The 71,059-nt window shown below is 44.8% G+C and overlaps 1 protein-coding gene and 1 non-coding gene across 5 annotated transcripts; one reads left to right on the forward strand and one right to left on the reverse strand.

The window, feature by feature from the left end:
• Positions 1-1,109: 1,109 nt before the first annotated feature.
• Positions 1,110-51,349, forward strand: Ipo5 (importin 5). Of its 4 annotated transcripts, none has more exons than XM_076545571.1 (28): positions 1,110-1,288; positions 1,604-1,683; positions 8,541-8,646; positions 11,966-12,059; positions 17,735-17,815; positions 20,318-20,510; positions 22,304-22,406; positions 23,295-23,391; positions 23,774-23,878; positions 29,025-29,147; positions 29,231-29,351; positions 31,490-31,577; positions 33,493-33,599; positions 36,658-36,782; positions 36,869-36,958; positions 37,031-37,204; positions 38,872-39,090; positions 40,766-40,849; positions 42,977-43,109; positions 43,194-43,315; positions 43,681-43,777; positions 45,050-45,222; positions 45,849-46,016; positions 46,898-47,020; positions 47,973-48,192; positions 48,681-48,909; positions 50,505-50,646; positions 51,203-51,349. In XM_076545571.1, exons 4-28 carry the CDS (start codon positions 11,970-11,972, stop codon positions 51,287-51,289), a joined length of 3,294 nt encoding a protein of 1,097 aa, XP_076401686.1. In that variant the 5' UTR covers positions 1,110-1,288; positions 1,604-1,683; positions 8,541-8,646; positions 11,966-11,969; the 3' UTR covers positions 51,290-51,349. The 4 variants fall into 4 exon arrangements, with proteins under 4 accessions (XP_076401686.1, XP_076401687.1, XP_076401689.1 ...); XM_076545572.1 differs by having other exon boundaries at positions 1,111-1,288; positions 8,541-8,650; XM_076545574.1 differs by having other exon boundaries at positions 1,162-1,288; positions 8,544-8,650.
• Positions 51,350-56,855: 5,506 nt separating this feature from the next.
• On the reverse strand, positions 56,856-57,209 carry LOC121832495 (U12 minor spliceosomal RNA). Its single transcript, XR_006076141.1, has one exon. It is a non-coding gene; the product is annotated as a U12 minor spliceosomal RNA (small nuclear RNA).
• Between the last annotated feature and the right edge of the window lie 13,850 nt (positions 57,210-71,059).

A 71,059-nucleotide genomic window follows, 5' to 3' on the forward strand; every position in this document is an offset into this window, starting at 1 on the left:
GCATGATATACTCATGGCTCTTGATTAAAGCAGGATGAGTGACAGGTACAGGGACCATAATACAAAACGCCCACCCCAGTCCTCTCTGCCCCTGACACTCTAGGCTACCTTTATCAATGGCTAGCCTAGTCACAGGTCTCGCACTCTTGTGCCTGCTGAGCCAGTGCTGATAAATGCTCCTCTCACGTTTAGTCTGTGGTGTGGGCTGGGGATAACCAGGGCTCAGCCAAGCTCCACAGCCAAAACCAAGCAACCAGTCACCAAGGCAGGGGGAATGTCTGAGAATCTTGCTCCTCAACATGTTCTTCATACATTTCAGAAAATCTGGTTTTGAGCTGGGTGAGGTGGCGCATGCCTGCAATTCAGGGACTTTCGAGGTGGAGGCTGGAAAGTTGGAAGTCCAAGCTCGACTCTATCACATGGAGTTCAAGGCCAGCCTGAGCCACATGAGACTGCCTATTGAAAAACAGAAAACCTGCTTTTAAGTTCCTTGTAGAATCCTTGAGGAAAATGCCCTGCCTGAGAACCGACCATGGCCAGCGCCACACAATGAAAATGGAAGGTGGGGAGCAAAGGACGGGTGTGAGAACCTTTCTGGAGACCCTCGGAGGGCATGCGCTTTATTCTCTCCTCACCAAGAAGAAACAGGACTCACAGAATGGGTTCGGCATAAGTCTCCTTAAACGGTTTTAAAACCGACAATGTATAGTTACTTCTGAGATAATGAGAATAAAAAGGCAGTAACTGTAGCCACATGGGCATTCAGAAAAATGTAAGACCCAACTGGAGTGCATATGTCATGTAAGAATTTTACTGCACACCCGAATGTCAGAGCCTGATTTAATATGGAGTTTCCTATTGCTTCCACATAAATTTATAGATGCTTATTTGTGGGACTGATTCTGTTTAGTTCGGAAGAACAAAGAGCATTGAAATCCACAGGTGAAGGGACTACTCATACGGCTCAAAGATGAAGTTGGAGGTGTATTTGTGTCCCATCCCGACCCCTCGACTCCATGAGTTTGTTCTCCAGGGCAGTAGCTTCTTTTCCCTTCTATGGGTTCAGGTATACTCGCCCTGTGATATCCAAATTTACAGTCCAGGCCCCTGCAGCCGAGGGGGTGGGCAAACTCAAATGGCCACCAGTGGCACACTGCTGACACGCAGGAGGTCACAATTGCAATCTGCTGTCTCCATGGTGACCTCTCTGAGCCGTGAGGTCAGAACTGAGGGTTAGTGCCATCCTGTGACCGTAGCAAGCATAGTGCCGAGAACAGCCTTGACTACTGTAAGTGACCCCGGGCTCCCCCCCACCTCCCCGACAGGGACGACCTGGGGCTTCGGAGTGGGGAGGGGTTTCAGGCTGGGTTCCGGGGGGGCTCATTTGGCTCTCCTGTTCCCCGGGGTTGGAAGTGCAGCATCTTGGGGGAGGGGATGTCAGAGGAAGCAAATCTAAAAGATGAAAAAATAAAGAAAGGCACCCTCTGCCGCTGCACTGTCTATCCACTGTGTCTATCAACTTGATTGATTGATCAGAGCTGCTTCAAGCAGTGTTGGCCTCACGCCCCACAGTGTGTCAGAGGTGGGCTTTTATCTCACGCAGGTGCTTCTGGGGAGAAACCTTACCAGGGCCCATGTTTGAGCACAGCTACTTTTCCTGACCAGGATCTTTGCAACACCCAAGTAAGTCATTGTTGGGTCCATCTGGCTTCCCTCTTCATTTCCTAAGTGACAGAAAGACCTATTTCCCTTTATAATTCTGATATTCATTTCTTGGTTTCTTCACCTAGTCCCCAAGTAATTTAAATGAAATCCACCAGCCTGTTCTCCCCCCATCCCAGCAGAAAAGAGGTACTTGAAGGCAGACTGGCCCTCAGTGAATGACTTCTCAAGCACCCCACCATGTTCTGTTTAAGGTCTCTGGAGTCCCCTCTTTGGGCCTTCCTGGTCGCTATGGCCGCGTCCTTTCAGCAGTGAGCGTATTTCATCTCAGCTTTCGGAGACTGCTAGTCAAGTAAATGAGGGGGAAATATTTCATCTTCAGTGTGGGGAAGCCCAATCAATCATTCAGTAACCAGAACAGGGCTCCCTTAATGAACCACCTCCTCAGCCACTTCTTAGAGGAGTGAGAGTCCTCACCAGGGTAAAGCCAGTGTTACCTGGCAAAGGGAATGATCAGATAATGGGCCAAGGCACCTACTCCATGGAGCTTCGTAAACAGTTCTGCCCCCTCGAGTGTGAATGGTGGGCGGCACCAGCAGGAGAGACAGCTTTGGATTGGGACATTGTATCAGCTCTAGAGAGAGGAGAACACTGGCACACAGTTATAAAAAAAAGTCAGCGGGACTGGCAGTGTGGCTCAGTTGGTAGAGTCCTAGTCTAGCATGCATGAAACTCTGAGCTCAATCCAGCATCAAATGAAGCCCATAAAGCCAGATGTGAGAGCTCACGCCTGTGACCCCAGCATTCGGGAAGCAAAAGTAGGCTCCGCTCAGGATTTGAGGCCAACCTGGTCTATGTAGTGAATCCCAAGCCAATCAGGGATCTAGAGCAAGACCTGGTCTCAAAAAAGCCCCTCCTCCCTCCAACAAACATTGTTATCCTCAGCTACATGGCAAGCCAAGGCCAGCCCAGGCTACATGTCTCAAATAAACAAAGTATATAAGTGGCCAAATAGTTGTTACTATGTGTGCTACTCTTGAGGAGATGTGCTCTGCTCCTCCAAGCAGTAAGTGTAGCTTCTGCTACCCTGGCTTCCTGGCTTTTAGGGCTCACAGAAAACCAGAGAGCAAGTAGCCGACAGACTAAGACAGCTGCCATTTTTTGTTAGCAGTTACCACAAATGACGGCAGATGACAGAGGAAAACAGCTCCTAAAAACCAGGAAGATGTGGGGACACAGATCTGTAAGCCCCAGGGCAAATAACCCCAGGAGCTGCTGCTCTGGGGGATGCTCTATTACAGCACAATGGATAGCAGGAAGACACCCCAGGGAACTGGTCCAGCCCTCTCAGTGCGCAGATAAGGCAGCCAGGAGAGCCAGGATCACAGGTGTTAGCGGAGACAGGGGCCAGGGGCCAGGGACTCCTGACCCTAAGGTCCAGTTCTTGTACTTTCCCCACCACGGAGAAAAGGCAATTCATTGCTGTCAGGGAGTTCAAGGGCTGGAGGGCGGTTCCGTGACGAAAGCACGTGCCCTGCTCTGCTCTGTCTGGATCCCACATGGAGGTGGAAGGACAGAACCCACTCACAGAGCTGTCCTCTGACCTGTGTGTGTGTGTTGTGTGTGTGTGTGTGTCTGTGTGTGTGTGTGCGTGCGTGCGTGCGCGCGTGTGTGTGTGTGTGTGTGTCTGTGTGTGTGTGTGCGTGTGTGTATGTGTGTGTGTGTCTGTGTGTCTGTGTGCATGCGTGTGTGTGTGTGTGTGTCTGTGTGTGTGTGTGTAATGTGTAATTTTTTTTCAAAAGTTCTCCTGAGCACCCACGCAACTTTAAAAGCCGTTTTAACTTTCTGCCGATTTTCCCAGTGTGTTCTCCAACACGTCACTGTTGTCACCCCACAGTTCGACTTCGATGTGATTTTACAAGGCACACGGCCCTGAAAACACATTCTTACTCTCCTTACACCCTGGACACATTCTCCAAAAGGGTGGGGACCATTACCTCTCTGAACGCTCGAACAAAAGTGTGAGCATGAACAAAGCAAAGTCTGTAAAAGCTTAGGTTAAAACAGGAGGTGTCTGCGTGAACAAAATGTGTGTAAATGCTTAGATTAAACTGGAGGTGTCCTGTGCTGGTCTCACTCCTCAGGTGAGGCTTTGACTCCACATTGCTAAGGAAGAGGTGAAGTGGATTAGATGTCAGGAGAGCTCACAGTTAAAGAAAACTGGGGCCAGTGAGATGGATCGCAGGCAGAGGGACTTGTTGCCCAAGTTTGATGACCTTGGATCCCATAGTAAAGGCGGAAGGAGAGAACCCACTCCATAGAGTTGTGCTCTGACCTCATGATTGCCACGACACATGTACCCACATACATACACCATGCACATGTTCACACAATAATACATTTTAAAAACATCTTAAAAGAAAATTGAGTTATTTCCTTTCTATTGAGTAATCTTACCTCTCCTGATGTGTAAGAAAAAGATTAAAAAAATTTTTTGTCAAAGATAATATGAAATGACACCCTTCCCTTTGCATCTGTTTGTCCTTACAAAGGTTTCTCACTCATTAGTGAAGTCCTAGGTACTAAAGAAATGCTTGCAATCACAAAGGGAGAGAAATCCAGGCATGGTGGAACACACCTATAATCCCAGCACTTGGGAGGTGGAGGCAGAAGGATCAGAGTTCAAGATCATCCTCAGTACATAGAGAATTTGAGGTCAGGGTGCTCACAAAATAAAAGCTGCTGTTCTTAAAGTGTAAGGACCCAAGTTCGAATCATTAGCACCCATATAAAAAGCCGGACATGACTGTGAGACTCTGTAATTTAAATGTTGGGAGGCAGAGATGGGCAGCTCCTGAGAGCTTCCTGGCCAGGTGAGCCAGCAAGTTTCTGTTCTGGTTCAAGAGGAGATCTTATCTCAGGGCAAAGATAGACCATGGCCGGAATGTAACATCCCATCCCACTCCAATCATTCTTGATTCCACTATTCTTTCTCTCACTTATCATTGTGGCAAATTATCTTCTCAGTTCACTAGTTCATTATCTCAAAAGACTCTCAGCATGGGGGTGTGGTAGAATATGCCTGTGATCCTATCACTGACGAGGTGGAGGAGGTGGAGGCGGTAAGACGGTGATTTTATGGCCAACCTGATCTACATAGTAAGACCTCCTCAGAAAGAAAAAGAAACAGAGGGAGGCAACTCTGTCTTCAAGCTTACCAGTCAACCTCCACAGCCTTGCGGCTCCCACCGTAGTGAAGGGACCCACCAAATATCCATTAAACATACAAATGGCCAAGATGTTCGCTAAATACTAATGTAGTTAGGCATGGTACAGAGTGCAGAGAGTGGACAGAAGTGAGGAAGATGGGCAGAAAGTCCTTCAGGTTGCTAACGGTCCATCTCTCCAGGGGCTGAGTTTGCCATATGATGTCACACAGGCACTGCTCACTGGGAGTGCCACGCGGTGCTCTAGGCAAAGCATAGCCGTCCAGCGGTGAGGCATTCTCTGTGAATGGCAAAGAAGGGAAGGCTGAGTCCCGCTGGAGCTGCCCTGTTCTGTTCCTCCCCAAACACCGGCGTAGGAATGTTCAGAGGTCTGAGAGCTATGGATGCTGTCATCCATATGTTCTGAACACAAGAAAAAAGAAACTGTTAAAATGATGGGAAAAGATTCAGTAACTGAGGTCAAGATGAACTGCCTTCAGATTTGTACAGTATTTTAAAATAATAACTATACTGTATGATACAGTAATCCCTGTATCATAAAGATGAACCTTTTTCATTTAGTTTTTGGTTTGGGTTTTTTTTGAGGGGGGGGGGTTGTTTTGTCTTTTGCTTTTTTGAGACAGGGTCTCACTGTGTGCCTCGGTTAGCCTGGAGCTTGCTATGTAGACCCAACTGGTCACAAACTCATAGAGATCAGCCTGCCTCTACCTCCTGAGGGCTGGGACTGATGGTGTGCACCACCAGCTTGGTTCAGTATTTTTTTTAAATTAATTTAGTTATTTATTGCATGTGTATGGATTTGCACATGTGTATGTCCAGTGTTTATGTAACTCAGTGCCTGTGGATGTCAGGACAATTTGCAGGAATCAGTTCTCTCCTTCTACCACAGAGGTCACAGAATCGAACTCAGGTTGTTAGGCTTAGACTGGCAAGTGCCTTTACAGCCTAAAGCATCTCCCCAGCTTCAGTCCAACCTTCTAAAGTACACAGTTGTTAGTTTAGAATATCCAGAAGTGTACATCCATTACCACTGCTGTATTCATGAACCTCTTCATCACCCTGGGCCTAGAGTGCTTTCTGCTACTCAGAAATTTACTCAGAATAAACACCATGACCAAAAGCAACTTGGAAAGAGCTTATACTGTACCTCATAAATTATAGTCTATCATAGAGGGGGATCAAGGTAGGAGCAAGGCAAACCAACAGAGAATGGCTGCTTAAAGGCTTGTGCTGCTGGCTTTCAACCTTCCCACCATGGGCTGGGCCGTCCCACGCCAATCGACAACCAAGAAAATGCCCCACAGCCTTGCTTACAGGCTAATCTGATTTAGGCAGCTCCTCAGTTGAAGCTCGCGCTTCCCTGATGACTGTGGGTTGTGCCAAGTAGACAGTTGAAGTAACTATGGCCCCCCAAAAGAAGCTACAGAACTATCAGTAGTATTCTACTCACTCACCCCTCTCCTCTGTCCCATCCCCCAGGCACATGGCAACTATTCATTCTGGACATTTCATAGAATATTTGGGTATTTGTGTCTGATGTCACTTTGTATGATGATCCTAATAGTTCATTTAATCCTGAGATGTGAGTTCATTTGGGTGGTTCTTATTAGGGCCTCAGTTGATTGCAGAAAATGAACACACCTCATAGAGGGTAATCTGTTTTACTGAGTTGATTAATTACAAACGTTGAATCACATCCCTCACATCCCTTCACAGCAGTAGCCTTGCATTTTTACCAGACAACTGGGTACCACAAAGTAGCCAACTGGAAAAACAATATATTAACCATCACGGGACCTTTGTCAAAACTGGGAGCTAGGCATGATGGCACAGTCCTGTTATCCCAGCACTGGGGAGATGGCAGCAGGATAATCAGGAGCCCAGCCTCCTAAGTGCTGGGATTACTGGAAGAAACCATTGCTCCTAGCATCTGTGTCTTTTCTTACGTAGGTGTTACAGCTCTGCTTTCCCTGTGAGCCTGCTGTCATGGCGTTCTGTAAGAGCTGCTGGCAGACAGTTGTATCATTCTCCTCTGGTATTTTCTAATTTCTCTTGTGAGTTCTCTAGTACAGCTGCCATTGAAGGTTGTACTGGTTAATCTCCACATATATGTCAAGTTCTTTGACTTCTGGTAGTCTTGATATCTAATCTCAATCTATTGTGGTCAGAGAGCAAGTGTTTTATGCTTCCAACCTTTTAAAAATCGGATCCACTCTGGACTATGCTGTGTACGGGCTGGGGAAGTGTGCACCCAGAGAGATGTTCATTGGGCGGTGTGTCCTGTGCAGATGTAGTAGAGGCACTGGGTTCGCAGCATGTCTTGTCTACTCCGTCTTCTCTCTATATGCCGTTAACCGTCAGTTACTGCTGAGAGTAGGGGCCGAAGTCCCAGACTGTTCTCACTGAATCATCTTATTTCTTAAGTGGGACAGATTCTACTTTGTGTATTTGGGCCTTACTGTTAGTTATGTGTGTTTAAAACTTCTATGTCTGAGCTGGCAAGATAGATCAGCCAATAAAGGCACTCGCCGCCAAATCAGATACTCTGAGTTCAATCCCTGAGACCCAGATTAGAGAAGGAGAGAGCCAGCTCCCTGTCCTCTGACAGAGACGTGTGGGGGTTATGTTAATTTTAACCTGTATCGTTCTGATTGGTTAACCTTTTTGTAATAGAAATATCCCATCACAAATGACATTTTGGTTTTAAAAATGTGTGTGTGATGTATGTATGTGGGTGTAAGTGTGCCACACACAGAGTTCAGAAGACAACTTTGTGGGAAGTTGGTTCTCTCCTGCCTTTACGTGGGTTCCAAGGATTGAACTCATTTGGCTTTTTGAGGCCTGAAACTCGAGGTCCTTGAAGGTCCTCAGGCTTCAGCTGCCCACTCTACCTAGCTCTCAAGACACCTTTGGTCCCGGATCTCCTTTGTGTGATAGAAGTGCTGTCCTCTCAGCCTTCTTTTGGAAACTGTTTATATGATGTGTCTTTTTCCATTCTTTTACATTCAACATATTTGTGTTCTAAGTAAAAACATTAATCTTAAAAATGAAATCCTTCTGCTAAGTCTATTTTTATTTCATGTTTAAAATGCAGCAAAGGGGACATTATTTAAATCCATTTGCCACATTTAAATGAAGTCATCATCCAGAAAATTCTATTTTTCTTTAGCTCTTGACCAGTACTTGATTTAACTTTTTTGTTTTTGTTTTTTGTTTTGTTTTGTTTTTGTTTTTTTTCGAGACAGGGTTTCTCTGTGTAACTTTGCGCCTTTCCTGGAACTCACTTGGTAGTCCAGGCTGGCCTTGAACTCATAGAGATCTTCCTGGCTCTGCCTCCCGAGTGCTGGGATTAAAGGCGTGTGCCACCACCGTCCAGCTGATTTAACTTTTTTATACCATTTATTTGTGTGTGCTTGTGTGTCTATTTGTCTCTGTGTGTGTCTCTCTGTGTGTGTGTGTGTGTGTGTGTATCTGTGTGTAGACATCAACAGACAACTTGGGGGAGTCAGGTCTCTTTTTCTCCTGTGGGTCCTGGGGATCAAACTCAGGTATCCTTTAGGGCTGGGACTAAGTCATGAGTTCTTATTCTACAGGATCTGACTTGAGCCGATTGTCTTCTAAAGGTCCCCAACTCTATTTCTGTCAAACCAGCAGGGAAAGGAAATTCCTAAGCAAGGAACACCGCTCAGAAAGTGCTGTGCCATGTCTCCAAATCCCTGAGGATCAAGTAAAAAAACTGGGAGCAACAGAAAACACTGTAGGTAACTGATTTATTCAAGTCCTTTAGTTAATCTAAACGACAAACTATATAAACAACTGTTTAGTTACTTATTTAATTCTCTAGCAAAGCACTACCCAATAGAAATTTAAGCCAAAAACTCAAACCCCATGTTACTTCTGAGTTTCTAACTAGCCATACTTTAATAAGCAAAGAGAGATAGCTGAAATGATTGATATATGTAATAATATAGTTTATAAATTTCATTGACTTTAACCCAATAAACTATTTGTACGTGATGTTATCAATATAAAATGTTATTAATGCCTTATTGTCTTTAAAATTTCATGTGTATTTTGCAACTGAAGGCACATCTTTTGAACTAAACACCTTTTGAGCCATCAACAGGTACACACCTTTAATCCCAGCACTTGGGAGATACAGTATGATCTCTGTGAATTGTAGCCCAGCCAGAGCTACACAATTCGACCCTGCCTCAACAAACAAAACTAAACTAAAACTGATAATACAACTGCCACTCCTAGCATAGATCTCTTGACATACAAACTTACATTGGGGTGTCTATTGTTTAATAATCACTGAATATTTATTTAGTTTTCAGGTTTTTTTTTTTTTGCTTTTGTTTTGTTTTTGTTTTTGTTTTTTGTCAAAGCCTTATGTAGCCCAGGCTGTCTTCATCTCTCTATGTAGCCACATCCTGAGTACTGGGATTATAGGCATAAATCTTCAGTCCTTTAATGCAGTGCTGTCAGATCCAGGACCTCACACATGCTTGGCAAGCACTCTACTAACTGACCTATATCTCCAATCCCTGCATATAGATTTTATATATATATAAAATATGCACTGTATAGACTGCCATTTAAAATACATACACACATACATATACAAATATATATAAAATATAGCAGGTTGCCGGGCAGTGGTGGCGCACGCCTTTAATCCCAGCACTCGGGAGGCAGAGCCAGGCGGATCTCTGTGAGTTCGAGGCCAGCCTGGGCTACCAAGTGAGTTCCAGGAAAGGCGCAAAGCTACACAGAGAAACCCTGTCTCGAAAAACCAAAAAAAAAAAAAAAAATATAGCAGGTACTGAGCTAAAACTAGCAATCGGGTACACCCTGAGCAAGCCTCTAGATAATTTGTCTTATTTCATTGTTACCCTAGTTAATTAAAAATCAGTTAGTATGTAATTCCCTCAAATTTAAGAACTTTGGATGAGGAAGAAGCACACTCAGAATCATGTTCACTATTCACACACATAAATGTATATGTCAAAATAAATCGACTCCAAATTAATGTGTGAAGTGTTCTGACCTTGAAAAAAGTAATGTGGCCAAAGAATGACTTCCAGGTGGGACACCAATTGTACAAATAGTTGTGGTGGCCTCCTGTAGAGAAAGAACTCTGTCAGTGTGGCAGCTAAAACCAGAAAGGGAAATTTCTCCACAAATCAACTAAATTCTGCTGTGAAAACCATGGCTGGCTCTCACACCTACAAGTGGATTCCAGGGTATCTGGCCAGAATCTGCATGACTTGGCTCCGGGTGACGTAAGACCAATCTTTTTTTTTTTTTTTTTTTTTTTTTTTCTCGAGACAGGGTTTCTCTGTGTAGCTTTGCGCCTTTCCTGGGACTCACTTGGTAGCCCAGGCTGGCCTTGAACTCACAGAGATCTGCCTGCCTCTGCCTCCCGAGTGCTGGGATTAAAGGCGTGTGCCACCACCGCCTGGCTAAGACCAATCTTTAAAATCACCTAAGAGAAAATATTTAAGACTTTCAGAAAGCAGAATCACCAACAAGAAATAAAAACTTCAAGTCAAATCCTATGAGTTGCTGAGCTGTAGATCTTACCTGCACGCCACATGCTGTTGAAACCTATTACTCAGGGGAGGTAGTGTCCTTTGGACACAAGATGAATTTTTTTAACCCGCTGTCATCCTGGGCCTAGGCAATACTTTGGACACAGTAAGTTCTCAACAGTCTGGGCAAAAGCACTGGGATAAACATGTGGCTGTGAGAGCCAGCCAAGGTTTTTACGACAGAATCTGATTTGTAGAGAAAGGTCCGCAACTCTGATTGGGTTCTTTCTCCACAGGAAGCCAGCACATCTATTTTGTAGATCTAGTTTTCAACTTGGGATAATCTCTCATTCTTGGGCCACCTTCTTTTAATGTCAGACTATGTCACACATTAATTTGGGAGTCGATTCTATTTTATTTTGATATGAGCATTTGTGATTGTGAATGGTGGTCATGATTCTGAGCAGGCTTCTTGCTCCAAGTTCTTTGATTTGAGTGAGCCCTGCTCTCTCCGGCTTGGGCAGTCCCAGCTAGAAAGGCAGGCCGGTGCTAATGTCTAAGCCCTGGAGTGGCGAGAGGGGAGAGAGACAGAAGAGATGGGGGCGGGGGGGGGGGGGGGTTAAGACAGACAGACAGACAGTGTCTGTCCCTGGGCCCCTCCGCGCTGGCCCGCATCGACTAAGGTCGGTGAGTTAGGGAGTATCTCACGACTTCTCCCAACCTTAGCGAGCAAAGACGCCCCAAACACCGGGGCCGGTCGCGGGTCCCGGGTGGGCGCGTGTGTGCTCCGGTCGCGGGCGGGAGAGTCCCAGGATGAGCAACCCCCTCTTGGGGCAGCCCAGGGACGTGAGTCACAGGGCAGCGGCGGGAAGGGGTGGCCTGAGTCACAGCCCAGGGGGGTGGACGGCAGGCCGATGGAGGGGTCTGCAGAGGCCGGGGGGCCGCGCGGCTGGGGCGATCGGGTGAGCGGCCCCGGAGCTCCGAACCCCGAGGGCGCGGCTACGCGCCGGGCCGCAAGGCAAGGGACCCGCGGCAGCCGGCGGCGCCGAAATCTCCCGCGCTCCGGCGCTTGGCCCCTCCTCCCATGCCGGGCCTCACGCCCCTCGAGGCGGCCGGGCCAGGCCGGCTCCTCCCCGCCCGCCCCGCGCGGCCCACCCAACCCCGGTCCTCGCCGCGCAGCCGCCCTCCCGCCCGCCGGCCCCGCCCCGCCCCCGGCGCGCGCTGGAGTGACGACACCGCAGGGTGCGTGGCCAATCGGCGCGGCCCTCGCGGGGGAGGGGGGCGGGGGGACGGCCTCGGACACGCCCCCGCCGGGGCCGCGAGCCAATGAGGCGCCGGCGCCGGCGGCCGCGGCGGGGTGAGAGGGCGCGCGGCCCCGCCCCGGCCGCCCCCCCCGGCCCCCTCGGCCCCGCCCTTCCCGCCCGGCCCCCCAGCCCCGCGCCGCCGCTGGTGCCGGTCGCCGCGCTGGGCCCGCCCCCAACCCTCCCGCCGGCCCGCCAGCGTGCCTCACGGCTCCCTCCTTCTCTCTCTCACGCCTAGCGCAATGGCGGCGGCCGCGGCGGAGCAGCAACAGTTCTACCTGCTCCTGGGAAACCTGCTCAGCCCCGACAATGTGGTCCGGAAACAGGCGGAGGTAAGCGGATCGGCGGCCCCGCGGCCCCGCGGCCGCCCGGCGCGGCCATCCTTCCCCTCGGCCCTCGGAGCTCGTCGGCCGAGCGGCGCAGGTCGGGCCCGGCCACCCGGCCACCCGCCCGGCCGACAGCGGGCCCCGCAGCCCACGTGCGCGGCTCCCGCCCGCCCGGCCCCGGCCCTTCCGGGCCCGTGCAGCGGTGGCGCCGGTTGCCTCCCCGCCGCCGACCCGCGCACACGTGCCGCCCCGCCTGACGCGCCGCCCCGCCCGCGAGCCCCGCACCCCGTGCCCGCCCGCCCGCCGGTCCGCCCGGCCGACCAGACCCCGGCAGCTCGGGGCCCGTCCCGCTCCCCCACCCCGATCGCTGCCTCTCCCCGATCGCAGCCCCGGGGAAACATGTGTCCTGCTGCCTGTCGCTGCCTTGCGGCGGCTCTCCCGGAGCCCCTCTCTGGTTTCTAGAACGAACTGCACAAGCCGGTCCCTTGCAGCCCTCGGGAAGTTGCCTTGAAGGGATTCTTGCTGACCCACCTCACTCTGCCCCTCTTCCAGTTTTGTCGGATCTCTAGAGACTAGGGCTTAGAAATGGGATGGACTGGGCGCTGGGGCTGTCCAACGGGGCCGGGGCCGGTGCTTTTCGTATGACCCCAGTCGTTCTTAGCTCCAGAGACTTTCATTTCACATGGCATTGTAAGCCGTTTTGCAAGCTAACAGTAAGACTGTTGGTTGAATGGAAGACGGATGATACATTGTTAATGTTGAAACCGGGATTTTTTGTGTGGTAACTTCTAGGAAAGTTGATACCTGTTCTTTGCGACCATGTGTCAGAAGTTTTGGGGAGACTCGCTGAAGAGTGTTTGGATACCTTTACAGACCAAAGATGTATTTTACATATAGCTAGTGAGGTTGGCATGTCTTTTGTATTTATCGGTCTAAAGTTGAGAGCTGTCTTTTAAAACAGAGTTAATCTGCTTTGAGTAGAAAGGATATTCCGGTCACACTTAGTTTAGTAAGTAAATGTGTTGGAAACTTCTGTATGAAACGGAGCTTTAAACTGTGTCTTTATTAAAAAAAAAATAATAATTCTGGGGGGAGGGGAGATGACCAGGTTTGTAGTTTACACAGGCCCTCAAACTTGTGGCATACCCCTGCTTATGCCTCCTGAGTGTTGGGATTTGGAACATGAGTTTCCTTATTCATGAAATATACAATGTATATATTTGCATATATACATTGTATATATACAATTAAATTGAATGTGAAATTAAAACAATACAGTTTTTAACCCGTTTTCCACGTTAGTATTAAATGAGTCTTCCTTGGAAATGTAACAAGCATCACTAATGTGTACATCAGTGTTATTTTGAATGGGTTTACAGTACACATTCTGCAATTGGATTTTCCACTCAGTTCATTTCACATTGTCACCTAGAAGACCATACATTATATAGATGCTTCTAGTATCTTCAGAGAGTACTGCTCATACAAGTACATGTATTCTTGTCTATGCATGCTTTGCAAGGTTTTTTTAAGGTAGTTATATGTATTTAGAAGTTGTATGCATGTATTACTTGCAACAATTTGCACTTGGGATATGATGATGCTCAACATTTGATACTTTCTGCAAACTCGAGGAAATTTTTTTAAACCAAAGCAAGTTCTTAATCCCACCCTATAATAGAAATTTCCATGTGTTGCAGAGCAGAACTGCATTGTAATTAGTAAGCTAGTTTAATTCTCCCCCTTCCCTCCAGTTCTTAAGTCTCTATTGTCCAGCCTGGTGGGGAATCTCTCTTCTATTGAACTAAATACCAGTGTCTGGTTCAGCTTGAATTCCAATTTGGTGCCTGTTGTAAATCTTTTATCTCTTACATCACTTTAGGGCTAGTTAGTAGCATTCAGCACATTTTCTCATAAAGAACAATCGGAAATAAGTATTGTTAGTACTGTCTCTATCCCTAGCAAACACATTCAGATGCTACATTTCTGCTCACTGCATCGTGAACATACTTATAGAAAGTGTGTTTTGTGATACAGCATTTTTCTTAGTTTGACAGAAGAGTAAATTAGGGGGAGAGGCTCCTTGACACCGTACAGTCTACTAAGTTGTAAGTTTCAGAGAAAAGCAAATACTTTAGGGGAAATGGCTGCTCAGAAGCTCTCAGCACCCCTCTTTTGTCTGGGGAAATGAGCCTTTTTATAAGTAACTTAAACAAAATTGAATCCTAAGTCTGATAAAACAAATATGGAAATGTTTTGCTGGAGCTGAAAAGTTGGCATGGGTTCTGTGAATATATTTGTAATTTACTCAACCAAAATAAAATGGTTAATTGACATATAAATACCAAATTCTTGACTGAGGTCACTTTTACTCATATGAAGTCAAATACAATGAAAGTCATATTGTGCTTTGTTGAAGTGATTGAAAAACTTTAAGTCTTCTAGGATGTTTCTCCATTTGTATTCTCCCTTTAATAAACTTTTTTTTCAAATCTACAAGGACTTTTCCTACTTTACAGAAAATGTTTCTCATATTTAAGGAAATGATTTTTGAGCTGGGTGTGGTAGCACATATCTTTAATTCCAGTATAGGGAGGCAGAGGCAGGAGGATCTCTTTGAGTTCAAGGCCAGCATGATCTATTGAGTTCCAGTCCTGCCAACCAGGCCTACATAGAGACCAATTTCAAAGCAAAAAGAAAGAGAATATTGAATGCCCATGTGTCTCAGAATACAATAATTAACACGAATAAGCAATTAAATAAATTGACAAGCAATTCAAAGGCATTCATGGTATTCATAACTGGGCATTTTTATCTGACAGTGTATTTATTAATTGTATATGAATTTTAATTCCTAATATTTCTCCTCATTAATATTTGTGTTGAGGAAGGGTAACAGTGGAAAATATACTTGATTAAGGAGCTAAGGTGTTGACAAAGTAGAAGTTCCTTGTTCTCTCTTTTGCATTTTCTCATGCAAGGAGCTGTCATAAATATTTATGGAATGAATGAGGTGAGTACTTAACATTTCTCCTTTGTGGGCAGGGAAAGGGGAGCCAGGGATCTTGATATGTTGTGATTATGTATAGTGGGATCAAATAGGGTCAAAATTTTGTTTGTCCCAAGCTAGTAATGGACACTGGACATGCCAGAGTAATGCTAGGAATAGTCCTTGTATTTCAGTGGCCTGGATATTTGGTATAGAAAAATGAGCAAATTCAATGTCTGCCTTTGTGTAACTTTGTCCAGGCTAAGGAGATAGGCTGGACTCCAGCTTGTCCCTTCTGCTAAGCCTTACTTTGCTGCTCTTCTGAAGTGAGTGCAGCATACAAATGGACAGACCTTCTTTATGAGTTCGATGCCATTCGTACTGAATTTTCCCATCATGAACCATTCATTCTGGAACCATGTTGAATATTTGACTTAATGTTGTGTAAGAACGGGCATAGTGACACCAGGAGGTCCCACCTGGGTAAGATGGCAGTCCTTAGGAGTTGAGTGATTGCCCAGGGGAGACATTGTTTTCAATAACTTGTCAGACCAGCGAGATTTATTTGTTCATGGTTGGTAGCCTCTCCAGTGGGTCTGAGTGCTGGGTGCAAGGAATGAAGAAATATTTATTACATTGTTCCTGTTCTGTAGGACTTCCCTATGTTTGGGGCTTTTTATTTGGGGTAGGGTAGTTTGTCGTTTGCTTATTATTTGTATTTTTGTTTTTTAGACAAGAGTGCCTCCTCACCCTATGACCCAGGCTGGCCTGGAACTCCAGGCAGTGTTACCCTCGATTTGGTCTCCAAGTGCTGTAATTACAGGCATGAGCCACCACAGCCAGCTCTGAGACCTTTTTTTAGTGACACCTTCGCTGGATTTTTTGCTTTGGTTAAAAATTAAGTGAAAAATTTCAAGATACATAACCATTTTTGTAATCAGCCTTGTGAATATCTTTTACATAAATTATCTTATTTTTGTATAAATAAATTCAGCCCAGCTTCTCAGCTGTGCATACCTTCCGGCACGGTTGTCAGCATTGTTAGGTCCTGGGTTTATTACAGTGGACCTGGGGGTCTTTGTCCACCTTCCTCCACTACGATGTTTAAGAGTTTGGAAATAGTGTGGCCCTGTATAAACAGAAGTCTGAGTCAGCTAGCCCCCAAGAATGAAACCAGAGAGATTGGAAGGATGGTTGCTATGGAAGATGAGGTTTCTGTCCTTGTTCTCATCATCTTAAGTCATTCAAGGGATGAAACTTGACCACCTTGTCTCTCAGTATCCCAGGGACACTAGGAAGGGCTTAGAAGGGCATAAGGGACACGTGGGACATGGGTAACCTTAATTGTCCTCCTGTGTCAGTTTTGAAAATCCAGGGACGTCAGGCAAACTCTTCAAACTTAGACTGCTAAGAAATTAATATCTACTTTAGGCAGGTGGAAAGAGATCGGTTACTAAAGGCTTTTCCAGGTAAAGTATTCCAAATGTACTTAAATGATTCAGTGTCCCAGTAAAAGAGGTCCGTTGTTAGGCATTCTGCACATGAATTCTTGTCAATAAGTTGAGGGATCTAGTCTAACAATTTGTTTCTATTTTGAGATTTTAATGTAATTACGTTTCTCCCTTCCCTTTGTACTTTCCAAACCCTCCCATGTACCCTTTTCCTGCTCTCCTTCAAGTTTGGGGCTGTAAAAAAAAGGAGAAAAAAAAAAAAAGCTAATTGTTACTGCATGCATGTGTGTATGTGCATATACGCTCCTGAATCTGACCTGCTCGGTCTCTGTTACTTGTATGTGTGCTTTCCGGGCTGACTGGCAGTGAACAGCCGGATTGTGCTCTTTGCTTCTGATTGCTGTCGTCTACCTCTTTATGGCTGACAAGTTTGTTCTGGTACTAGAAAAGGGAAAGGAAAGCCCTCTAACACACAAAACCTTTTTGAACAGATCCAGATTCAACACTGTTTGTTTGTTTGGTTGTTTGTTTGTTGGGTTTGGGGAGGGGCAAATTTCTCTGGACAACAATCATTTGATTTTTTTAAATTATATAATGTATTAGAGCAATCCTTCCCTGAAAATACAGCATAAAGAATTTGCATACTTTCCCTTTTTTTTCTGCTACTTTATCTAATTTGATGTTGTATGTAATTGTGATTTGAACCAACTCTCCATAATCTACAAAAGTGTTGACAAGATAAAGTAGTTCCCTGGAATATCAGGTGATATCAAAGTGCGTGTTTATTTTGTGGTATTATATTATAGGGTTTTTTGTTTTGTTTTGTTTTTAATGTATCTATACGGATGCCTTGTGCCCATGGAGAATAGAAGAGGGTGTCAGAGCTCTTGGAACTGGATTAGGCTTTGAGACCCACAATGTCCATGCTGTCACCGACCAGGTCCTCTGCAAGAACAGCATGTGTTCTTAACTACTGAGCCATCTTTCTAGATCCACATTTGTCAATTTTTGTATGATTGTGGGACATGAATTTTTGTTGACCCAGAGGACATAAGTTTTGAAAATATACAAAAATGAAGAGTAGAGAGCTCTTTGCTCACCTGTCTAGAATACACTTCATATCACAAAAGGAACTGTCACCATTAGTCCCGACTGCCTGCGTCTCGATCTTGATTTCCTCACTGATTTGCTCATAGGATTTTCTAACATTGTATTCCATCCTCTCGTTATCTCTCATGCAGGAAACCTATGAGAATATCCCAGGCCAGTCCAAGATCACATTCCTCTTACAAGCCATCAGAAATACAACAGCTGCTGAGGAGGTAATACTTTAATATTTGAAAATAATTCTCATGAAATAAACTAGTGTTAGGTGATGGTCAGAGTGCTGATAAGAATTTTCTTTTTACAACATAGACATCTTTAAGGTAGATAAAAGTCAGTAGCTTTATGTATAATTACTTTTTAAAAAATTTGTTTATTTAGTTTTGAGATGGGAATCAGTGTACCCTAGGCTGACCTGGACATTTACAGTCCCACCACCTCTACCTAGGTGCTTGGCATCACACACAGCAAATCACTTCTGTAGCTATAAAAATTGGTTTCTTTCATTGAACTGTCTCATTCTAAAGAAAGAAAGTTCTATTCACAAAGCATTTGGGGGGAAATTTTTAGATTTACTTAGTATACATGAGTATATATGTGTGCACCACATATGTGCCTATGGATTGTTGTGAACCAGCATGTGGGTGCTGGGAATGGAACCAGGTTTTCCTCAAGAACAGCAAGTGCCTTTAACTGCTGAGCCATCTCCAGCCCCTCGCACACATTTTAATGTTAATCACATATTTTGAAAATATATTTATAAAATATTGGCATATGGCCATCTCTAGATGAAGTTCATGTGCTGAAGAGAAGCATAAGAACAGTTTTTTTTTTTTTTTTGGTTTTTCGAGACAGGGTTTCTCTGTGTAGTTTTGCGCCTTTCCTGGAACTCACTTGGTAGCCCAGGCTGGCCTCGAACTCACAGAGATCCGCCTGGCTCTGCCTCCCGAGTGCTGGGATTAAAGGCGTGCGCCACCACCGCCCGGCAAGAACAGTTTTTAGGGTCTGTAGATCTGGCTGCTCTGGAACTCCCTCTGTAGACTAGGCTGGCCTCGAACTCAGAGCTCCGTCTGCCTTGAGGATGGGACGGGAGTGGGGTGGGGTGTTGGGTAGGGAGCCTTCAGTGCTGGGATTAAAGGCGTATGCCACCACACCCAGCTGTCTATCTATCTTTATTTATTTATTTGAGAAGGACCATTTTACCAGCCTGGGCTACAGAGTGAGTTCCAGGAAAGGCACAAAGCTACACAGAGAAACCCTCCCTGTCTCAGGAAGAAAGAAAAAAGGGACCATTTTAATGTAGATTTAAGCACAAAAGAGACATCCCAAATCTTTGTCTTTAAAATATGTATGTGTTCCTGTGTATTTGGAGGCCAGAGGTTGATTTCAGGTCTCTTCTGTAATTGCATTCCACTTTCTTTTTTGAGATAGGGTCTCTCACTGAACCTGGAACTTACTGATTTGGCTAGACTGACTGGTCAGCAAGCCAGTTAGTTTCTCCTGGCTCTGGTCTCCCAGCGCTGGGGTTGTACGCATTATGTTACCTACCTGGCCTTTTACAAGCACTTTGCCAACTGAGCCATCTCTTCAGCCCACCTTCTTTTAAAAAAAAAAAAAAAAAAAAAAGTCTCACATTATAGCCCAGACCAACCTTAAACTTGTGACAGTCTCCTGTATCTGCCTAGCCAGAGAGTTATTATTTTTAGTGACTTATCTAATGTAATTAGATTCAGATGTACTGGAATTTCAATGCATTTCCCCTGTGGTAAAATGGAGCTATTTACTGGGCTCTTTGCTACTCTTGAATGTTTAGTACCTAATTTTCATTGTTTCCTACCATAAAGTAATATCCTGATAGTATTGGATATCTCTTACTTTGGCAAGTGTTGAATGCCCAGGTCTAGAAAGTCTAGAGATCCTACTCACCTTGCATATATAGGAAGGTCACAGAGGCTTCTTTGAACAGTTACACCACATGTAAATGCTTCTGGTCATGTTTGATTGTCACACTTGGAAAACTGTATGAAATAACCACTTTGTGTCATTCGGAATGGGGTGAAGAAGCTCACAGGGTGATTGTCATGGCAACAGCTAGCTGTTAGCTAGCCGGTTAACAAGCTGGCTCTCTAACATTGTGAATTGGACAGCGGCTGTGGATTGGCCTGCACACTTGATTGTGGCATTGCCTCAGCTTCTCTTAAACTCAAGGACAATCACACAGAAGCCATCATAAATAAAAAGTTCTCCACAGATTTGAAATGGGAATCTAAGAATGTATCCATTGAGACTGATCAACACTGGGTAGATACTGGGAACCTGTGGGTTTTGCTCACACTAAAGAATCATAAAGATAATAGATATCATAACGTTCTACCGAAGAGACTAAATGAAGAAGGGCAGCTACGTGATGAGAATAGTCCAAACTGAGCAGAAGGTTAGGTAGGAAAGGTTTCTGCCGCAGAGCAAAGCCAGGTGGGCAGGTGCTGAACGGTCCTCAGAGTGTCAGGGCAAGATGTTCCATTGGATTCTCCAGTGTTGGTTTCTTACCTGTGCTTTCTAGAGAGGCTATTGTGACTGTTCAGGAGTTACATGTTTCTGAAAACTAAAGGGTGCTTTGAAATGAGTGTAAAAGTAGGGCAGTGAGACCTGTCAATGGCAGAGGGTTGGAAATGTTTCCTCTGGTAAGTCATGAGGTTAATAACAGTGTTATCTATTTATAGGCTAGACAAATGGCCGCCGTTCTCCTGAGACGTCTTTTGTCCTCTGCATTCGATGAAGTCTACCCAACTCTTCCATCCGATGTCCAGACTGCCATCAAGAGTGAACTGCTAATGATTATTCAGATGGAAACGCAATCCAGCATGAGGAAGAAAATTTGTGACATTGCTGCGGAACTGGCCAGGAATCTAATTGGTGTGTGCACAGTGGGGGAGGCTGCGCCTGTTGCTGCGTTTGATAGTTTGCGTGGATTTTGAGACAGCCTTGACTAATCTTAAGTTGTCCTAGACCTCCCTGTGGCTCAGGTTGACCCGGAAGGCACGATGCCCTGTCCCTTCTGCCCGCTGGGTAGCAAGTGTGCACTAACATGCCTGGCCCTTTTCTTCTCCTTCCACCTTTTGAGTCAGGCTCTGTGGAGGCCAGCAGACCTCACTCACAGGAGTCCTCCCCCAGCTTCTGAGTGCTGAGGGAGCAGGCGAGAGTCTCCATGCCCAGCTTTACTGGTCCTTTTTATTTCCCCCAAACTGGAATAGTTTAGAATATTTATAGATGCCAAAGAACTGTTCATTCTTCCAAAATGATTATGATTATAGAGTCTACATTTAAAGTCAAAAATTACAGATGTTTATGTAATCTAATTCTAATACTTTTAACAATTGCCATTCAAAGTGCCAATGTAGACTCGGTGTTTTTGTGACTCAGGGTCTCCTACAGCACAAGCTTGCTTTGAACTTGCTAACTGCCTCTATATCCCAGGTGCTGGGATTGCAGGCATGTGTTACTGTGCCGATAATTTAAGGATTTTTTTTTCTTTCCTGAGTTGGGAACACAACCTCATACATGCCAGACAATCATTCTACTACTGAGCTACAACTAAAGCCCCCGAAAGCTTGAAAAGTGTGAGGTGGGGGTATTGTCACCCTTAGGGTGGTGTTTTGTTGGCCGGGTGTGACTCAGTGGTGAGTACTTGACTAGCATGCTCAAGGCTTAGGGTTTAATGCCTGAACCACAAATGGAAGTAAGGAGCAAGAGCTTGGTTCTGTCTTTAACGTCCAACTTTTTAAATTTAAAGGTAATGGGGGGATAGAAAGAGAATAATAGTAAAGAGAGAGAAGACAAAAACAGGACTCACTGTGGTGCCTGGGCGGGCCTCACTTGTAGACAGTTACTTATGCCAGTGTGAGCAGTGGGTCTCCTGAGGAGCACGGTACCTTGTATATCTCCTCTTACATGTCCAGGCTAGCCTTTACCATGGGGCCGTCCTTCTCCTTCAGCCTCCTGCGTGCTGGGATTGCAGATTGGCTGGAGTCCATTCTTTGCTAAGTTGTTCCCCCATTTGCAGTACTAAGGGTTGAATATAAAGCCTCATACATGCTAGGCCACTGAGGGCCGCTAGGCAAAGACTACTTACCACTATCCCTAAGCTGGCCTTGAACGTGTAGTTTTCCTGTCCCAGCCTCCTGAGGAATTAGGATTTTAGGCCTGCACCACCAGGTCTGGCTTAAAATTCATGTTTTTCAGTCTTGTTAAGTGAACGTGGATGGTACCTGATAGATAGCACTTAGGCTGCACAGTACCTGCAGTCTACTGCAGTGACAGAGGACAAGGCCAGTCTGGGACTAGACAGTGAGACTCGGCCTGAGAAAACTAATGTGGGTCCTGGGGTTCCTGGTGTTTTCTCCAGTTTGAAAGTGATAATTACATTGATTTCAAGTTTGGCTCTGCCTAACAGCATGCTTGCATGCGTGCGTGCACATATGACCAACTGCTTATGCAAATGAGCTGCCTCTACAGCCCGAGCATAAGCAGTGCTCTCTGCAGCAGAAGCTGCAGGTGCACACTTGTGCTCTTCAGCCTGCAGTGCTGCCATGCTTGGGAGACTGCATGGAGTCTGCAGCGCAGCTGGCATTTGCGCTGTATGTACTTTGATTCACACATAGTATTCTGAAGTTTGGTTGCACGCTTCATGCCTGGACTTTGTATTGTAGATGAGGACGGCAACAACCAGTGGCCCGAAGGTTTGAAGTTCCTCTTTGACTCAGTCAGCTCACAAAACATGGGACTCCGGGAAGCCGCCCTTCACATATTTTGGTATATAACCTCTTCTAATATTCTGAAGACTGGTCATTAACACCTAAAACATTTTAGCTGATTGTTTTAGCCCACAGCTTTGAGAGTTAAAATCATTAAAGTTTTGTATTTGTTTTAGAAATGGGTTTGAAAGAAAAAATGGCTGCACATTTCACACTTGCAATTTTGTGTGTGTTTCTGACAATTCTGGAATTTTCCCACTCATTTATTTGGACACAGGACCAACCTGTAAATTCAGGAAAACCACTTTGGTGGTGATATTTTAAAGATGGGGATGCTATGGGAAGTGTTTTCTGGGTCTTTTGTGGTCCTGTTTTAGAATATTTGGATGAGCTTCTGTGTGTTTAGGAGCAGTGATTGGAGCTCAGCGTTCTGACTGTTTCCTGTTCCATGTTGTCTGCTGTGGTTAAAATATCCTGTTTATAACCTTGCAAGTTGTAAGCAGTATATAACGGTTTTTAGACACCATATCCCTGCTGTAGTTGTCAAATTGACCTTATCCAGATTCAGTAAAAATATGTTTCATTTAGTTGTTTTCCAATGCAATGTAGAACAGCTTGACTGCCCTGCATCACCAGGACTGGAAAGAGGTGGTCAGAGAGTCTGGGGACTAGAGGTCTGGCTCTGCTGGTCCCATCCTACACATCAGAGCATCTTGTGGCGGAGGCGGGTGAAAGGATAAAAGCACGGGCCTGGAGTGGCTATTGAGTGTCTCTGTGCAGCCTCAGTTGCCACGTTGTTGACCTTTACTCGGTGCCGAGAGAAGGCCACCTAGAGCGTGTGCTGGGTGTACTCTCAAGGACTGACGAATATGGTTTAATCAGGCTTAGTCCACACTTTGCAAAGATATGGTATAGTTTTAAAGGACTTTGTTGAATCATTTTTTAGGAACTTTCCTGGAATTTTTGGGAACCAACAACAGCACTATTTGGACGTCATCAAACGGATGTTAGTTCAGTGTATGCAAGATCAAGAACATCCTTCGGTAAGGAATTTCACTTCCACTAATATAATATTACCACCGACTTCAAGTCTAACCTGTGAACTGAGTTAATGAAGTAAAAGGCTATTTTTACTTTGCTTTCCTTTTCTTTTTCTTTTTTTCAGTTTTATTCCTGTAGGTATGTGAGTGTTGGCATGCTCACCCCAACAAGAAGGGGGCAGCTTTCAGGAGTCGATTTTCCCCTTCAGCCTTTATGTGGGTGCTGGGGATCAGGCCTGTGCTGCAAGCACTGTTACCTCCTTAACCATCTTGCCAACACCTCTCCCCCATTTTTGCTTTTATACCTTAAAATATAAATGCCGGAGGGAGTCACTGTTGAAGGATCAACGTTCTCACGTGTGACCTCATACCACCTCCCTTTTAGATCCGGACGTTGTCTGCCAGAGCTACAGCCGCCTTTATACTTGCCAACGAGCATAATGTTGCTCTCTTCAAACACTTTGCAGACTTGCTACCTGGATTCTTACAGGTAAGAAAACACCTTTGAATAGACAGTCCTACCTCATGTTGGTTTCCAAGAGATTAAATTTTTATCAGTTGTATAGTTTGTTGCTTCACTTATTCAGTCAGTGTTTATTGCCTCTAAGTGCTGGTATTAGCAACACAGTAGTGAGCATGGAGATATGTGCCCATTGAGCCTATATTTACTGCCCTTGAAAGGGCGTCTGATGTGTGGGCATTAGAAGACAAATGGGAAAATTCATTTTATCTTTCCATTCTGTGAGTCCCAGGGATTGAACTCAGATTGTCAGTTTTGGCTGCAGTCCCCTTTACCTGCTGAGCCATTTCTCTGGCCCCTTGATTTTTTTTTTTTGGAGACAGGGCCTAATAGCCTCGCTTTGCCTCAAACTCAAAATCCTGAGTGCTGTTGAAAGACTGGGGAAATTTTTACTGATTGTTCTTTAGGGTTTTTATGGTTTTGTTTTTTGAGGGAAGATCCAAGGTAGCCTCTAACTTCTAACTTGCTATGTAGTCAAGGATGACTTTGAACTTCTGATCCTTCTCCTGACTCTACCTAAGTCCGGGATTTTACATCAGTTTCATGAGCTGTTGAGAATGGAATACAGGGCTCCCTGCATACTAGGCAAACACTAGTTAGCTACATCTCCAGCCCTAAAAGGCTTCATAGTTAAAAGATTTTTCTGTTGTAGAAGTAATATAAGCACTTCTTATTAAATGACCAAATACCTATGAGGTTCAAGTTCCCTTATACAAGGAGAAACTAAAGAAACTAAACCTTTTGCAAGAGTACGGTCCTAAGAAGTGAGAGAATTAGCCGGGCGGTGGTGGCGCACGCCTTTAATCCCAGCACTTGGGAGGCAGAGGCAGGCGGATCTCTGTGAGTTCGAGGCCAGTCTGGTCTACAGAGTGAGTTCCAGGAAAGGCGCAAAGCTACACAGAGACACCCTGTCTCGAAAAAAAAAAAAAAAAAAAAAAAAAAAAAAAGAAAAAAAAAAGTGAGAGAATTAACAGGACTACAGAGTGTACAGAGTGTTGTTCACTCGGCCACAAATCATAAACTGTTAAGTTCATGATTAGTTTGCGTTATTAGCTCCCAATGACAAGTTAATATTCTAAGGCTGCCTCCTGCCTTAGTCACAAATCAAAGATTGGTTTGGGTACTGCAGTGATACTCAGTCTTGTTCAACACCAAACACCTGTATTGTGGCAAATAGGTGTTTGCCACAATAGGTCTCTAAAATGAAATTGCATGTGGCACAACTCAGTTGTGCAAGTACATTTCTTAAATGCTAGTATATGTGCCTATACTAAGTATGAAGAAGAAATAAAACGCAGTGCTTTTCTACAAGCAAGTGCTTAGGTACTACTACCCTAGAAGACTTATCATACAAAACGGCCTGTGATTGGTGCACATAGCAAAAACTGGACAGATTAAAGACAGCATTGAAAAATCAAGCACCACTTTGCTTTTACTGTTGGTAAGATTTCCTGACGTGAGGCCTGGGCAGATGGCTCAGTTTGGATCCTAGCACCACAGTGGCAGAGACAAGGTGGAACCAGACAATGGCTCACTGAACAGCCATTCTAGCTCAAAGGCAAGCTTCAGGTTCAATGAGAAATGCTGTCCTAAAAATTAAGGTGAGAAGTTATAAGGGAAGATGCCTGGTGTTGGCCTCTGGCCTCCATAGATGTGAGCATGTGTATATCGTACTCCATGCAGACACCAAAGTCCTTTACATTAAAATGTTGCTGAATTTGCATATGACTTGTGTATTCTGATGGACTTGAAATCTTCTGTATTGCTGCTTCTAATACCTAGCAAGAAGCAAGTGCTGTGTGTATAATAAAAAGTTGTATTCTTTGGGAAACAGTGGTGCGAAGACTGGGCTGGGTGAGGTAACCCACTTGTACATCTCAGCACTTGGGAGGCAGAGGCAGTAGGAGCTCTGAGCTCAGGCCAGCCAGAGTTAAAATAGTGAGACAAAGTTTGTGCATGTTCACTGCATACACAGTTTTCCCTGTATTTGTGGTTGTAAGTGGTTCAACCTGTGGATACAACTAAAGCTAAAAATAAGTTGCTAGATTCTAGGCTCAGATTATATGATTTCCCATTTTTAGAAATAGTTGATCATGGGAGCTCTATGAAGAGAAAGTCTTATGATTCCCTCACAAACCTTTTGTTTTGTTTTGTTTTTTTCCAAGACAGGGTTTCCTGTGTTTTGATGCCTGTCCTGGATCTCACTCTGTAGACCAGTCTGACCTCAAACTCAGAGATCTGCCTGGCTCTGCCTCCCGAGTGGTGGGATTAAAGCCATGTGCCACCATCACCAGGACTCTCCCTCATAAACCTTTGAGGCCCAGAGGCAGTGTGTCTCTGTCCTTGACCTTTTTTGACCTTAGTCACATGGCAAACAAGAACTGTCTGCTAGAGGAAATTCACTCTGGTTGAGGACCACTGGATTGGGATTTGGAGAAGCTGAACTTTAAGGTTTCCACGTGACAAAAAGTTCCTAACTGGATTTAGTGACTTTTCCTCCCACGTTGTCACATTGAACGTACTTTAGGTTAGTGACAAAACTTTAGGTGTAGCCAGGCAGTGGGAGTGCACGCCTTTAATCCCACACTAGAGAGCTATGCGATCTCTGTGAGTTCAAGGTTCAAGGCCAACCTGGTCTACAGAGTGAGATCCAGGACAGGCACCAAAATTACACAGAAACCCTGTCTCTCGAAAAACCAAAAAAAGGAAAAAAAAACTTTAGGGTGTAACATGCTGTTTTTTTTTTTTTTTTTTTTTTTTTGGTTTTTCGAGACAGGGTTTCTCTGTATAGCTTTGCGCCTTTCCTGGGACTCACTTGGTAGCCCAGGCTGGCCTCGAACTCACAGAGATCCGCCTGGCTGTGCTGGGATTAAAGGCGTGCGCCACCACCGCCCAGCTAATGCTGTTTTTTTTTTTTGTTGTTGTTGTTGTTTGTTTGTTTTTTTTGTTATCTGAAATTTCAAGTTACCTCTTGAGCCTGTGGATTTAAAGTAAGTTAGAATTCACCAGAAATTAATCGTAGATAGAAAATACATGCATTTGAATGATTTGCACAGTGACCAAACTTCAACTAGAAATCAAATGGTAATGTTGGGTACCTTCTTTCCTATATTGTTACTGGCGTCTGTCTCTGTGTGTATACACACCACGAGTGTGGAGGTCAAATATAGCTTATGAGAATTGCTTCTCTCCTTCCAATTGTCAGACGGGGCAGCAGACATCTTTCTCCACTGAGACATATCTCCGGCCTGGGTACTTCAAGTGTATCATAGAAACTAGCTTTCATTGTGTATATGAAAAAGACTAAGACATGGGGTAAGGAAAGGACAGCCTGGAGGGTTCTGTCTGGTTTTAAAAAAGAATTAGATGGCAGCCTTCAGTTTTATTGTGGTTTTGTGTTGTCACTGATTTTACTTTTAGCTTAGCTTGATGTAGATACTCATGGTTGCAGTGTGAGGTTTCAGTACATGAACACAGAGTAGTTGGTAAACCTGTTGGTCAGTTATTACTTCTTTGTATTAGGAATGTTGAAAATTCTTCCTGCCAGCTATTTTGAAATAGCGATGCCATCAATTGGTTGTTGACAACTAGTTTCCCTACCATCCTGTAGAGCACTGGAAGTTAAGTCTTCTGTCCAATGATAGACACTGCCCATTAGCCCTTGCCCCGTCCATCTCCTAGACAGCTGTCAGGCTCCGACAAGCACTCCTCTAGTCCACGCTTCTCGTAGAAGTGAGAAGGGCCTGTTCTCATTTTGTCGATTCTATTTACTGTTTTTAGACGAAGGTCCCTCTGCGTGCATGCCTGTGTGCCTTTGTAAATAAAAGGATAGCTTAAGAGAATTGCTTCTCTCCTTCCATCATGTGGGTCCCATTACATAGCCCTGGCTGGCCTATAACCCTCCACATCAGCAGTTCTCAACCTTCCTAATGCAGCGACATTTTAATACAGCTCCTCATGTTGTAGTGACCTCCAGCTATAAAATTATTTCCATTGCTATTTCATAATTTTGCTACTGTTATGAATCTTAATGTAGATATTTTGGAGATAGCAGTTTGCCAGAGGTTTGCTACCCCAGGTTGAGAGCCACCGCTCTACATAGACCAGGCTGTGTTGCAACTCACAGAGATCCTCCTGCTCCTGCTTCTTCTTGACTGTTGTGACTAAAACCTGGTTTAAGATTTATTTCACTTTCTTTGCATGCACGTGCTCACAGAGAGGAGAGGAGAGGATGTCAGATTCCTTTGCGGCGGTGAAGTCACACACAGTGTTTGTGACTGCCAGTGTAGGTGCCAGGATTCAAGCTCTAGTCCTGATGATTGAACAGCGTGTGCCTTTAATCACGGAGCCACTTCTCCAGCCCTCACTGTTAACTGTATTCAGGTCCATTCCTGTTGCTGAAATGACGGTCTCGGGTTTTTGGCTGTATGGTAACTTCGCATCTTAGTTATTGAGTAGGCTGCAGTAAATGTAGTACAGCTATCCCTTCTACATGCTGACTCTGTTGGGGGTGGTATTGGTATATTGCAGGGAACATTCTAAGGGGTCGTTTGTTGGTTTTGGAAGATAAGGTCTCTCGTCACTGATGCTGGCCCTGAACTCTTAATCCTCCTGCCTCTATCTCCTGTGTGCTGGGATTATAGGCCTTGCCTTAATCACATACTGATTTTTAATTTCTTTACGTGTGTGTGTGTGTGTGTGTGTGTGTGTGTGTGTGTGTGTCACACACACAGTGATAGGGTGACTAGACTATAAGGGTAGCGCTAGTATTCTAGGTTTTTGGTTTTGTGTTTTGAGAACTCCATACAGGTTTTCAGTTTGTCTCACTTGCTCTTCACAGGTCCTAGCCAGTGTTCGTTGTTGTTAGGCCAGTTTTCCACAGTCAGGATGTTGTTTCATTGTGGTTTTGGTTTGCTTTTCCCATGACTTGGGCTTAAGTCTATTTTGTGTGTGTGTGAAGATACCCTTTAGACTCTGGGTAGAACATTTGTATTTGCCTAATTGCATTAGTCAAATATTTAGTGCTTCTTATGAATGTTTTGGCTAATGAGGCATCTCATCATCACAAGGTGAGTCTTGAGCATACACCATTTGTTTTCTGTTTTATCATTTGCAGGCTGTCAATGACTCATGCTACCAGAATGATGATTCGGTCCTAAAATCTCTTGTTGAGATTGCGGATACTGTTCCAAAGTATTTGCGCCCTCACTTAGAAGCAACTCTACAGCTAAGTCTAAAGGCAAGTTAAATCCCTCAGTAAATGTTCTCTTTGGCTCGAGTAATCGTCTAAATTACTGAATGTACACAAATTTGTCTTTGTAGTTGTGTGGAGACACTAACCTCAATAATATGCAGCGCCAACTTGCCCTCGAAGTGATTGTGACCCTGTCTGAGACTGCAGCTGCGATGTTAAGAAAGCATACCAATATTGTTGCACAGACTAGTAAGTCAGAACTCTTCAGATACTTGTAATGTGGCAAAAATGTTGAGTAAATGTGCTAGGGTTTGTGTGGTTTCTCAGATTTATTCAGAATAGTAGATGGGTCTGAGGAGTATGTCTGTACATGTTTACATGAACCCAGTGTTGTGGATCTGCTTTTAGGACATCAAAGATCTCTGAAACCTGGTATTAGAATTAAAATTGGCATTCTTAAATCATCCATAGTTCATAAAGTGAACATCAATGAGTAGCATGGCTATGGTCATGTGATCAGGACCCCAGCGCACTGATCAGGGAGGGCTACCTGCGCCCCCCCCCCACAGCCTCACATGAGAGGATCAGGGAGGGCTACCTGCGCCCCCCCCCCCACAGCCTCACATGAGAGGATCAGGGAGGGCTACCTGCGCCCCCCCCCCCCACAGCCTCACATGAGAGGCCCGCATGACTATAGTTATGATGTGGATATACTTTGGCTTAGGGGGCCAACCTAGCCCTTTCTTCATAAAGCAATAGGTATTTGAGCTAGAGTGAATGCACCTCAGACATTTTGTAGTTTCTACATTGTGTGATGAATTTTAAAAACTTTAAAGGCAGGAATAAGAAAAGGATCTCCATCTCAGTATTTCTATTGACAATTCCGACAAAGCATGACAATAACATACTGAGGATTTGTTACATGATATTAGAATTGACCTAAGGTCACTAACCATGAGAACAGTAAAAATGATTAGAAATAATGTATAAGTAGATGAGAACCAGTCAAATACCATTTCAAGACTGACAGCTCTCAAGTCAATCTAAACACAGCACTATTTCGGTCAAAATTCTAATAGCTGTTCCTAGTAGACTTGATCTAAAATTCCTGTGAAGGAACACAGTCCTGAGCAGCCAGAATGGTTTAGATGAATATAATGCTGAGAATGTGGGCACTGAGTAGGTGGAAGGAGCCAGAGCATATGGCTCACATGGAAACAAATCTGACCTGGGGCATAATTCATTGGAGGTATTAGGACAACTGTTTATTTTTGTAGAAGAAAAATCCCAACCCCAGATATGTTAAAAAAAAAATAATAATTTAGAGTTGATGAAAGACCCAAATATAGATAGGTTTTATAAGTAAAGGTTTAATGAGGAAAAATTTTAAGATTTAGTTTCAAGCCAGAAATATAGACATTGCTATATTTGCAAATACTAAAACAGAATGTTTTGATCAACCATATGTTAAAATACAAGGTTCAAGCTGGGCGGTGGCGGCGCATACCTTTAATCCCAGTACTCGGGAGGCAGAGGCAGGCAGATCTCTGTGAGTTCGAGGCCAGCCTGGTCTACAAAGTGAGATCCAGAACAGCCAGGGCTACACAGAGAAACCCTGTCTTGAAAAACAAAATAAACAAAACAAAAAAGACAAGGTTCAAACTAGCAGGATATATTGCAGGCCAACCTGCGCTACCTGAGTCTCAGTATCAATAGAACCATAAGCTAAACAAAAAAAAAAAGAAAAAGAAGAAGCTTTGATATCTAGAAATGGAATTCATAAGACAGGATTCTGGCTTAGCATTGCTAAGTTGCAATAAAAATGAGAACGATTATGATGTGTCGGTACCGAGTGATGACGCAAAGGCGGAGAGCCAGGAGGACAGGCCTCGCCGCTTCCAAGTGTGACTGGGGAAGTGTGGGGGAGGGTTTGCTGGTCATCCTTACAGCTCCTTTAAGGGAAGGACAAACCACAGACGGGGGTGCATGCAGTTAGTTGTTCCGTATGCATGGGAGTGGTTCACAGAACTCAAGACATAGCCCATTCACAGGTGCTCCAGCCCACTACTGAACGGCTGGTAGTGTGTGTAGACCTGTTGATGTCCTGTTACGTAAGACGCTACCTCCTTCCACAGTGTGTGGGTTCCAGGGTAACTCAGCTTGTCAGGGTTACATGGCAAGTGCCATTCCTCACTGAGCCGTCTTGCTAGCCCATCACGAGTGTTCCGGACTGAGCTTGCTTAGAAGCAAGGATGGCAAACCTGTGGGTATAGAGGGCTGGCTGGAAATGTGCTCTCTGGAGGAGAAAGTCAGTCTCGCTTAAACAAAACAAAATAGTATTGATGAAATAAGTTCAGTCTTGAGGTATTAATCATTCTTGACTTTAGTTCCTCAGATGTTGGCGATGATGGTGGATCTAGAAGAAGACGAGGACTGGGCCAATGCTGATGAGCTGGAAGATGACGACTTCGATAGGTAACGATCCAAACCTTGGTTGGAGGACGGAAGCCTGTTTGGAGGAGGAGGAGGAGGGTCAGAGTGAGATTCGGGGCTGAGGGCAGCCCAGCTCTCCCTCACAGCAATGTCTCCGTGAACTGAAGTTAAAATTGGCCTTTCTGTTAGATGCATTTCTCTATTACATAGATATTTCATTTTTCCTGTATAATTTGTGTTAGTAAAATTTACATTTTTAGCCAGCACTGGTGGCACACGCCTTTAATCCCAGCACTTGGGAGGCAGAGGCAGGCGGATCTCTGTGAGTTTGAGGCCAGCCTGGTCTACAGAGTGAGTTCAGGAAAGGCGCAAAGCTACACAGAGAAACCCTGTCTCGAAGAATTTAAAAAAAAAAAAATTACATTTTTAATGAATATTCCTAAAACTAGTAAACAGAAGTACAAAAAAAAAAACCTGTATTTTTTATTTATTTATTTTATTGTGGGTTGTTTTGTTTTTCGAGACAGGGTTTCTCTGTGTAGCTTTGCGCCTTTCCTGGAGCTCACTTGGTAGACCAGGCTGGCCTCGAACTCACAGAGATCCGCCTGCCTCTGCCTCCCGAGTGCTGGGATTAAAGGCATGTGCCACCACCGCCCGGCTTTATTGTGTTTTTTTTTTAAACCTGTATTTTTTAATCAGAAAATACTCATGGCAACAGAAGTGTTATTAGTCTGGGCTTTTCTTCAAGAATTAAGTTTAAGTGTGTGTGTGTGTGTGTGTGTGTGTGTGTGTGTGTGTGTGTGTGTGTGTGTGTGTGTGTGTGTGTCCGTCCACAGCCAACTCCCAAATCACGAGCAGAGACTTACTAATTTTGAATGCTTGGTCCAGGTTAGGCACGTTTCTGGCTAGCTCTTTTAACTAAATTCACCTGTTTCTCTTTGGGGCTTTTTAACCTTTCTTCCCTTCTATAGATCTTACTTTCACTGCTTCTTGAGTCTGGCTGCTGGCCCCAGGCATCTCCCTCGTTCTCTCTTCCTCCTTCTCCCTCCTAGATTTCGAGCCTAGATTTCTTCTATTTATTCTCTCTGCCCGTCAGCCTCACCCATCCCTTTTCTGCCTAGCTTTTGGCTGTTCAGCTCTTCATTAGACCAATCAGGTGCCATAGGCAGGCTAGGTGAAACAGATGCAACAAATCTTTGCATAATTAAACAGATGCAGCACAAATAAATGTAACACATCTTTGCCTAGTTAAAATAATATTCTACAACATGTGTGTGCATGTATGTGCGTAAGTGGGTACACGCTCCTTAAAACATGGGATGCCCCATTCTTAGCACTCATGAGCTTTAGAGAGGAGCATCCCTCTGGTCTGTTAAGTGTTGTGCAGACTAGGAACATCCTGAGACCTCATCTCAAACACAGATGAGCTCACAGTGATGGAGTCCTGGTTGCTCTAATCTCTGTTTAGTCATTTGCTATCTGCCACAGGTGAGATGAATGTATTTCTAGGAAGAGAGATAAACATGGCTTTCCTCAGTAGTTGCTTTCACTTAATTCTTGAAAAATAGATCCAGACAGCAGGACAAAAAACGCTGGCAGACTGTTAATATACTGCTAGAGGTGTAGGTCGGCGTAGATGCTTGCTTGGTGTGCACACGCCTCAGCATCTATCCCTCATTTAGCACACAGGTTTTATTATTTTAATTTTTTTTTTTTTTCGACACAGGGTTTCTCTGTATAGCTTTGCACCTTTCCTGGGACTCACTTGGTAGCCCAGGCTGGCCTACACACAGTTTTTATTTACCTGAGTTTACCTAAAGGCTTTTTGGCTCATAACTTTACATACAAAGACTGAATTCTTCTCAGCTCTGGTCAAAGGACATGTTTAGAAATATTCTCTCTGTACTTTTGTTTTGCTCCCCTAACTGTGATGAACATTGTTTTCTTGTGTGTTTAGCAATGCGGTTGCTGGTGAGAGTGCCTTGGACCGGATGGCCTGTGGACTTGGTGGAAAGCTTGTTCTGCCAATGATCAAGGAACACATTATGCAAATGCTTCAAAACCGTAAGCTACTGGTGCTTCAGATCCTACAGTGGTGGATGTGACTGTTTAAAGCTAATCTGCTTGTTCATAGAATGCTTAACCTAGTTATAGTCTACTGATGAAATTCTGTTCAGTCTAAAGCTAAAGAGTATCTCTTCAGGAGCCAGGAATGGTCACAAACCTCTGTAACCCCAGCACTTGGGAGCCTGTTTAGGAAGGTCATAAGTTCATGCCAAATTAGACTGTATAGCATAAAGTTTTACCTCAATGCTGAAGGTTTTTTCTTTTTCTTCTTTAGAATTAGTATTATAACATAAGGGGAGAAATGATAAATCCTAAAAAAAAAAAAAACAAAAAAAACCCTTAAAGCCCCCATCCTCTATTCATCTGCTTAATGATGCGATCCTTTGCTTCTCCCCAACCCTATGCTTTTTTAAGCTGTGTGTTTAAATACGTACCTACTTGCACATTAACGCTGACAACTTGTATGTGGAGGTCTGTGGACAATTTGCAAGAAGTAGTTCTTTCCACCATGTGGGTCCTAGCTTGGAGCTCATGTTATCAGGCCTGGCACCTTTGATCTACTCAGCCATCTTGCTGGTTCCACCCTACACTGTTTTCTTTCTTTTTTTTTTTTTTTTAAATGTTTTAATTTATTTTGAGATAAGGTCTAGCTATATAGCCCTGGCTGGCCTGGAATTCAGAGATCTGTCTCCCTCTGCCTTCTGAAAATTAGGATGAAGAGAGTGTGCCACCATACCTGACCACACCGTCACAATATATTTAACCTGTGAGGGTTACTAGGGTGAATAAACTTAACTTTTGAATTTTTATTTTGAAAAAAGTGAAGCCCAGAGACGTGTAAAAAACTTTGCTAGCTGGATGTAGTAACACACTCATCATATATTCACGGAAATAACTGCATGTGTTTGAGTTAGGGTCTTACTGTGTTCTCTTAGCAAGCCTGGATCTTGCTAATAGACCAGGTTAGCTGACTTTGAACTTCGTGATCACCTGCCTCTGCCTCCCGGGTGCTGGAAGTAGAGGCTGCACCATCAGGCCTTGCAGAAATACTGTTACTGTAAAGAATAACTTCTCAAAGCACAAGGAGGGTCGCAAGAGTCACTGCATTTATGTGGGTAGTTTTAAGTACGTGAGGTGTGTTCTCATGGTCTTCAGTGTGTCTGTCTGGTCCAGAGGCTTCACACATCATAGTCTCCGGAGTGTCGTATTGTGTCCTTCAAAGGAGAGTAAAAGAGTATTATGAAAATAGTTCTGACCTCCCTAGTAAAACCCTTGAGAAAGGACTTTGGGGTTCCTGGGCACTGAAACGTCCTTACCATTACTTTACTATAATCTTAGGCGTTTATCTGCAGCTTACTTGTTCTGCAAAGAATTTGAAGCTACATAGCCTGGATTACTGAACTATAATAAACAGGAATAGTTAGTAATGGATCAGGGCTGTCTCCGGTAGAGAGCACTAGAAGTGCCAAAATGGGGAGGCAGTGCAACACTTAATGATCCAGAGAGATAATTATATTGTGTACCGCTTTTCTAAATAGTTTCTAAATAGGTTTTTGTTTTTATTTAAAAAATTACACTTAAAACTTAATTGTCAGGGTGATTATGTGTTGGAATGAATATGTGCCTCAACACACATGTAGGCACAGAGGACAACTTGGTGGATGGAAGTCTCTTCTTCCACCATGTGGGCTCAAGGGACTAGACTTAGGTCATTGGGCTTGGTGGCAGGCCACTACCTGGTGAGCCATCTTGTTGGACCTTCTTTGTATTTTTAAGATAGGTCTTTGTGTAGCTAAGGCTGGCTAGTTAAATTCCTGATACCCCCTGCCACTGCCTCCGGAATGCTGGGATTGAAGTTGTGAACCACAGTGCCCAGCTGCATTTTGTATTTAATAAACCCAATAAACAAATATATGGGGTCCACTAAAATAAACAGTGCTGAATTAATGTTCGCCAAAAAGCAGCTAGCCATTGTTTTTTTTTTTTTTTTTTAAATATTTTATTTCTTTATTATGTATACAGTGTTTTGCCTGTATATATGGCTGCAGGCCAGAAGAGGGCACCAGATCTCATTACAGATGGTTGTGAGCCACCATGTGGTTGCTGGGAATTGAACTCAGGACCTTTGGAAGAGCAAGCAGTGCTCTTAACCTCTGAGCCATCTCTCCAGCCCCACAGCTAGCCATTGTTAATGCTAGAATACAAATGAGGTTTATCCAATAAAAACTCATGGGAGAAGAGCATCTTCTCTTTGGCCTCTCCTTAAAGAACTGTGATTGTGGGCATCAGTAAGTCTCTGACCAGTGAACATGGTGGTCTGTGGCATGGAAGTCCCAGGATTTGTTGCTTGTGGTGAATCTTATGGGAAAAATTGTTTTGTATTTTGCATTTTTGTTTATTTGATCTCTGAGATGGAACCCAGAGCCTTTATATGGTAGGTAAGCACTCTACCACTGAGCAAATTATAGTCCCAACCCAGGAAAAGTCTTCCTTTTTTGGAAGAGAGAACTGTGTGCAATATTACTCTGAAAGTCAGACAGTGAAGCAGGGGTGAAGACCCACCTGTCGTCCCAGCATTAGCAGAGTGAAGGGGGTGATGGCAAGCTGGGTCCAGGCTGACATAGGCTAGACATCTAGCAGGGCTATGTCTGTTTGACATTTGTTCTAATGAGGCCCATCCCTGCTTAGTCTCTGAGGCCAAACAAGACTGGGCTCCAGGCTGGAGAGATGGCTCAGCAGTTAAGAACACCGACTGGGCTTCCAGAAGCCTGGGGTTCAATTCCTAGCACCCACATGTCAGCTAACAACTGTATGTAACTCTAAGACCCGACACCCTCACATAGACATACATGCAGGCAAAACACTAATGTACATAAAATAAGAATAAATCATTTAAAAAAAAAAAAAGACTGGGCTCTTTCAGGATAGTGTGGCCATAGGAAAGACTTTAATATTCTTTTCCAATTAAGAATCATTTTTACACTTGTGTCTACCAGAATTAGTATAAGAATGGGCATCTAATTATTGCTCTTTCGTGTTTAATTCTTTTTCACAGCTGACTGGAAATACCGGCATGCAGGATTAATGGCCTTATCTGCCATTGGTGAAGGATGCCACCAGCAGATGGAAGGAATTCTAAATGAGATTGTAAATTTTGTCTTGCTTTTCCTCCAGGATCCTGTAAGTACCAATAAATATTTTATAATCATTGTCTTAGTTTCATATGGAGTCTGTTGCCATTACTAACACAAGGGAACATGTTCCAGCACCCAAGAGTCCGGTATGCAGCCTGCAACGCTGTGGGTCAGATGGCTACAGATTTTGCACCTGGTTTTCAAAAGAAATTCCATGAGAAGGTATGCAACAAGTCCTCCGCTACCCTGTGAAGGGAGGGTGCACATCTCAAAACACTTGCTTTCATTCTCTAGGTGATTGCAGCGTTGCTTCAAACCATGGAAGACCAAGGCAACCAAAGGGTGCAGGCCCACGCAGCAGCTGCTCTCATTAACTTCACCGAAGACTGTCCCAAGTCACTGCTCATTCCGTACTTGGACAACCTGGTGAAGCACCTGCATTCCATTATGGTCCTCAAACTTCAGGAGGTAAGTCTCAAGATTGTCAGAGCCTCTGCGGAGGAGATGAGATTGGCTAGATGGGTAAGGCACGTCCAACAAGACTGTGGGACAGAGAAAGCTATTTAGGAGTAAGACACTCAGGCTTGATTAGAGGCGTGACAAGTATGAATCTGTGTGGATTATGGTGTCGGTAGGGGTGAGAAAACGTTGACTAACCAGAGTGCCAGAAATGGCCAACATTTGGAAAACAATACCTTTTTTTCTTTATTTATGATTTTCATTTGTTTTTGAGTCAGTGAGCCATTAAGTCCAGGATGGCCTTAAGTTTGTGTCTGTGGCCAACAATAATTTGGAGTTTCTGATCTTCCTGCGCCCACCTCCCAATTTCTGGGATTATAGGAGTTTGCCACCACAGTGGCCGATTATGGAGATAGCTACAGTTTCCGCTGCAGGGTGCAACATGGAAACAGCCGAGAGACTGCAACAGCATGCTGATCACACTGTTGGCTGTGAGAGGCATGCAGGAAGACTGAAAACTGTTTACTGTTGGGAAAACGAGGTGTATGCTAAAGAGCCAGAAATGGGAGCACAGGCTCGTAACGCCAGCACTTTGGAGACTGAAACAAGAAAATCACAGGTTCAAGGCCTTGACCCTGTCCCAAAGAAAGGAATGCTGAGCACAGGAAACAAAGGACTCGTTTTCTCTGTTGGACTCAGTCACACTGCCACACAAGTTGATACAGCTCACAGGTGACAAACCCATCATAGACGGCAGTGCGCGTAGCGCAGGCGACAGGTTAGAGAGCAAGGATGAGAAAGAGAATGAGGGCCTCAGAGCCTTAGCAAAAGGAGATTAAAACAACGGCCTAAGCATTCAGTGTCAGAGTACTGCAGGCCGATATGAAGATGGAAGTATTTTTATTTTCTGAAGAAAGATGAAGACATATTGAGGATGAACAAGCTGTTGCTGAAATCCATAATAAATAGATCCAACATGGCGTTGCAAGTGAGTTTGGATAGAGAACTTGAGCGCGAAGAGGATCCATCTTGTCAGTCCCCAGAGGGCCCCATGTGTGGAGTGTAAAGACTCGGCTGGGGAGTTGGTTAAGACGTCCTGGGAAGAGAATAGAGTTGAGAGGTGTTGGGGTAGCCTAGGAGAAAGGCTGTTGCCATTGACAAGGGAAATGAAGGCCCTCTAGAGCACTGACCTGATATCAATAAAGAATGCTGTAGAATATTGCCAATAGGCAGGGTGAACTCTACTCGTTAGGTCTCTGGTGCAAGCAAAGGGTCTTTATTTTTCTTTAAGAAAGAGAAACATGGAAGAGGAAAGCCGAGTTCCCCAGAGGGATCATCCCAGGAGGGTTGGATCAGAAAAATGAAGGAATGGGTCTGGCTCACAGCTCTAGGAAGGAGGATTGGGGGTGTGAAGTCAGCCTTGGCTACACAGTGACTTGGGGTATAGCCTAAGCTGCTGTCTCCAAGTAGGGGTGGTGTATTCAGTCACAAAAGGGACTTTTCTCAGTGACACAATAGGACAGCATAAAATAGAATATTTATTTAAATCAGTGAGCAAAAGGTAAGCTTTTGTGTCTGAGATAGAGCAGGGCTGTGTACTTCTGACTTGTGGAAGGGAGGAGGGGCTGAGAGATTCATTAGGTACTGAAATGATTTCTGTCATGTCTTCCTTCCAGCTGATTCAGAAAGGCACCAAGTTAGTTTTGGAACAAGTTGTGACATCCATTGCATCAGTTGCAGATACTGCAGAAGAAAAATTTGTCCCCTACTATGACTTATTTATGCCGTCACTGAAGCACATTGTTGAGAATGCTGTCCAGAAGGAGCTGAGGCTTCTGAGGGGGAAGACTATCGAGTGTATCAGCCTCATTGGTCTGGCGGTTGGGAAGGAAAAGGTAGGTGGTGTATGCTGTTGGATTGGCTTCCTGTAACTTGGCTACAGGGGCTTTGAGAGGTCACTGGAGGAGTTTTTTCTGGCTGCTAAATGGTCCTCTGAATGCTGATTTTTTTTTTTCCTTAATCTTCCCTTCACACATTCTGTTTTATATAGAAATACATAATTGCCTATGTTTTTCATTGTTACTATATTAGGGATTCTTGTTTATTGTTTGTTTGTTTTTTCAAGACAGAGTTTCTCTGTATAGCCCTGGCTGTCCTGGAACTCTGTAGATCAGGCTGGCCTCAAATTCAGAGCCTCCACCTGCCTCTCCTCCCAAGTGACGGCCGGAATGAAAGGTGTTTGCCACCACCGCCCAGCTCAATATTAAGGATTCTCCGTCCCTTTTCCCCTTCCACCATGCATCCTGTATCATGAAAGTTATCTGTAGTTCATACCCATATGGTTTGTTTCACTTAAATGTGTGCTTAGAAACAAGCTGGTTGCTTGGTGATCCAGAAGTAGCTATCATAAAGTGAGGCTTTGTGCGTTAGGCGTTTCCGAAAATAGGAAGACTCATTGGCCACTGTGCTTCTCCTCAGCCAATCCCTGTGTGGGGGCTGACCAGACTCGTCATCCTGCCTTAGTGCTGGGATATAGGCATGTCCCACCACATCAGCTTCTCATGTCCTTCTCATTCTGACCCTCGTCACTAGCAGCTTGAATCTTTGTCTTGCCATCTCAAAGCCCATGGCATTACTTACCTTTGAGTTGTTTCTCGGGGACTCAGCCAACCAGTGTTTTTCTCTCCTAGTCTGCATGTCTGGCTTTAAACCAGCTTTGAAATGCTGCCTGACTGGTTACAGTGGAGACTGCCAAGCTGTAGCCAGTGGAAGTCACACAAAGTCTTTGTACAGCGACTTCCGTAAAGCAGTCAAAATGTCCTCCCCAGATTTGAACTAACTTTAATTATTGAAATAACATCACCTGTAAACTAAATTTTAATGCCATTAGAAATTTCTTTTTTACCTTCAGTTGAAAGTAGGTTTTCAAGCCGGGCGGTGGTGGCGCACGCCTTTAATCCCAGCACTCGGGAGGCAGAGCCAGGCGGATCTCTGTGAGTTCAAGGCCAGCCTGGGCTACCAAGTGAGTCCCAGGAAAGGCGCAAAGCTACACAGAGAAACCCTGTCTCGAAAAACCAAAAAAAAAAAAAAAGAAAGAAAGAAAGAAAGAAAGAAAGTAGGTTTTCTTAGAAAGAGCGTTATGCTAGGCATACAATACAGGTAAGAATTTTTCTGAATAATTTTATCTGTGTGACTGATCCAAAAGGAAGATAGCAGATTTAAAAAGACACTTTTTTAACCTTTATTGGGAGGGTGGGGGAGTACTGCAGCATACAGTGAGGATTAGCTGAGTAACTTGGGAGTCAGTGCTCTCCTTTCATCATGTGGACCAGGAGGATTGAACCAGGTTATCAGCTTGGCTACAAGCTCCTGTACCTACAGAGCCATCTTGCTGGCCCTGGATAGAGGTTTGTTTGGGTGTTTTGGGTTTTGGGGGTGTGGGAGGGCAATAGTTACTGTTTGCCGTTTTATTATTACAGAAGAAGCAAAATTGGATAGCAAGAATAAGTGCATCTCTGATGGGATAGGCATTAATAATATGGATGGGTTTTTTTCCCCTATATCCTCTAGTTCATGCAAGATGCATCAGATGTGATGCAGCTATTGTTGAAGACCCAGACAGACTTCAATGATATGGAAGATGACGACCCTCAGGTAGGCAGTTTACTAGATGTGCCTTAGGGAATGTTGTTTTGTTTGTTTGTTGTTTTGCTTTATGTGGTGTGTGTGTGTGTGTGTGTGTGTGTGTGCGCGCGCGCGCACCTTGTGTATGCCTGTTGATGGTTGTGAGCCACCATGTGGGTGCTGAGAATCGAACCCAGGTCTTGTCCAAGAACAGCAAGTGCTCTTAACTGCTGAGCCCTGTATGCAGCCCATATGTTCTTAGTTTTAAAATGAGTGACAGCTTCAGGTTGATGCTCTTAGTTTAATCTCTTTCCTAAAGACACTGGTCCCAGGCTGTTCCTCTGGAACCAGGCTTTCCCAGTCCAGTGTCGGTTGCTCCTGCTTTCTCTGAGTCTCAGGTTTGTTGCTCTGGAGGGCTCTCTACTTGGCTGCTCTTGCCTTCTGGAGCAGCACCTTCAGTACTGTAGATTTCTCCTGTGGAGTTGGGACCAGATCTTCCTCAAAGGTTCATTTGTCAACTACCTAACTAGAGTGGGTTTTTTGGGCATCTCTTGGCCATTTGCCGTGGATTTGTTCCCCGTGTTGGAAGAGACACAGAAAACCAGCAGTCTCAGCCCTTCGTGCACATGTGGCACTCTGCACAGTCTCAGAGCCTTCTGTACATGTGTGGTCACTCCCCAGTCTCAGCCCTCGGTATGCATGTGGCTGCTCTCCACGCCCACTTCCATGAGCAGAAGGGACACCCCGTGCCTGCACATACCTGGCTTAGTTTAGTCTTGCTCTCCTCCTTTGGAAAGCTTTCTTGATGTTTTTCTCAGTGAGTGTTGACAACACCATAGTGGCCTGACCAGTGTTGATCCCACCGTGATGACGTCAACAAGGCATGGGATAACCTTCCGTGAGTTACTGTAATTATTTCATCACTCAGATGGAGAGCCCCATTGTGCAAAGGCAGGATACCCTGTGCTTTCCTTTCTTGGCTGAGTGGGAGCATGTAAACAAATACCATTTGTCCTTGTGTGGACGGGTCAGGGGCTGTGAGGAAGGCGGGAAGGACCATACGTAGAAATGGAGAGTGGCGCATAGAAAACAGTCACAGAGCATTTGTGGAGTGGAAGGACTTTACAAATACAATACAAATTAAACCACTTTGACACTTGGCTTTACCCCCAGGCAGAATGGCTGTTGTCAAGAAAGAATGACAGCATGCTAGATTATATTAACTTAGAGGACATGGGGAGTGGGGAGTCCGTATTCACTGGTGTTGGGGATGTTGGATGGTGCAGGCACTATGGGAGTCAGTGTGGAGCTTTCTTAACAGACTGAAGTCTGGCCAGGCTGTGGTGACACGCTAACCCAGCACTCAGGCAGAGGCAGGCGGATCTCGGAGTTCTGAGGCCAGCCTGGTCTACAGAGTGAGTTCTAGGACAGCCAGGGCCTCACAGTGAGACCCTGACTCGAAGGGGAAAAAAAAAAAAAAAAAAAAACCACCCTAAAAATAGTGCTACTATATCGCTGTCTGATGTGCTTACAGTCCTAGACATAAAGGGCTCCACGTGCTACCCTGGGTAGTTCGCATATCCATGTTGGTCACGTCTCCTGTCAACATAGCCAGGAGAAGTAGAATCAGCCTAGCCTGCATCAACACACAAGCGGATAATGAAAACGTGGGACATGTGCAAATAGGATTTTACTCAGTTAGGAAAAGAAAGCAGTTTCAGGAGAATGGGAAGGGCACACTCAGGGGCGGGAAGGACCAAGCAGAAGAAAGCATGGCATTGCTGTGATGACACTAAACATGGGTGGGGGGGTGGGTTCAATAGTGTTTGTGGGTGCTGTGCCAGGTAGTATATGTTCTTCCTCCAAAAGATCAAAAAGGCCTAAAAGTTGGCCTTTGTTTTCAACTAAGTGATACGGATGCTAGCAGAGAAGAACTTATAATTGCTGCATAGGGAAAACGTAGGAAAGCCTCACCTGCCAGCTCTGTCCCATTGTAGAGGTCACAGGTGCCTGAATGCTGATTTGGAACATTTTGAGTGACATTGGGAAATATGTAAACATGTCCATTGATAAATCTACGTTTCCTCAAGATGGGAAAACGGCTTTAACTGTCTTAGTTACCTGTTGTCTTATGGCCTGTTTGAAATTTTCCCCCAGATCTCTTACATGATCTCAGCATGGGCCAGAATGTGCAAAATCCTTGGGAAAGAATTCCAGCAGTACCTTCCCGTGGTTATGGGGCCGCTGATGAAGACCGCTTCAATCAAGCCTGAAGTCGCCCTTCTCGACAGTAAGTGCTTTACTGGGCACAGAAGCAGCGGCAGCACCACTGCTTTTTCTCTTCTTACACGTCTGTCTTCTTACCTGTTAACAGCCCAGGACATGGAGAACATGAGTGACGATGACGGTTGGGAATTTGTGAACCTCGGAGATCAGCAGAGTTTTGGTATTAAAACGGCAGGACTGGAAGAAAAGTCAACTGCTTGCCAGATGTTGGTATGATAATATCCTGTTACTAGGCTTTGGGATCAGATCTCCTTCCACCACACAATCCAGGGGGGATCTCTGCCATCAGCCTGCACAGCAAGCGCTGTTACCGGAGCCGTCACCAGCCTGGGTGACGTGTGCACATCAGAGTGTTTGCAGCAGAGGCTTTGGGAATGCAGGGTTTTATGGACTTTGTCTATTTGGGGCAAGTCTGTAGTAGGTGGCTGAGAATATCGTTGGATTAAATGAGCACAGATGTGCTTACGGCATTAGAAGAAAAGCTGAACTTGTCTGGTTTCAATTGTGTCAAGCGACATGGTCAGGGTTAACTTTTTGAAACCCTATAACGTGGACCTTGATTTCCTTTCTTTCAGGTTTGCTATGCTAAGGAATTAAAGGAAGGTTTTGTGGAATACACTGAACAGGTTGTCAAACTGATGGTCCCTCTGCTGAAATTTTATTTCCATGATGATATCCTTCAACGATTGAATACAAAACATGTCTGGATGTAGTAAAGCTGTAGTGTCTTGAGTTACCTGAATTGCTGTTCATTTGCTCTAACTTGGCTGTATGTTCTTGGCTCCTCGTGTGCCTTCATTTCTTGAAAAGCATGAAAGACAAAATGTTAACCATGCTATAGTCAGTCCTCTGTGACCTTACTAAGATTTGTACAGGCTGACATTTTATGAACAAATGTCCACAGTACTTGTTGGATACCCACTGATACATCTCTTTCTGAGAGAGACTCCTATAGTACTAATGTGCATAACACGTCTGAGGGACATCTTAGTAAATCTGCAGTAAATGTTTTCATCCTCAAGTTCTTGATAGACCTAATTAATACATGTGGGTATTTGTTCTTAATTCCCACACACATTGTTCCATAAAGTAGGTAAAAGAAAACCAGACCAACCTCTGTTCCTCAGACAGTATGATGTCATCAGTGTCCTTAGAGAGAGAGCTATGCCAGCAGATTCCTGGTGAGCCACACCAGAGGAAGCAGTGTGTGTGTGCGCATTACCCAAAGGAGGCCAGAAGGTGGCATCAGACCCCCTAGAACTGGAGTCAACAAATGGTGTGAGCCACCATGTGGGTACTGAGAATCAAACCTGTGTGTTTTGGAAGCCAGTGATCTTAACCACTTAACCAGCCCCTAGAATATTTTTAACTTTTTTTTAGTATTTAAATCTTTTTACTTTATGTATATTAATGTTTTACCTGAATGAATATGTACATGTATGCTGGTGCCCATGGAGATCAGAAGAAATTATATTCCCCTGGAACTGGAGTTAGGAATGGTTAGAAACCACCGCATGGATTCGGGGTACTGGACCCCAGTCCTGCAAAAGCAGCTCATACTTTTATCAGCTGAGCCATCTCTCCAGCCCCTGGCTTCTAGAATTACTTTTGAGAAGAGGTTGCCAGGGCTTTTTATTTTATAAATGATATTAGATAGGGAAGAGCCACTTGGTGCTTCAAGGAAGACCAGGGAATTCCACATAGGAGGAGTCCTTAGTAGTTTTTTTTAGGAAAGTTGTGGATTCCATTGCATACACTGCAGAGCAGAACCGTGAGAGGCCCTTCACTGTTACCACACACACTGCTGTGCTGTGCAGACGGTCAGGGAGCCTTGGCTGTTTTTGTACCCATTTCCCCTTTCCTGCTAACATAATGTTCTTAGCATGTAGGTGGAATGCTGGGATACTCCAAAGGCCCCTTGGTGCATTTCCTTAACGATAAAACGGGTCCGAGTGGCGGCGGCAGAGTCCATGCCTCTTCTGCTGGAGTGTGCCCGAGTTCGGGGTCCCGAGTATCTCACACAGATGTGGCACTTCATGTGTGATGCTCTCATCAAGGCTATTGGCACGGAGCCTGATTCAGATGTCCTCTCGGAAATAATGCACTCTTTTGCGAAGGTGAATGTTGTCTCTGAATATCCCCCTCCTGTTTTATAAGCCGTGTTTATGTAATTCTCTGCTGACTAAATTAGGGAGATTTTTTTTCATATATATAATAAACCTTTTTTTTTTTTTTTTTTTTTTTGCTGAAAATGTCAATTTTTTTTGTTTTGAAATTTTGGTATAATTTTTGTTGGTTGGGAAGTTAGCTTTTGAGAAATAGTGAGATTACACTAGAAGGATTGTTAGAGGTGGGATAAATACAGACAGTTACAAAGGGGTCCTTAATGGTTCTTGGAAAGTTGTAGCTTCCGTTGCATCAAGCAGTTGGTATACGTTCCCAGGATCCCAGATGAAAGTCCGATGCTTCTAACTGCAGACACTGCACCGTTCATGTCTAGATCCTCCCGTGAACGCCTCTTTCCCTTTTCATCTGTTGGTATCAGAAGTAGATGGGTATGGTAGGAGGTGGATGACGTTCTGGCTCTGGATCCTCAGCCTGACACGTACGATAGGTCCGAAAGGAGTTTTGTCTCCGACACCTCTGTTGGAAATGCTGTCCCCCAAGTACAGCTAAGTGTGCCCTTACTCAGTGGTCTTTGGTCTGGGGTGGTGACTTGTGGTCCTTTGTCTCCCCTGCTCAGTGCATAGAAGTGATGGGTGATGGATGCCTGAACAGTGAGCACTTCGAGGAGCTGGGGGGGATCCTGAAGGCCAAGCTCGAGGAACACTTCAAAAATCAAGAGTTGCGGCAAGTTAAAAGACAAGATGAAGACTATGATGAACAGGTTGAGGAGTCACTACAAGATGAGGTAAATTATTCCCTTCCGACTTCAATTGAATGAGCATTTGCATCTTAACTCTTTAAATGCTTCAGTTTCTAGTTACCTTCCAGTACCCTAGTCTGATAGACTCTGTTATCGTGGGCAGAGAAGCCGGTATTTCTAGAATGTCTTTTGAAATGAACTTTTTTCTTCAGTGTCTCACACATCAGATGCCATAGATTAAATACTTGTTGCTCACAACCACCATTTGCCCATGTTGGTGGTGTTCCATGTCCAGGGTTGGCTAGAGTGACTGGTGACAGTCGGGGGCAGTTGGCACTAAGGCTCGGTGCATTGTAGGCAAGCATTCTGCCCCTGGATTGTTATCTCTAGCCTTGGGAAGAAGGGCTTTTATTTCCAGCTGTTGCCCACACTGGACTTGCACTTGGGATCCTCTTTATTCAGCTTCTGAAGTGTTTGGGATCACAAGCCTGTCTGCACCACCAGCCTCAGCAGCTTTCTTTACGGTGTTTCTCAGTCATTTCATCCAGCCTAATTGTTAAGATGGGCAGAGCCGGCATCTGTGTGTGTGGTGCCTCTCGTAGGCTGTGCTCATGCCCGTGTGCCTCCATTGTCCGTGTGTCCATGTGCCTAGGCCTGCACTGCTGCCTACCCCATGCCCTCACCAGCCTACTCACCAGCCTACTCAAACATAAGAAGTTCCCAGGCAGTGAGCGTAGCACTTGGTGTCTGTGCCTCCTTTCCCGTGGTGGAGACTTAGTGGCAGCCCCCAAGGTCACTCCAGCCTCCAGCTTCTCAATAGTCTTAACAGGGGAAACATTCATTTCCCGGATTTTATAGGTGTTGCTGCTGATTCTCAAGCAAATAGTTTCTAACCCATGTGGCTGCGTGTTGTATTTCTTTTTTAGGACGATAATGATGTTTATATTCTGACTAAAGTGTCAGATATTTTACACTCAATATTCAGTAGCTACAAAGAAAAGGTGTTGCCGTGGTTTGAACAACTGCTTCCATTAATTGTCAACCTGATTGTAAGTATTAACCACCTATGAGCTTTTTTGAATAAATAGTTAACCTCGAACTCTCGTTGCTGCATATAATGTCTTACACTTGTTAGAAATGGGCCTCAGAGGTGGAATTTGCATCATACTTTTTTAGTTATCCAGCTTAGTGCATTTCCCTGTACGTTTTCTATATCCTCTCAAGAAACAGAAGGGTCTTTACTATGTACAGTCTGCAATCGTGGCCTGTGGTTGGTCAGTTTATCTACTTGATTTTTAAATACCTTACAGAGGTTACAATTTGGAACAATTAGCAAAGTAAGCACAAGTGGATTTCGCACCTCTGCTCCCACACGTGCACAGCTTCCTTCTTATACATTAACAGCCACCCTCAGATAGTAGGGTGTAGCCTCCAGGAGGATGCCCGTGCCTGGCAAGCACAGACACACACACACACACACACACACACACACCCCATTTTGTTACTCTACTTTTGAAATACAGTCTTGCTAAGTAGCCCAGACTGGTGTGGAACTTGGAATCCTCTTGTTTCATCCTAAGAAGCTGGGACTATAGGCCTTTGCGGCCAGGCCCAGTTGGAGGTCGTTAACTCCTGGGTTCAAGTGATCCTCTTACCCTAGCCTCCTGGGTTGCAGGAATTACACAGTACTATGTACTTGGATGCCTCCCTCCTCTACCGCCTACCTTTTTTTTTCTTACAAAGTAAATGTGTGAACATCTCTGCCCTGTCAATTTCTCCTGCAGTATGTGGTCATATTGTGGGACTCTTACAAATCATAAAAGTTCTGTACTGTGAAGTTACTTTAAATGTATGTATTCCTTCCAATGTTTTTGTTGTAAGAAGTGGTTACTATGTTTCCATTTCCTGTATTGGATTCATTCTGTAGGCAGATAGTTCCTGATGAATTGTTTGCAATTTTTGTCCCAGTATTTAGTACTTAAAGGGGAATCTCTTTTATAGTGTCCACATAGACCATGGCCAGACAGACAATGGGGATTGTGCATCTTCGATGATGTCATAGAACACTGTAGTCCAGCCTCATTTAAGTATGCAGAATATTTCTTAAGGCCAATGCTCCAGTATGTGTGTGACAACAGCCCGGAAGTCAGGCAAGCTGCGGCATACGGCCTTGGCGTCATGGCACAATATGGTGGAGATAACTACCGCCCTTTCTGTACAGGTACTTACGTTCTGCTTTGTGCATTTCATTCCGGGCAACCCTTCAGCCCAACCTTGTTCTCACCACACCTGGAAGCATTCTGTTCCGATTTCTGCTTTATTCTCCTCTAGCCACCCACCCGTCTCTGGTTTTTAATTTTATCCCCCTCTCCCATCTATAGCACAAACTGTACCGTGAATGAAAGCACGTGTCACCCTTCCTGCAGGAGCTTCTGCAGGGGAGTGGAGGTTGTCAGTGCTGGAGTGTAAGGCCTGGGTGGAGGCAGTAGAAGCAGAGGCTGCAGGGGTGGGCAGGCGCTCAATCGCAGCCCTGATGTGCCTGTCCGTGCTTAGTGTCCCTTCTCTTACATACAGTCCCGTGAGAGTAAAGCCAAGCACATAGGCTTCCTCACACTTGAGCAGTTAGCAACTGGACCAAAGTTGGGGACATTTATGTTCATCTGCATCAACATGAAGTTTACCTGACCTGTTTTTACATGTTTGTTTTAGAAGCACTACCACTGCTTGTAAGAGTTATTCAGTCTGCAGATTCTAAGACCAAAGAAAATGTCAATGCTACAGAGAACTGCATCTCCGCAGTGGGGAAAATCATGAAGTTCAAGCCTGACTGTGTAAACGTTGAAGAAGTCTTACCACACTGGTTGTCTTGGCTTCCTCTACATGAAGATAAAGAGGAAGCTGTCCAGACCTTCAGTTATCTGTGCGACCTGATTGAAAGGTATGCAAGCACAGAAATAAGGCCGGCGTTCTTTCTTTCCTTGGCCCAGAAAGCTATGAGGTTGAACCTCACTTGTGGCCAGCGGTGGGTTGTGTATATTTGAAGTAATACTTGCTTGTAAGGCCTGTCACACTTTAGCCCTTGTATAAAGATCTGACTTAGAGTTCTTTGGAGAATCATGTTAGCAAATACTGTTGGAAGAAAGTTACCATCAACTGTTTTGTTGCTCACTACATTTGCTGTATGGATCAAGAGTTGGTGGTAGCCAGGTATGATAGCACATACTAGAATCAAAGCACTGAGGAGGCTGAGGGGGCCAAGATGGCTGCAAGTTCAAGGCCATCCTTGCCTACATAGCAAAAGTCTCAAAAAGGAAGTGGAGGCTAACAGCTGTGCTGTAAGGGTTCACCAGGCAGGCACTGTGATCTGATGCTGGGCTATGATGTCACTTACTCAGTTTTGTACCCTGAGTGTTTAAGCTGCAGCAGCAGTGGCTTTAGAAACGTCGGGGTCGAAGCAATTCCTTGGCGTCCCTTTTATTCTGCAGCCTCTAACCATGACTTTGATCTTGACTTTCACTGCTAATTTCCGATAGAGTTTGGTTCACTCATCTATCCAGTAGAATTCCTGGAATTTTTTAGGATGTTCCTTCATGCCTGCTTGATTCAGCTTGATAAATACTGTATGTCCCTACGGAGGTAGGTCCTCCTGAGGAGTGTGATAGTCCCCCACAGACTGCACTGTCTTGTGTCTGTAATAGCAGTCCTCAGGCTGTTTGGTCTCCTTCGAAGTGACAACTGTCAGTGACTTCCCCTCAAATTCACTATTAACGTTTCTTTCCATTACGCCTGCCTAAAGTTTATCCCCTCGTTTACTCTTAAAACACCCAAATGACCCTTTTGAAACTGTTTGCAACAAATGTTATTCTTGGTAATGTCATGAGGTTTGTTCTTTTGTTTTGTGATACTAGTGACCAGACCTAGGAGTCTCACTTGTGCTGGGCAAAACGCTCCATGTTTGAACCCTCTTTTTATTCTTTGAAACAGGGTCTCACTAAGTTGCCTACGCTGACCTTGACAGTCCTCCTCAGCCTCTGCTGGGTTTACAGACTTGAGACAAGACTGTCTTGGTTGCCAGGCAGTGGTGGCACACGCCTTTAATTCTAACACTCAGGAGGCAGGCGGATCTCTGTGAGTTCAAGGCCAGCCTGGGCTACAGAGTGAGATCTAGGACAGGCTCCAAAAAAACTACACAGAGAAACTCTGTCTTGAAAAACCAAAACCAAACAAAAAATGGACTGTCCTGGGGCTTGTTTGTGCTGTTGGTTCCTTGTGTTGTGACGCAGTGCAGACGGTTCTAACACGGAGCGTGTGGTTCTCTTGCCTGCCTGAAAAGAACCTGAGAGATGAGCCGAGTGCTTTTCCCCGAGTTCCACAGGAGAGCTGCAGGCCCACTGAGTCAGTCGGACCAGCTGGCTCTCTTCCTACTGAACCACGTAACTGTTGTGTACAGAGCAGCAGAGGGAAGTGTGATTGATCGTGAGGAATTCCTCTCACAAATTTTATTTATAAAGGTGTTTGATTTTCTTTTGTCAGTAATCACCCAATTGTTCTTGGCCCAAACAATACCAACCTACCCAAAATATTCAGTATAATTGCGGAAGGAGAAATGCATGAGGCCATTAAACATGAAGACCCCTGTGCCAAACGCCTGGCCAATGTAGTTCGCCAAGTACAGGTAAGCTGGATGGGTTGAACTGGACAGGGGGTAAGTTAATCACAGTGTCAGGGGCTCTGCTGGCTTTTAATCTACATTAGGAACTAACATTTAATGAGAGGCGGAAATTGTATTTTTAAATCAGGAAGCTTTGAAATGGGTTATTAATATGTTCTACCCTTTTGTTCTCACTGTCAGAGGCAAAGTCTTCATCTTCAGCTTGAGCATATTAAGTCCTAGTATGTAGCAGATGGTCATTTTCAGAATATCTGAAGGAAAGAAAGATGCAGTTTATTAATGAGTTGTCAGAACCAAAAAAAATATAAGTGACTTACTTTGACTTCATGTAGTATATAGGTTGATCTAAGGTGCCAGCTAATGGGATAATTTTATTGATTTAGAAGCAAAGAAAAATTTCTGTAAATAAAATGAACTTTGAAGAAATGAACAGATTTCTTAGTTTTACCATAATCATCAAGTTAAGCTCTAGAGTGTCTGGGCACTGTTGTAGTCTGTGCCTGCTGTTACTGAAACACTGACGTGACCACTGTCTAAAATGTATGCACTTTCTCCCTAGACTTCTGGAGGACTGTGGACTGAATGCATAGCACAACTCAGTCCGGAGCAGCAGGCAGCCATACAGGAGCTCCTGAACTCTGCCTGACGGGCCTTAATACCACCTGCCAGAAAACTAACTCCAAATAAACGTTTACCCTTTTGTTTAGGTTTCTTTGTTTTGTTTTTGAGCAAGAGAGCAGTAGTGTTGTGTGTAGGCCATTCTTCCGGAGCCGCGCACACAGGAAAAGCAGCCTTGTGTGCGGAGTGGACTGCCGTGGATCTCCTCTGACCACAGAGGAGATCCCCGTGAGCCCATGGGAGCACTGCGGAGTATTTTTCTATTGCTGTGTCCCACCGTGCAAAGGCAAAGAGGAAACAGTTCCTTTCCTCACTAGACCTAAAGAAACTTACGGAAATCCAGATCAGTTAATCCACATAGACGTGTGTTAAACAGACTGGGAGACAACCTAGTGTTCATTCTATAAAGTGGAGTGAGATCTGTGTGGGGTAGAAAGAAGCCTTTACCCAGCCAACCAGCCGAAAACAGCTGATGACAAGCAAGCCTGAGGCTGTCACTGGATGTCACTGTTGGCTCTTTCCCCCAGAGGGCTTATGCAGTGACTCAGTATGGAGGCTGTCCCACATCGGCCCTTGAATGTGAAGTGTCGTTGGCATGTCTGCAGTGGTCTCGTTCACTCCTCAATAAACAGCATTGAAATACAAAGAGGCTTGTGTAAAACTTAGTATGTCTGCCTGTGATTCCTTTCCTGTTTTCATAGAGAGTGACCTGATATTTTTTTAAAGGATAGTTCTGGTTCTGAGTGTTTTTCCTCCACATTTTCTCTGCAGTACAGCCTTGAAAATGTGTCCTGTCTTTGCAGTCTTCACGGTAATTCAAGCTCACTTATATGACTATTCTGTTCACAACTGGTATTCTTAAGGTTTGCAAATTCAGCCAGCTTTTAAAAACTAGGATTGTTCTTACTAGATAAACAAGATTTTGGCTTAGTATTTTCATTGCAGATTGTAATTACTGTAGAGCCACACACAGCATTGAATTTTTTAATTTTACAGGTATTATGGCTAAAATTATTTACTGAAAAGCTCAGTAAAATGAAATTTTTTTTCTTTATGTGTTAATCTCAGAACAGTAACTGACTAGCTGTTGTTTCTTTAAATAATTTTCTAAGGGATCTTAATAGATTTCTGTTGAAACCTCAGTGTTAACATTTTCATAGTTTATACTAAATTTAACTGTGATAAAAAATGAGTTTTATGCATAAATCAGAATTTAAAATTAAACATTTCTTTCTTTAAATGATTTGCATTACTTCATTAAAACAAAATTTGGAATGAAATGGAAGATAAAATGGATTCTATTTAGACAGCTCACTGGTTAGCGCGTGTCCTTAGACTAAATGTTCAGCTTCTAACTACCGCATGGTTAGTCTGGATACTGCGGGATCTGGCAGAAAATATATATGTCAGTGACTTCGGCAGTAGTCAGTGCTTCCAGCGGGTGCTCTGGGCCTCTTGGAGAAGGGAGCTTGGTACTGTGTTCCCTGGGGAGGAAAGCAGGCACCGGTGGTGCAGCAGCTCTCTCTGCTCCAGCCTGAGGCAGGGCTGGGTGCTGGTGCCCGTGCACTGTGGATTGGGCTTCTGTTTACTAGAGTGCTCCTGCACTCTCAGAAAAGAAGCTCATGAGAAACATGGCCCACCTGCCAAGTAGGGGTGGTAGTGTGGTCAGGAGATGTTTGGAGAGAGCTAGTGTTTGCACTGGGCTAAGTACTTGTGAGAGCAGGTACCTTCGCATCAAGCACTAGTGGGATCATTAAGCACCAGCAAGGCCCACGAGCCCTGAGAAGTGCATTGGTGGTACACATGCCAACCGGCAAGCGCAAGACTGGCATTGAATTGAGGTGGGGAGGACAGGTACTAGGGAGGGACCTCTGTGTGCATGAAACAACCAACTCAACTAAGATGCCCGGTGACTAGGTTCTTTATGTTACCTGGTTATACACACTTGGATGGGGGAATTTGTGGTTTTTCCCTGTCTGTACCACTCTTAAGTGGCCTTGCATGCCAGTGAGTGGGACATTTTATGAATTCAAACTTTTGGAGGGAGTAACTGTATGGCTCTACCATTTCTGAAAATTTTGTAACAGTGCACACTCAGCATAACCCAATTTTTTAGTATTTTTAATGCTGTAAATTAGAAGTAAAACTGTCTCTCAGTGGTAACTGGATACTCTGTAATGCGAGGCACCTTTATCACAGTTCAGGTTGTAGCTTGGCTTAGCAAATGTCAATAAGTAAATAAATACTCTTGATGCAACTGGTCTCCTAATAAATGGGGGATGCACAATTGGTAAGCATTTGTTTATAGTAACCAAGCATTTATTGTCTTGAAGGATTATCAACAAGTAGACAATTCAAAAGGCTAAGTAGCCAACTAAATGTTTCCCTCAGCCCTGCCCCATCTGCCTAGATTATTGTTGCATCCATTTCCTCTCTTCGTCTTTATGGGACTTGTTTGCTTTGTTTTGTGCATGAGTGCTAGCCTGCTGTGTATGTAAGTCTGGGTACTCTTTGCCTGCAGTCCTGAGGAGGTCGGAAGAGGGCATCAGATCCTGGGAGTTGTGAGTGCTGGGAACTAAATTCCTGTGCTCTGTAAGAGCCAGTACATGCTCTTAACCACTGAGCTATCTCTCAAGCTCCTAATAGAGTTTTATTGGTTTTAATTACTATTTTGGTACATTTATAAACATGCATGTTCTATGGTGTCATATGGAGGTCAGGACAAGTTGCTAGAGTTTTGTTTTAATTCTTTTAGTACATTTATTAATATTGCATGTTCTGTGGTGTTGCATGAAGGACAAAGGACAAGTTACCAGAGTTGGCTCTCCTTCCACTGTGTAAGTTCCAGGCCCGCTCAGACTGCCAGCCTTGGCAGCAAGCACCTTTACCCACTGAGCCATCTTGCCAGCCCCTGAGACTGTGGGTTCAGGGGAAGCGGCTCAGCTGGTTCAGTGCTTGTCTGGTATGCATGAATCCTGGCTTCAGGCCTGTGTAAACCAGATGTGTTTCAGACAGGATCAGGAATTTAAGGTCATCTCTGGCTACATAGCAAATTGGAAGCTAGCCTGAGCAACTTGAGATCCTTGTCTCAGAAAATAACATCCAGCAACATGAGACCCATACTCTAAAGGAAGACTGGTGCTACAGTTTGTGACTTGTCTAGCAAGTGTGAGGCCCTGGGCTCAATCTTCAGTAAAAGGAAGAGCCGAAACTTCTGAGCAGGCTGTGGCACAAGTCACAGTTTCACAGTTGATTCCTGCTGGACATCTCAGTGGTAAGGTGCCGGGCAAGCACATGCAAGGCCCTGGGTGCATTCCCAGAGCATCAGAAAAATGAAAAAGGTTCTTTCTTCAAAAACACAAGCCTTCCGTCTGGTGTCCATGAACTGTTCTCATAGGAAAAGATTGCCCCAGTCCATGTAGGAAAAGCCAGACGCCTACGTTGCAAGTGTCTGAAGAAAACAATGGAGAGCTAGCAAGAAGTGGAGTCACACTGAGAGGAGGTGCTCCTTAAGGAGAGACTGGCCTGGACAGTGGGGGGGGGGGGGTAGAAGGTGTCTGCTAGGTGCCACCGCTTCCTTCTGCCTCACCAGGGATCCAGAACTCCAGAGGCTGGGAGTCAGAGCTGAAGGAAGTGCCCAGCTGGCGTGCAGCTGCCCCTGGTGGCCTGCCGAGCTCCACTGAAGGGTAAACCCTATGAAGTCCAGCAGAGGAGTACAAAGCAAGAGCGGATACAAGTGGGGTCCTGGCTGCCTCAAAGTCCCCATAGCTGACTGCAGATGGAAGAGGTCCACTCCCAGGGCTCTCTGCCCCTCCCCAAACTGCCTAGACCTGTGGCTTTAGCAACACCCCACCAAAGCCACACTAACTTCTGTGAGGTCCAGAACAGTGGCAGTACCTCCAAAGGTTTCCTAATTTGTGTGTTCCCGAGTGTTGGTGATAATTGGGATGATTTAACTCAAGTACTGAATTGGGTACTAGCTGTAATTATCTTGATGACAGTTAACACCCCTGTCTTGGGGCCATGGCCCAGTGAATCATTTCTAGATACCAACCAGCAAGGACCTGGGATGTAGTGTGGTGGTAGACTGCTTTCTTAGCATATGGGAAGCCCTAGGTTTGATTAACACCATGGAGAACTTAGGAACACCTACTGAAAAGTTTGCTGTCATTTCTAAAAAAGATCCAGCTTAATTTCTTCAGATCCAGTAATGTAGAGGGTGGAAAATGCTTCTTCAGTCCTACATGACAAAAGTACATGGGTGCTTAGATTATAGTGGACAGGGTTTCTCTGCGTAGCCCTGGCTGTCCTGGGACTCGCTCTGTAGATCAGACTGGCCCCAGATCTGCCTGGCTCTGCCTCCTGAGTGCTGGGATGGGTGCTTAGATGGATCGGACAGTCTCCATAGCTTTAACGCCTTACTAGTGTGGCTGTTTTGCTTATTTTCACTGAATGGGCCACTAGGAACTTGTTCACAATTCACAGGCTTAGAAAACAATCAGTGAAAAGTCTGTTGTTGCTCCTGTTCTTCTGAATGAAAAACCTTTCATACTTGATCCAGACAAGCACATTTGCTTGACTTCATTTACAACCCTCTCTACAAGGAAATAGGCATTCTTGTAAGTATCCATGTCTTTCTGATGGGGAGGACTCAGGCAGGGAAGCACTCTGAGCAGTGAACATCCTCTACTTAACCCAGCCTAGATTGGCTAGCCATTTAAGTCAAGAGTGAATAGCTTTCCCCCTTTGCCCCTCTAAAGTGTCTATTGTGACATCCTTGCAGGAAGTTGGTAGTAGCAATCCAACATAACTGGAAACAAATTCCCATAAGGAAAGATTAACCTGTGTGCCATGGGTTAAACCCAGCGCCTTACACATGCCAGGTAAGTGCCTGAGTTTTTTATTACATGGATTGAATGCACAGATCTGAGCATGTATGCCATGATGTGGGTATAGAGAAGAGAGGACAAGTGGGACAGAGGAATCAAATTCAGTGTCAGGCTTGACAGCAAACACATGCCCTGAACACCCATGTTCTATTTCCATGAAGAGACACCATGACCAAGTTGATTTTGGGGGCGGGGGCGGGGGGTGGGGAGAGCAGATAAACATGGTTTATTTGGAAGACAGCCCCTGACCACACATGTAGCTGGAGAGTTTCTCTCCGGGTCCCACCAAGTCCCCACAGACTTGCAGCCCACTTATAAAATAAACACATAGACGCTTATATTACTTATAAACTGTATGGCCGTGGCAGGCTGCTTGCTATCTGTTCTTACATCTTAAATTAACCCATTTCTATAAATCTATACCTTGACACATGGCTCGTGGCTTACCAGTATTTTACATCATGCTTCTCGTGGCAGCTGGCAGCATTTCCCTGCCTCAGCCTTTCACCTCCCAGCATTCTCCTTGTCCTGCCTACACTATCCTTCCTGTCTGCCTACTGGCCAATCAGTGTTTTATTTATCAATCAATCATAGCTACATATATTTACAGCATACAGGACATCCCACAGCACACAGAGGATGCAGTCTCAGGACAGCTATGCAGACAGCTTTGTCAACTTTCTGATTTTCTTTAACATAGGGGGTCGGGCAGACTACCACACCCAGGCATCCTGCAAGGTAGGTGGGTCGCCTTAGGGAGCAACCTTTACCCACTCAAAAATTCTTCTCACGTCAGCAATGGGGACTCAGGCATCACCCTGTGCTGTGGGATGGTCTGTATGTCAAATGTGTTGGCTCTGATTGGTCAATAAAAACACTGATTGGCCAGTAGCCAGGCAGGAAGTATAGGCGGGACTAACAGGAGATTTGAGAGAACAGGAAGGCAGAGGGAAACAATAAGTGGACTGTTGGATTGCTGGGGCTTGGCGGGACCCAGAGAGAAAACTCTCCAGCTACAACCCCGAATCGTTAATTTCCTTACTCATAAGTTTAAGGCATGACCAAGTTGATTCTTAAAAAGGAAAGCGTTCATTTGGACGCTTGCTTACAGTTTCAGTCTTAATCCATCACCATCATGGCAGTGTGCAGACAAGCATGGCGCTGGAACAATAGCTGAGAGCTTTACCTCGTGATCCTCAGCTAGAGAGAGACTAGGCCTGATGTGGGATTTTGGAATGTCAAAGCCCACCCATAGTGACACTTCCAGCAAGGCCACACCACCTAATACTTTTAATCCCTCCCAAACAGTTCTGCTCCCTGGTAACCAGACATTCAAAATATATGAGTCTATGGGGGTCATGCTCATTCAAACTGTCACATTCTGCTCCCTGGCCCTCTTTGGCCATATCATAAAGCAAAAATTCGTGCAGTCCAACTTCAAGTCCCCATAGTCTATAGCAGTCTCAACACTATTTAAAAGTTCAAAATCTCTTCTTAGACTCATGGCAATCTCTTAACTGTAATCCCCTGTAAAATAACAATCAAAAAGCAAATCAAAAATACTTCCAGCATATAATGGCACAGGATATACATTACTATTCTAATAGGGAGGAAGGGAGGAAAATATTGGACCAAAGCAAGAATTAAAACTCAGCAGGGCAAACTCCAAACTCGGCATCTCCATGTTTGATGTCAAAGTGTTCTTCAGATTTCCAACTCGTATTGCCTGCAACACACGTCTCTTAGGCTGGTTTCCCCGTTAGCAGCCTGGCAGGTATCCTACGACTCTGGCATCTGCAACATCTCAGGGTTTCCAATGCAATCCAGGCTTCACCTTCACAGCTTTGTACAATGGCCTCTCTGGACCTTCATGCAAGGACTGCCTGTCCTTGGTGACTTTAACAACAGAGGAAGACTGCACAAACGCTTTCCTCTATCCTTGACTCTTAGGGTAGAGAGCCATGTGGCCAAAGCTGCCAAGTTCATCTCCTTGCTGGGCTATAACCTGGGCCCCTCCTTGCATTGCATTTCATAAGCCTTATGTTTTTACTGATTTCCTTCACTACAAAGATTTCCTTTCATTACTTTTCACAATTTGGAGGCTCAGCTGGGCAGTCTTTCCCTGAGACCACTCCCCTTGTTCCATTTAGCACGAGGCTTTAAACATTATCTCCTTAAGCACAGGACTTGGCACCATTACCCTTCTCCTTTTCTTTTCAAACTGTCCGTTTTGTGTTTCTTCCCGCCCCACTTGACCCTTCTCATATATCTTCAGAAAAGTCATCACTAGTAACCACACAACACAATCCGTGCTAGGCTGTCCAGGAATCTCTGCCAACACCATTAATCTAAAACTTCCCAACTTTGCCTCAGGCAGATTTTTAGGGCAATAGTAAATAGCAGCCATTCTTTGCCAAAATATAACAGGATGGTCTCTAGGCCAGCTGCTAATATTCTTCCCCTCTTAAGTTTCTTGAGCTGGGCCACCCACAGCTCACATGGCCCTCAGCACCACTACCTGTGTTCCAGTTACTAGGATGGACCAGTAAGTCCTGCTTAAATCATTCAACTGCTTTTCTGGTCCACAAGTTCCGAAGTCTTCCATAGTCCTCCAACAAATAGCGTAGTCAGGCCCCAGCACAGCAATGTGTCACTCTCTGGTGCCATAAAAAGACACCATGGCCATGGCACACTCTTACCAAGGAAATTGTTTCATTGGGGGCTTGTGTACAGTTTTGGAGGCTCAGTCCATTATCATCATGGCGGGAAACATTGGGGGCATGAAGTCAGTCATGGTGCTGGAGAAGTAGCTGAGAGTTCTACATCATCAGGCAACAGAAAGAGAGACTGGGCCTGGTGTGGCTTTTGAAACCTCAACAGCCACCTTCCTCCAGCAAGGCTACACTTGCTCAAATGAGGCCACACCTTCTAATCTTTTTCATCCTTCTCAACAGTTCCAGTTCCTGGTGACTAAGCATTCAAATATGTGAGCCTATGGGGGCTGGTTCATTTCTTCACCACAGCCCCTCTCCACAATACTAGTAGTAAAAAGGCCGTCACGGTGTGATGAAAATGTCACTGCAATATGCACCCCTACCAAAGCACTGCTCTGCACCCCAGAAAGGAACACAATTACAAGGTGGCTTAGAGGTAAAAATGGCAGAATAAGTGTCGGTGGGTTGGTTTTTTAAAAATTACAGTGTAAACAGCTATAGTTCTGGAGGTGAAGCAGACACTGCATAGGGAAAGCTGGCTTTAAGCCTGCCCGGACACCTCAGTGAGTGGAGAGAAGTGGGGTCATTCACTTTGCCCAAGTGGCACAGAAATCAGGAAGCCAGTTAGCTCCCCTCCCAGGCTGCCCTTTAGATTTGGATTTTTTGTTTTGTCTTGAAACAGTCGCATGGAGCCTAGGCAGGTCTCAAATTCCAGAACGACTATGTAGCTGAGGCTGGCTTTGAACTCCTGATCCTTCTGCCTCCACATCCCGAGTGCTGGGATGACAGGCATGGCTGCTTCCCAGACCTGCGCTCCTCACCTCACTTGAGTTCTCACAGGGCCTTGCAGGTGAAATGTTCCCCCATTTTCTAGGGAGCAAGCAGGTAGGAGTCTTGTTCTAACTGAAAATTTTACAGTATCTAGTCAGTTGTAACTCAGCAAATTCAGCAGAGAGGTTGGTAGTAAATACAATAAAATAATAGAACTTGTCATTTATATTGTGGTTACCCTTCTTGATTGTGTTTTTTTAATGTGTGTGTGGATGAGTGTATATGTGGGATGTGTGTGTGAATGCAGGAGCCCACAGAAGCCAGAAGAGGGCATCACATCTCTTGGAGTTGGAGACTGTTGTGAGCTGCACAATGTGAATGCTGGGAATGAACTCAGGTTCTCTACAAAAAATAGTAAATGCTCTTAATGTATAATTTGATTTCTCTTTATGAAGTATTCTCAAATCAAAGATGATGACCAGCCACATCCAACAGAAGACTTTTACAGTTCGTATTTCTGTTTTATTCCTTAAAGCTGCCAATATGCCATGTGGTGGTGGCACATACTTTTAATCCCAGCACTCGGGAAGCAAAGGCAGACAGATCTCTTGTGAGTTCAAGACCGGTCTGGTCTACAGAACTAGTTCTAGGACAGCCAGGGCTACACAGAGAGACTCTGTCTCAAAAAACCAAAAATAAATAAATCTGCTGATAATATAGGTTTTTTCATCAATAAAATATAACTGAGTAGATTATTTTTTCCTACAAAATTATAGTATAAACTCACTGAACTTCTTATCTTATTGTTGATAAACCTTACAGGTGCACAATTTGTAAAATAAATACCTTAAATCTCAAACAGGAATTTGCATGTTGTTCTTATACAGGGGCCATGCTGATTTCTCTTGGTCCAAATTTGTGTATGTGCAGCTGAAATCAGCAGTGTTGGGATTTAAAACCAGAGAATTATGTTTAAGGAAAGATTTTTGCTCCTTCCTATTAATTTGTATGCAAAGTATTTTCAATTGTGTATTTAAGGATTCAAAAGTCCTCAAATAATTTTGTTTTTGTTTTTTGTTTTTCAGTTATGTGTATGTGTCTGGGGGTTTGTGCATGTGAGTGCAGTGCTTACAGAGGCCAGAAGGGGGCATCAGATATGGAGCTGGGGTTATAGGTGATGGTGAATCACCCTGTGTGGGTGTGTGGATGCTGGGAACTCAACTCAGTTTCTCTGTAAGAGGAGCAAGCACTCGACCACAGAGCCATTTCCCAGCTCCACCCCCAAATAATCTTACTGGGACATAAATAGCCGCCTGCCCACACAGCAAGCATGAAGAAGGTTGTGGTGGTTTAAAAGAAAATGACCACACCAAAGGAAATGGCACTATTAGGAGGTGTGGCCTTGTTGGGGGAAGTGTGTCACTGTGGAGGCGGGCTTTGAAGTCCCATATATGCTCAAGCTATGCCCAGTATTTCAGACCACTTCCTGTTGCCTGTGAGTCAAGATGTAAGAACTCTCAGCTTCTCCAGCACCATGTCTGCCTGCATGCTGCCTTACTTCCCACTATGATTCTAAAGCTCTGAAACTGTAAGCCAGCCCCAATTAAATGTTTTCCTTTTATAAGAGTTGCCATGGTCATGGTGTCTCTTCACAGAAACAGAAACTTAAGACAAATGTTGCTGAAGTTTTTTAAGTGGTGAACAATCACAATTGTTTACATTATGAGCCCTTAGGTATGGTTTTAAGATGCTATTTGGGCTTTTTAAATTTTTGTTAATGGAGAAAAGCTTTGAAAACCTTGAGAGGGCAGTAAAGGAGCATCACTGCTTTAAGAAGTGTGGGAACAATGACACTTAGAATTTTCCCATTTTGAAAAAAAATAAAAACACCACCACCACTAACTCACGCTAAGGCTGTTTCTGAAAAAATCTTACTGATTACACTGAAATCCTTCAAAGCTGAGGCCTGCTCCTCAGTCATCAAGTGTGCTAGAGCAAGTCCAGGAGAGGGGCCGCGGAGACGGCTCAGCGGGTAAGAGCTGCACTGCTCTGGGGAAGCCAGAGTTCCCGGCGCCCATGCCAGGCAGTCTTCTGGCTTCTGAGGGCACCGCACGCATGTCCACGTACCCCCCCACACACACATCATTAAAAATAAATCTTTTTAAATGTCTTGAGGTGACAAGGTAGGAGGACTTGGGGTGTACTTGAGAGCAGCAGTGACTTTCTCAGCTTGGTGAGCCTGCCTGGCTTGGTGGGTTTGGGCTGTGGAAACTCCACAGCCGCCAAGGCTGCTCTGAATCAGTCTCACACTCAAAGATTACATTCCCAGGCCCCAGCGGGTGTTAGGAAAAGTTTGTTATAGATGGAATAGGTAGGAATTGGAGGGGCAGAGGGCAGGGCTCCTATATGGCAGGCGTGTGTCCCAGAAAATAGGGCACCCCTGAACTGTTCATCTTGGGGCTTTTAAAGGGGTGTATGGCAGAAATAGGTGAGGTATGGGAGGCCATGTCCTGGTATGCCAGGCTGGCCCAACCACAAGGTGTCCCCTGCCTCCTCTCAGTTTCTGTCACATCCTCACTTAGAGCTCCCAGGCAAGGGTGAGAGATAACACGGAGCCAGAACTCTGTCTGGCATCCCTGGCCTCCAGCAAGGGCATTCTCCGAACTGCTGCTTTGGGCTTCCTGCCTGTCTCATCAGTTCCTATTTCCTGTTCTCACCAAAAGAATGGAGAAACAAGAAATGCAGGCTACCATGGGCTTTGCCTGATCCTAGCACCGGGGGCGCTGAGGCAGGAGGAACGCTGTGAGTTTGAGACTAGCCTGGCTACAGAGCAAGATAGGTCGTGTGGTTATCACGAGAAACTAGAACCCCAAAGGCAAAGGGGACTGTTAGGGACTGTCACCTGGGGCTCTTTGGGCTTGGGAGATGCGTTCAGGCCATGCCTTGCCCAGAGTGACTATTTCACAAGCGGCATTTGGCTCTGTTCTGGGTGCAGATGCAGAGCCAGATGACACCAGCGTCCCCCATGGGAGCAGGTGGATAATTAAGTAAAAAAGTGTCACCTGTAAACTGCTCTAGTACACCAGGAACACGTCGCTGGCCTATGAAGAACACAGCACCCTGGATCCCATAAAGCAAAAGACATCTAACACCACAATAGTAACCTGCTACCTAGCTACTTGGTTTGTGTTTCAAGGGACAAACAGAGAACACACAATTGTTCCTAGGATTCAGTTCACCATAGTCCCCACTTGTGGTGACATATTGTGTACCCTAATAAACTTTGCCTGAAGATCCAAGAACAGAACAAGCCACTAGATTAGACATAGAGGCCAGGCAGTGGTGGCACACACCTTTAATCCTAGCACTTGGGAGGCAGAGATCTGTCTGAATCTCTGTGAGTTCAAAGCCACCCTGGACTTCATGAGATTGACTCAGTCTAGGAGAGAAACAGAGCTAGGCAGTGGTGACACCCACCTTTAATCCCAGGATTTGAGATCTCATGCCTTTGCTTGGGAAGCACACGCCTTTAATCCCAACACTAGAGAGGCTGAGACAGGAAGTGATGGCTGGGTGCAGAGGTATATAAGGCGTGAGGAGACAGGAACTAGAGGCTTTTCGGCAGAAGCGTCCCTTTCAGCTAGAGGCTTTTTGGGCTGAAGCCCTTTTGGCTGGAGCTCATTCAGGCTGAGGAGTTGGTGAGGGAAGAGGTGGTGGCTGTGGCTTGCTCTGCTTCGTTGATCTTTCAGCTTCACCCTAACACCAGGCTCTGGGTTAATTATTACAGGACCATTTTGGCAGTTCGAGCAGCACCCACTGCTGGATGCAGCCCACTAAATGCCATTCATCTGCCCAGCAGTGTGTTCGTAGGTGAATTCCTGGCTTGGCCAGTTGTCTCTGCAGTTCGCTCAGCTCTGCCTTATTTTGACCCTGTGCCCCTGAGCAGCTCCAGCAAATTCTCCAATAGGTTGTCAATTTCTTGTCCCCTCAAGCTCTCAGTCTGCCTCTAGGAAGGCTTTTTGTTTCTTTTTTAAAATTCTGTGGCCTGTTTAACCTTTTGTAGCTATTCTGTAATTTACAAATAGATCTGTATTACTATGTGACATGTGGTATGAAAATTGATATTGGTAATTTAAACTGGAAGAAAAGCTGGTAGGGGGGCACTCATGAACTCATGGTAGCTGTGGTTACCTGCACGGTATGGGGGCTATAATGCTTCAGATGGATAACAAATGCCCCTGTAGTCTTGGCCATTTGAACACTTGGTCTCAGGTTGCTGGCACTGCTTGGGGAGGTCCAGGTCCAGGAGTACAGCCTCGCGGAAGGAAGCATGTCGCTGGAAGTGGGTTTGGGAACTTTACCGACTTTGCCACCTTCCAGATGTGAGCTCTCAGCTTCCTGTTCCTGTGGCCATGCCTGCAGCTTCCTGCCACGCCCCTCTGCGTGAGAGGCGCTCGTTCCTCTGGAACCATAAGCCCAAATCAACTCTTCTGTAAGCCGCCTTGACCATCCCAGTAGCAGGAAGTCACTAATACAGGGCCCAGGAACTTTCCTCATGGAGTTCCTCAGGATCATCCCTCCACTGGAGGGCTTGGGGGGCCTCAGCATGTCTAGATATACTTGCAGTCAAGGACTACCACGGGAGGGAAGTGGTGTGGTCACTGGCAAGCTGCAGAAGTTCCAGTGAGTCACCTCACACCCATGCTCATGCAGTTCAGTTTAGTAGATTACTTAAATTAAAAAAGCCATGGGAATAAGAAGAGGACACACTGGGGAGCTGAATGGTTAAGAGATAGGAGAGGGTGTGGGGAGTCAATATAATCAAATCCATTTCATAGATATATGAAAGTGTCCAAGGATAAGACAAGTTTTTTAAAAGATTGGAATAAAAGAGCCTGTTTTCCAGCCGTGAGGGGTGCCAGGAGAGCCTGGACTGCCTGCAAATTTCATCAAGGAAACGGGTGTGGCTTGTGAGTTTGTTACCATTCACTACATCAGGACACAGATGTGCACACCTGCTTCTGAGGCCACTGCTCACAGATGTGCACACCTGCTTCTGGCACAGCTGCGCACAGGAGTTGTCTGTTTGTATTATTACCCAATATTCCTCCATGTCTGGCAAGTGATCCGAGGGGGCAGAAAGCTAAAGCTGCTGAGGCTGGGGACTGGACTGTTTCTAGAGATGCTGAGGCCTCCCAAGCCCTCCCCGGGGAGGAATGCTTCTGAGGAATTCATATAGTCGTCAGGAGAATTGTAAAAATGACCTTCCCCTAGTTCAGTGCCTGGTAAATGGCAGCCGACTTGACTCGGACACAGTGGTGCTGTGATGACCTAACGTTACTTGGTTACTTTGTGTGTGTGTGTGTGTGTGTGTGTGTGTGTGTGTGTGTGTGTGTGTGTGTGCTTTACCTGCATCTGTGTCTGTGCACCATGTGTGTGACTGGTGCCCACAGCACCCAGAAGAGGGCACCAGATCCCCTGGAGTTGCAGGCAGCTGTGAACCACCTCACGTGGGTGCTGGGAACAACCCAGGTCCTCTGCACAAGCAGCCACGCTCTTAACCGCTAAGCTGCCCCCTCCCCACCCCACTCCCACCCTCTATTGTTGCCTTTAAAGCAAGGTGGAATTATCATCAGAATTTTGGTCTGGAGTGGTATGGTTAAGCAAAGAGGAATTAGGAAAAATCATGAGGGTTCTAGAAGCAGAACAGTAACAAAATACTAGAAGGTTCAAAGAAACCATCAAAGAGAAATATTAGAAAATGTAAAAAATGTCACCCCTCTAAAATGTAAGTTAGGCAACTCTATCTGTTGAACACATCTCTTGTTTTGTTTTGAGACAGGGTCTCACTCTAGCCAAGGCTAGCCTCAAACTCCAGCCAGTCTGCTTCATGAGCCTCCCAAGTATAGGTGTGAGGCAGCCCACCCAGCTTGGACACATTTCTGAAAAGGAATCATGTGCCATCTGGTGTTAGGGTTTCACATTGTTAGAGGTCTAACATATGCCTGTTTAAAAAATCATAGCCTTTATGATAAAAATATGTGATTTTTTACATAATGCTGGACTTAACTTAGAGTTTATCTTGTCATGTGTACAATTTGAATGCATTTACTTCTCCTACACAAAGCACATAATAAGAACTCTCAACCTACTGCTTCCTAGATAGTCAAACTGTGTGTGCTAAAATGTATGGTGGCCCAAAGGATAATCCTATGAGTGAACATGGAAATTTCCCTCCCACAGCATGAGCATTTCTGTTCCCACCACCTAGGAAAGAGGTAGATCCCGGATTAGGGATGGGGTCTGTACCAACAGGTTTCTGACCGGAGGATGTAGGTCTTTGTAGTTTGTTTGTTTTGTTTTTCAAGACAGGTTTTCTCAGTGTAGTTTTGGTGCCTGTCCTGGATCTCTCTCTGTAGACCAGGCTGGCCTTGAACTCCCAGAGATCCGCCTGGCTCTGTCTCCCGAGTGCTGGGATTAAAGGCGTGCACCACCACCACCTGGCTGTAATTAGTTTCTTTTCCCTCCAGGAATTGTAAAACCAATAGCACGACCAAGCACAGATTGAACCATTGAAGAAGCCTTTATTCTTAGCCAAGAATACAAGAAGTGGAGAGCTAGGGAGCTGGCCCAGTGTGGGAGCCCACAAAGGTTTCCTAGTGAGATCTGAGCTTGTTTTATACAGCAGGGCTGTACTCGGGCATGGCTTGACCATGTGCATGGTTACCAGGTGTTTGGAAGGGTCTGCACTTGGCTGTGCTGGGGGAGGTCTTTTGCTCCACCCCTTGGAATTCTTTTAAAGCCCTTTAGAAGAGACAGAAAGGGCTGGTGCGTTTTGACCCCGGCCCTCCCGAGGCTATCCTGTGTTTCTGTCTTTCCTCTCATCGTCTAGGTCTCTCTTTCTGTCTAAATATTTCCCACTTCTCCCTGCTCAGGAATACTCTGGTCATAGAAGTGGGGGCCAGTCCCCCACAGCCTAGCAGATGAAGCACTCGCTGAGCAAGCATGAGAGCTGGAATTTGAACCCCTGGAACTTGCCTGAGAAGCTGAGCAGGGGTGCTCATGTAACTCCAGTGCTCAGGAAGCAGAAATGGGGTTCTCCAGAAAGCTGCCAGTGCCCGGCCAGGAGCTTCTGGGGAGAGGGAGAGAGAGAGGGGGAGAGAGAGAGAGAGACAGAGACAGAGACAGAGACAGAGACAGACAGAGAGAGACCCTGCTCAGTAATAAAGTGGAGATAGGGTGTGGGGGACACCCAATATGGACTTCTAGCCTTCACACTCACGAGCACACACATGTGTATATACACAAAATATGAGAAGAGGGAGATGAACTCAAAAATCAACTCTACCTCTCCTAGGGAGCCAGAGGTTGTAGTGGGTAGCCATTCCAGCTTGGTTCTGGAAGTTCCAACCCCCATTGAGACTCTGGCAACTGTCACGCCTACGAGGCGGGGCGAGGGGAGGCGCCGGGGACCCGAGAGCTGGATGGGTCAGCGCTCTCTCAGGGCGCTCTCGGTGCCGGAACACTGACCGGTGGAGATTGACTGTGCAGAGCTCCGGAGAACACCGCTGGACTGCATTACACCTTCCCCAGACCCTGCGACCTACCCATTACTTAATTTGTGAGTTACGCCATTAAATAAATATCCTTTTAACTACGTGGAGTGGCCAAAATAATTTCTCCAATATCTGGCGCTCACGTGGGGCAAACTCCAAAGGCCTGGGCGGCTCCCGCCATCTCCTCCCTAGCTGGCAGGTACCTAAACCCGCCTGCAAAGTTCCATATAACCAGGGAACACCTACACGGTTCCATTCCCGAAAAAGGGAGCAGCTAGTCCGATCTCAATTCCCTGGCTTAGCCCCAGACCAGCGAAAGAGGCAGGAGAGTGCTAACTCCGCTTTCCGCCATCTCCGCCATTTCCGCCATCTCCCTCCGACTCCAGCCAAGATCGCCAGCAGGCCCTGTTTCGAAGCTGTACCAACGCCACCTGCTGGCTGAAACGTGCTACTACACGCCCCAAACCCACGAAAGGTAAGCATATTGTTTCAAGTAAAGGTACTTGATAATTTTACACCTTAAAATTGACTAACAAATTTTGAGTAATTCGTGTAATATGGCCGACAACATTACCTCACAAGAATTTAAAAACCTTTTTGCCTGTATGATGAATGACATCTTCCTGGAAATATACGACATTCCTAAGGCATATCTGGGCTATACCATTTTGACATTCATCATAATAATTCACACAGTGTTCAAACACTGATTTAAGAACAAAGATGAGTCATTATTGGGACTGATACAGGCTTTAAAAGATAGCAATGAAGGCTTAAAGAAAAAGATTCTTTCTCTAGAATCTGCTAATCAGGATTTACAAAACAGGCTTGTACCCAAAATTGATTTTATTGATAATAAATATGAATATTTAATGGATAGAACACTAACTCTCCAGAGTGAAGTTGTGGCTACTCAGACAGTATATAAGGAAGAAAGATTATCGTTAATTGATAGGATAAGGTCCATGGAATCATGTGTTTCTGAGGAACATAAAAACTTCTATGATTCCATGAGAAATATGGAGTCCCTTGCAAGAGAGGAGGTTCACTCCCTAGAACAGACCCTAGGTGCTCGTTTGCAAGCCCTAGAAGAAACTCTCAGTAAACATGACAAGGGAACTAATAAGCAGAAGGTCAAGACCATAGAGGTTGTAACATCTCCAAATGGCTCTCATACAATGGCTTATCCTGTTATTGTCCATGAGAAGCCAGCAGATGACACACACCCCGAGCCATATATGACATATACATTACAACCAATTTCAACAAGGGACTTTAAAAATATAAAGGAAGCAGTAGTTACGTATGGGATACAATCCACATATGTAAAACAGATGTTAAATTCGTGGTCTACCTCACATAGAATCATTCCAGATGACTGGCATCAGTTAATTTCAGCTGTTCTAGAATATAGCCAGCAGTTACAGTGGAAAAGCTGGTTGAGAGAAGAGGCAAAAAATTTAGAACAACAAGGTAAAATCAGAGGTTTTGTGATCTCCCAAGATCAAATACTTGGTGAGGGATGTTTCGCTGACAGGAATGTACAAGCCACTTATGATGAGCATACAATATCCCTATGCCGTACAGCAGCTCTAAATGCTTGGGAAAAAATTCCAGAACCTGGAAAACCAACTGAGGTATACACAAAGATATTTCAGGGACCACACGAACCCTTCACTGATTTTTTACAAAGACTGAACAGAGCTATAATAAGAGCTGTGTCAGACAAAGAATTAAGAAAAGTATTAACTGAGTCCTTGGCGTTTGACAATTCTAATGCAGAATGCAGAAGAATACTTACACCATTAAAGATCAGATCAGCTCCTTTGGAAGAATGAATTCAATATACTAATGGTGTTCAGTCTCTTAACTACAGTAATGAGGCTTGGATAGGAGAGACAAATCCCAGAGGTGAAAGAAGGCCCCGTGTTACCAAATGTTTTAAGTGTGGTACACCAGGTCATATAAGTAAAAACTGTACATGGGGTACTCCTAGAAGCAATACTCCTTCTAGGAATAGCCTAAACAGGAGACCCCAACCACCTCCTGGATTATGTAGAAGATGTGGCAAAGGCCGACATTGGACCAGTGAGTGCAGATCAAAAATAGATATACAAGGCAACCCTTTACTGGCGGGAAACGCCTCAGGGGGCCTCTTGCAGGCCCCCAAACCAAACGTAGTACGAACATTCCCTGCCACTGTGGAAGAAATTCCTCTCCAGGACAACTGAATAAACCAATGCCTAATGTAAAAACCGATACTGCAATGGATGATAAAACAGCTTTGATAGCTGGATCACAGTTTACAAAGAACACTATAAAACAAATATTTTGGCAGACTTCCATAAATGAACAAAGACCAAAGCTTAGAATTCGAATTAATGGCTTGGTTCTGGAGGGCCTGGTAGACACAGGTGCAGATGTGACTATAATTACACCAAAATCATGGCATCCGAATTGGCCTCTTCAAGAGGTAGATGTCCAACTGTTAGGGATTGGCACCCTATCTCAGATAAAACAGAGTTCGAGATGGGTTGAATGCATAGGGCCAGAAGGACAGAGAGGAAGGCTGAAGCCTTATGTAGCAAATGTAGCAGTAAATCTTTGGGGCTGAGATCTGTTACAACAGTGGAATACCCAGATTAAAATTCCTACACTTTCAGAAAAAGAATACAGACCAATGCATGTTTCTAGGAATAATATCATAACATGCTATAAAAATCAGTCACCAACCATTCAGGCTGTTCACAAACAGAGCACGACTGTTGTTGAACTCTCAGAAGTACCAACTGCCTTACCTTTAAAATGGCTAACTAATAAACCTGTCTGGGTTGGACAATGGCCTTTGACAAAAGAGAAGCTACAAGCTTTAGAACAGCTGGTTCAAGAGCAGTTAAATGCTCAACACATTGAAGAATCTACCAGTCCTTGGAATTCTCCTGTATTTGTTATTAAAAAAAATCTGGTAATTGGAGAATGCTGACAGATCTGAGAGCTATTAATAAAGTAATTCAGCCAATGGGCTCCCTACAGACTGGGATGCCCTTGCCCTCTATGCTACCAAAAGAATGGCCTATAATAGTTATTGACTTAAAAGACTGTTTCTTTACCATACCCTTACAGGAAAATGATAGAGAAAAATTTGCCTTCACAGTACCTAATTATAATAATTCTCAGCCAGTCAAGAGATATCAATGGAAGGTCCTCCCACAGGGAATGTTAAACAGCCCTACTTTGTGTCAATACTTTGTGCAGAAACCATTAGAGATAATTCGTGTAAAGTTTCCACAATCCATTATTTATCACTATATGGATGATATCCTATTAGCTGATCCAAAGTTAGATACATTAGAAAGCATGTTTGAAGAAGTAAAAAAAGTTTTGCCTCGCTGGGGACTGCAAATTGCTCCTGAAAAAATACAAAGAGGAGATTCTATTAATTACTTAGGATATAAGATAGAGCTACAAAAAATTAGACCCCAAAAGGTACAACTAAGAAGAGATAGATTGAAGACTCTTAATGATTTTCAAAAGTTATTAGGAAGCATTTCCAACTTACTGGGTATCATGGGAATACCCAAAGATGGACTACAAAATTTGGCTAATACTCTAGAAGGGAACAAAGAATTAAATAGTCCAAGATAATTATCAGCTGAAGCTGAGAAGGAATTGGCTCTAGTAGAAAAGACAATTCGAGAAGCACATGTGGATCGTGTGGATCCAGAACTTAAATGCATTCTTGTCATATTCCCCTCCAGACATTCCCCAACAGGTATTTTGATGCAGAGGGAAGATATTATATTGGAATGGATATTCCTACCACGTAAACCAAATAAGAAATTAAAGACTTATATAGAAAAGATCTCTG

Source organism: Peromyscus maniculatus, chromosome 9, assembly GCF_049852395.1.
Source record: "Peromyscus maniculatus bairdii isolate BWxNUB_F1_BW_parent chromosome 9, HU_Pman_BW_mat_3.1, whole genome shotgun sequence".
Classification (NCBI taxonomy): domain Eukaryota; kingdom Metazoa; phylum Chordata; class Mammalia; order Rodentia; family Cricetidae; genus Peromyscus; species Peromyscus maniculatus.

What these genes read in the sequence shown, in the direction of transcription:
- Ipo5 (XM_076545571.1), top strand. Translation starts at nt 11,970, where the DNA reads ATGGCGGCGGCCGCGGCGGAGCAGCAACAGTTCTACCTGCTCCTGGGA. An exon ending in TGCTTTTCCTCCAGGATCCT is followed by an intron (nt 36,783 to 36,868) that starts GTAAGTACCAAT and finishes AACATGTTCCAG; the next exon opens with CACCCAAGAGTCCGGTATGC. An exon ending in TAATGCACTCTTTTGCGAAG is followed by an intron (nt 45,223 to 45,848) that starts GTGAATGTTGTC and finishes TCCCCTGCTCAG; the next exon opens with TGCATAGAAGTGATGGGTGA.